Raw genomic sequence first — 72,089 nt, forward strand, 5'->3', positions numbered from 1 at the left:
AGCATTGTGATAATTTGTTTCTAATGCTTTCCTAAAATGTATTCAGAGATAGAAATACCTTTAGGTGGAATAAAAAGTCCCTATTTTCTTTCTTGACTGAAATATTACCGACTATAGTCTAGGCATCCAGGTAAATTTTCCTACCTGAAATTATAAATATCTAAAGATTTTTTTTTACATTATTTTGTTGTAAATGAGCCTCTAATGGAAGAAGATAGCAAAGCTATTTCAGTAGAGAATTAGCAACAGAAGACTTCAAAGGCTTTCTTTGGTAGGATGATTCGTGATTATTTTGCTAACTTTTTGTTTTGTAATATATGCTTTGCTTATACTTCAGCTTCCTTGTCTGAATATCAGCATGTTTGCCTAGCTGCATTTTATGATGTATTTTAATATTTTTCCATACGCCATGTGGCTAATAGTAAGTATTCACTCTGTGGCTCATATATTAAAACTGAGCCGCAAGGAAAAGCTTCTGTATAATACAATGTGAGAGATTTTGCCAAGTTGGAAAAAACAATTAGAGTAATAATAAAATATGTTGATAAAATTATAGAGATGTATTTCTAGAAGGAGGGAGGATAAGTTTAGATCAAGGAGAAAAAGTAATATTAGCAATGTGCCATCCAGACTGAAGGACAGTTTATGGCAATAGAAATACATTTTTCTCAAGGAAGGCTTTGACTTGCCTGAAGTAGGTTCTCAGAATGTGACTAGGTCCAAGATTTCATAAGGCAATGGGTAGCCACACAAAATAAAGGTCAATATTTAAGTGGATAATTAAGAAGCACATCTTTTTGTTAACCCATAAGTATATTGTTATATGTCTTCCTCAATCTAATAAATGAGGCTCTTGAAGCTGTATAACCAGAGGTGCCATGTGACAGTATAGTATCCCATTTAAAGATTGCACATGTTTTACATATGTATATATAGAGTTAGGGATGTCCTGGGGAATTAATCTTATTTAATTTCTACTTCTCTTGTCCACCTCCTACCCTACCAATCTGAACACACACATACACACACCCGACTTGCGCATAGGTTATCTCATTTAAGTGTTTTTGCAAACAGGAAGTGTAGACTAACTGCTTGTTTAATTATTAGATCACTCTAATACCTAACTGATGAGAGCAAGTGACCCTTGTAAATAAAGTTCAATCCCTCGTAAATAAAGTTCTCTACCTCCTAACGGGCAAATGGATGTACTACACAAGGTGAGGGGAATTTAGTTAGATCAGGTCCAGTTATACTCACAAGGTAAGTTGCAATGGTAAGAGATATAACCAGTTTCATTACCCTTTTGTTTTAAGTTTTATTTTGTCCAGAGATTTTTGACTGGCAAGAATTCTGAGCAAATGTAACAGAGAGGATTCCATGTGGGGCCTGAGAAAACTGAGAAATACAAGGGATATTCTGAAGCGGATGCTACCCCGTATCCCCTTGCCCTACCCAAGTTTACCTGCGGCTCGGTAGCAGCAAACTGACAGCTTCTACTTTAAATACTTGATTCTCATTTCTATGTTGGAGGGCTTTCTCACACTTTTCAGTAGCTGGCTTCTCTGCACTTAGGTAAGCCAGAATGTGTGTGAGTGTGTTTGTGTGTGTGTGTGTGTCTGTGTGTGTGTGGGGGGTGAGTTAACCACCCTGGGGGAATGATCAATAATGGGAGATGAGAGTCTTTGGTAAATAACTCAGTCTCCCATCTTTCAGTGAAAATATTAATACCTATTATACCTCTTTCTTATTTGGTCCCCATACATTGATAACTGAAAATAGCGAATTGCTCCTTAACACGTTCTTTTTTTTCTCTTTCTCCCTTTCCCACACATGTTCCCCATTGCTCATTTGTGCTTCCTAAATTCTTACTTCAGGATTTGATTTTGGGGGGACACAAACTAAGGTAGTGAAGTTCTCACTACTTTTAAACACATCAACTTTATATTCAAAATGCCCAGGTGCTTGTTGAGAATTGTGACCACCAGAGTAAAATTGTCTCGGGCTTTCCCTTAAGGGAATTTACAGGGAGATAGCTGTTATTCTGCTGAATTCACTATGGTAAAAATTCTCTCCCTTAGCCTTTTAAGAATAAAATCCTGATTTTGTGTACTAACAAGTACTGTACCTGTCAAATTTTTCTCCTCTGCTTCTCCTTTGGCCTGCATTTCCAGGGAAGACCAAAACCTGCCTTCCTTCTTAGGTACACTAATTTCAAGGAAAGTACAGGGCATTTTCCTTGAGAATCATTCAGTTTTCTTGAAGAGTTTGCCTTTACATAGCCCTTTAAGTTTTAATTTTATAGATTGACTTTTAAAGGGCAAATTTATTTCCTCTCTTTCTAAATTCCTGAGGGCATCACAATAGCAGTTTCTAAGTAACTAGGCCTCCACTGTATTTTCTTAAGCCTCCATGTTTTTACTCATGGTATTCCATACTAGGAGGTTCTTTATCACTCTTCCACCTCACTGACTTAAATTCATAGGATGGAGACAACTTTAGGAAATGTTCTTTGACTATCAGGCAGTTAAATCCTTTTTTTGCATCAAGGGTATACTTTTATTATAGGAACATCCCATTTAATTTAGTTTTCTGTATGAATGCCCTTGCAGTCAGAAACTATGTCTTATTCATCTTTGTATCCATAAGACATAATAAGCACTCATTGCGTGTTTGTGGAATGACTGATTATGTGCATTGTAAGAAGAAAAATCAGTAATGAATCGGCACAGGCCTATGATTCTCTGAGCATGACTTTGAGGTTGAACTGAGGTTAAACCATCCTGAGGAGTCTCCACGATCCAGAAGAAACATTTCCCAAATCATGGTGGCTTCTTGACCATGGCTTCTTGGTGAGTTCACAGAATAGAAAAATATCAAAGAGTCCACTAACTTGATATGTACTATATAATTCTTGCACAACTTTTCAATAGCACAATTGTCCAGGCCATAAGGATAGCTTCTAGCTGATTCTTTCATGTGAATAATTCTTTATTTTCTACATATAGAATAGCCATGGTAATGTGTTCAACACTTTCTGGACAATACCAGAAGTATTTCTATTATTGCAAATAACAACAAAAAAGCATCTAACAGATGCACAGGTAACAAAGATTTATGGTTGTAAATGGAATTTTAGAACTCCTTGGGCAGTTTTCTTAGTGGCACTCATACTAAGATATGGACTTATCTAAGGTACTGTTCATTTGATCTTGCCAAAAGACACTTAAGAAAATGAATGAAGCACTAAAGTATATGATGAAAGAAACATATGACATAAGGTAGCTATAGCAGATTTTGTTTTCATAGACTTTTTGCAATAATATATGGTTTTAGAAAATAATTAATGTTGAATTAAAAAATAAAAAACAAAATGAAATGTCAACATAATTAACACTCGAAGACTTTTCTTAAGAGAGTACCCAACACAGATATCCTTTATTATAAAGCTAAAAAATTACACATTACTTAAGTTAATAACTTTAATGAGCATCACTATGAATCAGACATTATATTATGTATTCAATGTGGACAAATGAGAAAATGCAGTTAAAATATCAACAGCAAAACTATCATTGGTCATAGATAATCACTATTAATAGTATGATCTCCCTCCACCCACAGACATATTTCTCAAAATCCCAAAGTGAAGACAGCCCATTTTATGCCTATTGTAACTGCTATAATTATGACCAGGTTTTTTTAAAATTTTGTTTAAACAACAATTTATCCTGACTACTGTGGATGCACAAACACAAACACATACACACACACACACACACACACACACACACACACAGGTGTGGCAGCCCCTATTGATTGGTTACCTGCCCTAATAATAATCCTTCACTTTCCGTTCTTGAGAAAATTTCATTTTTTCTATCAGATGTGGGAGAGCCATGTCCTACAAGGGAGGATGTCCCCTCCTTAGTTCTAGAAACTAAATCTTAATTAATAAAAGTCTATTATGGTTCACCTATTTCTCTTGCTGGTATTGGAACTAAGAATACAGTGAATGAAGAAAAGAGTTTTAGACAAATTTTGAGAAATATTCTGTTACTTTTAAAAAGGAGCATGAGGATGAGGTAAGTTCTCTGCACGGGAGTTTTTGTGTTCTCTACTCAGTGCCCTTTTGTTCCACACTATCTTTTGAGGAAATCGTATAGTGAATAGATTTCAAAGACAGAAATGATTTTGGAGCAAAGGACAGAATTACTTATTGTCGAGCATAATAAAGATAATGTCTCCCTCTAGCACCAAAGTCAAGTAAGTTTGCTTAAAGTCTATTATAAAAGAGTAAGAGTCCCCAATATCAGGACTCCTTTCCTGTAAAATAATCGAGCAAGCATGCAGGCATCATCAGACCCTTGTCATGTTGCCCTATGGGAATTGAGGCTGGAAAATAGCTCAAAAAAGGGATGATACTGCGGCTATTGTTTTTGTTATGAGTAACAAACTGTCAATCTCTCCCTTACTCAAAAGTCTCATGTCTTCTGTCACATCCATGGAAATATGGCCGGCTAGTTTGCTAGCCTGCATGTGGTGTTAAATCACAGACCTTATACAGTTCTTGACACTGGCTTTCCCACTTCTGGCCATTACACAAAGCCCTTGAAAATGTGAGAGCAGACCTCTGGAAGCCATCTTATAATCATGAGGCTATACGGATGAGGACAAAAGTCAAAACTATGCATAGTAGAGCAAAATATACTACGGGCGACAAAATATACTGGGGGTGACATTTTAAGGGATGTTATCTAAGTATTACTTTTTGAAGTTGAATGGACCTTGACAGTTGATGAATTCTGACTAGTTATCTGGTAGACTATAACGATTGAGTTATCAGTATATATTGAGTACCACAATTTTAATACAGGTTTTTCCTTTCTTATAATGTGTATACATTTTTTTGTCTCTCTCTCTCTCTCTCTCTCTCTCTCTCTCTCTCTCTCTCTCTCTCTGTATGTCTGTGATATATATATATATATATATATATATATATATATATATATATATATGTATATGTATACATATACATACATATATATGGAGAACCTGAGTTATTAAAGATATTAAGTCTATGATAACTTTGGAATTGTTCTACTTCTAGATTCATTTTAGTTGCGATCATACATTGCTTCTTTTTATAAAATCACTTGAGTCAGGTTTCCTATTAACTGTGGCAAAAGCAATTAATCTAAATCATCAATGAATGCAAACAGTTTTGAAGATCTTTTTAATGCCACTAAATACAATAACATCCAATACTTATTAATACTTACCATATTCAAGGTTAGTAATATTATAAATATTTTGGATACTTTTTAAAATTGAATCCTTATGCAACAACCCTGCATAGTTGTTATTAATATTTTTTAAAAAAAAAGATTCTGAAACTCTAGAGGTTAAGTAATAAGCCTAAGATAATTCAGCTAATAAGTGACAGAACTAGGATCCAAATACATGTCTACCTGATAACAAAGCTCATGTTCCAAACCTTTATAGAGCATTGCACAAGTAGTTATAATGCCCAACCTTTACTGTGGCTTCCTTTGGTCCTGACTCTGTACCAAGCATTTAGCAATAAATTATCCTTACATAAACAGGGAGAGAATTTGTTCCAGTTATACAAGTCTCTGTGCAAATGAATGACAGGGAACATGAACTTTTTAATTTGTCCCCAAACAGTAATTGTACATTAGAGATCTTCTTGGGTTTTCATATCAAAACTGAAAATTGGATACTTCTAGCTATTGCTGAAAGTGAATTAGCACTACTAGTTGTGGACTAATTTCTTAAACATGTAATATCCTTGTACTTGGAAAGATGTTTTCTTGAACTGATAAATAATCAAAAGAGAGATTAGTACACTTCCTATTAATCCCTTATTCACTAGCCCTTTATTGGTTGAAAATTTCTCCAAGCTCCACTAAACCTGAAACCACAGATATAAACAACCCTCAGGACTGTTGGATTTGAAGATTTATGTTCTCAGGAACCATGTTTAACTAGTTCAGATCACTATCCCCTAGGTTAGCATCTTCCCTCAAGTACTCGCATGACTAGATAAACTAATGAATAAAATCCAAGGTGTGTGTATTTATTTATTTATTTATTTATTTATTTATTTATTTTTTACTTTGATTCATGCTGCTCCCATTGGAACTGCAATAGTCTTGTCTGACATTCTAGGGGGAGGGAGAGTCTGCATAAAATGGAACATATCTTAACATATAACTTGCTTTTTGAACTGAAGTTGCTTGTATTTGGTTGCTCAATATGATCCCTAGATTATTTTTCTATTATAATTTATGAGTGTGATAGATTAGAACCGGTGTAGTTTCTTGAGGTGGTCAAAAGAGGTAGAAATAATCAATGAAAGTTTCTGAAGTGTTGGAGAGTCAGACTGGAAATTTAAAAAGATGACTAAAACATCCTAAAGTTTTTCTTTCTGTTTCTGTAGTGCCAGGAGTGACATCAGAATATAACCTACTTCTCAACTGTAATATAATTTTTAATATAAAAGTTAGTTGTTATCAGTCACTACCATGGCCCAGAAGTAAAACATAATCCAAATACATTCTCCATTGTAATATAGCTTTGACGTGTATTTCCCTAGTGCGGTTGTTTTCCAGGGATCCTAGTCCTAATTATTTAACACTTTCAAAGTCAATAAATTATTGGAGGAGAACAAAAGGCCTGTTGGTGTATGAAATTTCTCTGAGAAATGAAAGTCCTCTCATAAAGTGAGAAGTTGCAACAAGGTATCGTTTAATAATAGCAAGTAATGTTTTTAAATTACTGTTTAGAAACGTATTGCCTGATATTAAAATGACTTTATATAAATGCTGTGTCCTCAATTTAAAAGGACATTGGTACCCCCCTAGGACCGAACGGGCCTTTCCTCTACCTAATTAAATTAAATGCAGTGTACAGTTCCTCTCTGCAAAGATTAATAGAATGCATTCTTGTCAGTTTAAGTGTTGCCTGTGGCAGTATTTTTTCTAATTTAATTAAAAGCTGTTCTTTTATGAAGAACAAGCTTGCAGCATAATTCCTCTTACGTTTACATTTCTAAAGGCTGTCCGGGAGAAAGTGGAGAGTGAGAAGAAAAGAAAAAGAGAGGAGAGGGGACCAAATTTTAGGTACACAAGAAGGAATTAACATTACTTCCTGGTTTTTAGGAAAATTTTATTTCAAAAGTAAAAATGAGTAGCGATAAACCAGGGCTCTGGGAAGGCAACGGTTTCATTGTTGTGTGTTAGACCATATCTTTAGCCATACCTCTGTCTTATGCCCAGTAAGCACCCTTGATAAAAAATGCTATGTATTTGTCAAAGAGGTAATTACACCATAAAGTCTCACATATTTTACTGTTTGTTGTGGTGTTGGGTTCTTCAAAGTGTGTGATGAGCTATGGGAGCTGAGATAGATGTTGTCATCTGTCACCACTAACACGGCTAGCAGTGCCATGTCAGAAAGTCATGTGGCGCTTTGGTACAGGTACACAAAGTCCATTCCGTAACATCCTAAAGACATGTAAGGGCCCTGAGAGCCAACTTAGTGCCATCCCGCACGCCTCAGCATGGCTGGTTTCTCCGTCAGGATTAAGCAACATGCAGCCCATTGCACTGTTCATATTTTTGTCATGAACGTAGAATATCTATTTGTATTACTAAATATTTTTAATGTTAGGATTAGATGTTTCTATTTTCTGAGTTTAAGCAAAGGGGAGAGAGTAGAAAATAGTATAGAGGAGGAAAACTTTGGATAGAGGAAGTATCCAAAACAATTTTAAAAGTAGAGAAAATATACAAATAGCAAATAAACATATGAAAATGTACTCATTAGGGAATGTCACTGGGGAATGGTACACTAAAACAACAGTGAGATATCACCATAAACCTATTAGAATCACTAAAATCTAAAACACGCACAATCTCAAATGCTGGCAATAATGTGGAGCAACAAGAACTCTTATTCACTGCAGGTGGGAATGCAAAATGATGCAGCCATTTTCTAGACAGTCTGGCAGTTTTTTACAAAACTAAACATCCTCTTACCATATGACCCATCAATTGTGCTCCTTGGTATTTACCCAAAGGAATTCAAAGCTTATGTTTACACAAAAACCTGCATGAGGATGTTTATAGCAGCTTTTTCCATAATTGCTCAAAGTTGGAAGTAACCAGGATGTCCTTCAATAGGTGATAAACTCTGGTAAATCCAAACAATGGAATATTATTCAACATGTAAAATAAATGAGTTCTCGCGCCATGAAAAGACATAGAGGAAACTGAGATACATATTTCTAAGTGAAAGACGCCAATATGAAAGGGTTACATGCTTTATAATTCAAATATATGACATTCTGAAAAGCCAAAACTATGGATAGAAGTACCAGTGGTTGCCAGAGACTGGGGAGAAGGAAGGATGACTAGACAGTCCAAAGGATTTTTAAGTCAGTAAAACTATTCTGCATGATACTATAATGGTACACACATGTCATTATACATTTGTCAAAACCTAGGGAGTATACAAAAGCAAGAGTTAACTTTAATGTAAACTATGGATTTGAAGTGATAATGATGTGTCAATATAAGTTAATCAACTGTGACAAACATACCACTTGTGTAGAATATTGATAGTGAATGAGACTCTGCATATATGGGATACATGGGAAGTCTCTCTATCGCATTATCAATTTTGCTGTGAACCTAAAACTGCTCTAAAAAATACTCTACTAAAAAAATCAATGTAATACACTTCAACAGGATAAAGAAGAAAAAAAAGTATCACATCAATTGATGCAGAAAAAGCATTTGACAAAACTAACACCCAGTCCTGACTAAAATCTCTCAGGGATTGCGAGTAATTTTCTTAACTTAATGAAGTAAATCTGCAAAAAAACCCTAGAGCTAACATCCTGATTATTGATAAAGATCTGAACACTTTCTTTTTAAGACTGGGAATAAGGCGAAAATGTTCTTTCTCACCACTCTATTCAACATTGTAGAGGAAGTTTTAGGGTACTCAATAAAAAGGAAATACAGTGTTTACAGATTGGGAAGAAAACTCTATTTATAAATGACATGGTTATCTATGTAGAAAATACCAAAGAATAAATAATAATAATAGAAAAAAGTCCTGGAAATAATAGGTACGTATAGCAAGGTTACAGAATGCAAGATTAATATTCAAAAGTCAATTGCTTTTCTATGTAACAACAATAAAAATTTGGACTGATAACTTAAAAATGGTATACATTGATAAATCATTTACGATAGCACCAAAAAAATGAAATACTTAAGTATAAGTAATAAAGTGTATTTCAGATATATATGTGTGTATATATATATATATATATACATATATATATATATATGTATATATATATATGCAGAAAACTATGAATTTTGATTCAATAAACCAAGAAGATCTAAATAAATGGAGACATGTTTGTTTTTATAATTGGAATATTCATTGTTAAGATGTTAATTCTTTCCACTTGATCTATGGAATCAATGAAATCCTAATCAAAATCCCATAAGCTATTTTGTGGATATCAACAAGTAAATTGCAAAGTATATATGGAAAGGCAAAAGACTTAGAAAAGCCAATACAATACTGAAGGAAAGAATAAAGTCGAAGGAATCACATTACCTTATTTCAAGACTTACTTTAAAGCTATAGTAAATAAGACAGTGTAGTATTGTTGAAAAAATAGATCCATAAATCAATGAAACAAGATAGAGAACCCAAAAGTAGATTCACACAAATAGTTAATTGATATTTCACAAAGGAGCAAATGCAACTTAATGAAGAATAAGAGGCTTTTCAACAAATATTGTTTGAATAGTATGTTCATATGCAAAAAGATGAATCTAGACATAGACCTTATACTTTTCACAAAAATTAGTTAAAAAATGGATCATAGACCTCAATGTAAATTGCAAAACTATAAAACTTTGAGAAGAAAATCTGTGACCTAGAATTTATTGATGAGTTTTTAGATCTAAACCACAATCCATGAAATAAGAAGATATCTAAATTGTACATCAAGTTTAAAAACTTCTGCTCTGCAAAAGACATTGTTAAATGAGAAAAAAAAAGAAAAAAAAAGAAAAACAGGTCGCAGACTGGGAGAAAATATTTGCAAAATATATATCTAATAAGGGACTTGTGTCCAAATATACAAAGAACTCTTAAAACTCAGCAATCAGAAAACAAACAAACAATCCAACTAAAAAGTGGGTAAAAATCTGAATAATAATCTCACCAAAGAGAATAAATAAACATATGAAAAGGTGCTTAACATCATTTGTCATTATGGAATTGTAAATTAAAATCATCTATCAACATTGGTGCATTAACTGTAACAAATACACCATACTAACATAAGATGTTAATGAAAGTGAAAACTTGAGTATAGGGTACATGGGGATTCTCAGTACTAACCATAATTTTTTGGTAAATCTACAGCTGTTATAAAATAAAAAAGGTTATTTTTCAAAACAAAGTTTTAAAAAGTAGAAAGGCAATATTGTTTAAAGAGTTAGAGAAATTGATTGCCCAACATAATCTCAGCAGTGGTGACAGCTAATACATTTTCCATCATCTGGTAGTCAAAAGCCTGCTTATTGGGAAGATGAAAAGATGAGGCGAAAAGAGAAGGAAAAAAGGTTTAGCAACCTGGTTTTCCTAATCCCATTCTTTGCACCCTGTTTCTGGTTCAGTGGCCTAAAAGAGTAACAGATGTGCCTCTTGGATGTCTTCCAGTTTTAAGGAGAATGTGGCGCTCAACACAGATTCCAGAAAGCATTTCCTCCAGTCTGCCAAAAACATCCACCAGGGATAGTCCAAAAATGACGCACTCACCTCAACACACAACAAAAGGGGTTAATTATAAGATGAAGGAAAGCTATTGCAAAGCTCAAACCAACAGAATGAAAATTCTACCTTTTATAGGTTAGTGTAATCACAGATAAGTCCTGTCTTTTCTTTAATGGGATTATAATATTACCCATCTCTCTGTTGTATATATTCTGAACTTCACAGGTCCTGTAAATTAGTATGGATTGTCCCTAATAAGGGAGTCAGAGGTATAGGTGATGATATTTGCATGTAAAAAGTGCTGTTTTCCTTTTCTGAAATAAAAAAAAAATAGCACCCACAAAAAGAATGTTTATCTGTTTTTTAAAAAGCTGTTATGATGATTTCTGCCCAATGTTATAGTTGTATAATAACAGCATTTTATTCTGTTTTGGTTCTGTAGTTGGCCTGCCATAACAATTGAAGAAAGATTAGTGAGGTAATTTTGCAGCAGTAAAGGCCACCTTGTGGAAGGTCAGTTTACTCCTTGCTTCTTCTTTCTCAGTACAAGACCCTTCAGCAATCAGAATGAGGCTGTTGAAAGAGCTGAACACAATAGTCAGAGAAAAGTCACTTACTTCATGTTAATGGAGATGGTTTTGTACTTAGAATTTTTTGAGCAGTTTTTGTTAAAATGGCTACTGGAGGCATATGGCTTCCTAGGATGTATATTCTGTGAGTTTTTGGTTCTGTCTGAAGAAAAAAACCAAAACCAAATCCAAAACCAAAAACATTAGAGAGCCATAAAATATGTGTCTCTCTTAACAGTTCGTGGAGTCTTAAAATATACTACAATATTTTATCTTAAGAAATTTATTTTATGTTGTAAAACTAATTGATGTACCTTTCTTAACATCAGCTGGGTCATTTCAGAAAATGGTTTTAAATTTCACCAATTGAATCAACAGCTTTCTGGGGGGTCTTGCTGCTTCTGAAAACCTTAACTCATGCAAAACTCCAATTTTCAAGAAAAGTACCAAAAAGTATTGAGTATTCTCTATGTGACTAGCATGTTAAAAATGTTGTTTCACTTAGTTCTCACAAAGCTTTATGAAGTAGTCTTAGTTACAATTTACAAATAAAAAAACTGAGACCAAGAGTAATTGGAATCTTCTCAAGACCACAAAACCAGAAATTAATTGAAATATGTACATATTCATATACATTATATATGTGTGTGTGTGTATATCTATATATATACACACACATATATACAGTGTTTCCCCAAAAATAAGACCTAGCCAGACCATCAGCTCTAATGCGTCTTTTGGAACAAAAATTAATATAAGACCCTGTCTTATTTTACTATAATATAAGACTGGGTATAATGTAATATAATATAATACAATATAATATATAATACCAGGTCTTACAGTAATTTTTGCTCCAAAAGACACATTAGAGCTGATTGTCTGGATATGTCTTATTTTCAGGGAAACACGGTACGCACATACATACATATACACATATGTATATTACACATATATGGGTATATATACATATATATGTATATCTTTGTATGTGTGTAATATATATATATATATATATATATATATATATATATATATATATATATATATATTCATCACATACGTATATGAAAACAGGCCATTCTAGCTTTCAAATTGAACCCAAGGAAAAATTTTTCTAGTCTGAAGATCTAAATTCCTTAAGGGCATGAATCCTGCCTTATTTGTCATTATTCCACCTAGTCCAGTGCTTAGAAATTAGTGATCCTCAGTTATAGTCATTGACTAACTAAGTGAAAAATATTTGGAAATAAAGTTCCTCATAGTTTAACATTTTCCTTATCTTCAACCAGAGAAGGAAGTTTTGTTAAGATTTGCTAGTGACTAAACATTTTAAGACATAGCTCACAAGGTCTTTGCCTCAATTTAGATGTGGCCTTTTAAGGAAGAAATACAAATACATTCAGAATTTGGCTCAACCTGTACCTACTCTGTTTTGACTTTCATCACAGGAGTTTGCAATTGTCCAAACTAGGGAATTAGATCAGATACTGAGAATATAGATAACTTGATGCATATTTTCAAAGTCAAAGTAATATAACAGCGTGTGTGTGTATGTGTGTGTGTGTGTGTGTGTGTGTGTGTGTGTGTATGTATTGTGTTCTGTCTCAATTTCTTTTTCTTTTGTTGAAGATGTGTTTTATTTTATTTTGTTTGTTTACTTTGTATATGACAGAGTAGTTTAAGATTACACAAAATGAGTTATAAACTATCTATCATAGAAGCTATGGATGATTTCTGCTACTTCTCACCTCCTCTACCTTCCCAACAAGTAAGGTGATATCTTCCTTCATCCAGAAGTGAGACTGAAAATTTCTCAATTTGAAAGGACAAATGTGAATGAATGATCCAGGTTAACAGAAAGAACCACAAATATGTGATACTTGCAGATGTCATCTGCTGCAATGAGTAAGATACAGCTTTCTGTACTGAAGGAGTTTTGTTTTATTGTGATGTGATAAGTTAAAGCGATTTTAAAAACTTGAAACTCAATTCAGTTCTGCATTTTAGAGATCCTATGTTTTTCTCTCTCTAAAATATCCTTACTGTTACAGTTTGTAAGGAAATCAAGTATAATAGTTACTTATTCAATTGTGGCTTATTTTACGCTATACAGCTTAAGGGAAAAGGGGTAAAGATCTGTTCTGCTTCTGTCACCAACCAGCAAAGGGGCTTGGACAGGTCATTTTAAGCTCACTGATTCTCAGGTTTCTCACATTAAATTAAGGGTTTGTTTTGCAATATTTGAAACTGCTTCTGAGTGTGAACCAGAAGGTCTGCATTAAAGTATATAATGCACATAATGTACCTGATCTATAGAGGGTGCCAAAAAATGTATACAAATTTTAAGAAAGGAAAAAACTGTATTAATATATACCGATAGCAAAAGATGAATACAAGTCACGTTTGACTTCTGCATTTACAAGAGGTGCTCAAAGTGGTTATCATCAGTGTCCAGACACTTCTTATGATGGCGAACTACTGCTTGAGCAATATTGACCAAAGTGTTAGCATCTTTTAAAATGTGTATACATTTTTTGGCACCCCTGGTATATGCAATAAATGAAACATCTGCTTATGTTTCAACTCAGTTAACTTTCTTCACAATTAAGTGGTCTTAGCTATCCCTCTGTCTCTGTGTATTGCATAAGGTACTGTGGTATATTGGACCCACTATAACAGAATGCAGTTTGATTTTCAACATCACCACTGCCAAGATCAATGGCCTTCCACATATTACTTCTGTGAACCACATGTTACTACCTATATGAAGAACGATGATAAAAACACGGTTGTTTAATAAAACTGATTATGTTTTTCTTTTAATTTAAAGCTCTGAAAATATTATTTTTCAAGTTTTCCTAGTGCAGACATATTTTATTGCATAAACCTTTTGGCCACAGCAATCACCACATTTCTGTATGATGAAATAAACCAAATTTATGTCGGAGGTAATCATTGGTCCCTAAATGTTTCATACCATGTTGGAGATATGTAATTCTCTACACTCTTCCTTCTCTTTCTTTCCTTTCTCAAATGCATTAGCCTCTCTAAAATTTGTGTAATTCCATACTGCAAATTTTCATAATAAGTATCAATATAAAGGAGAGGATTTAGGAAAAACACTACTTTCTTGATTTCCAAACCCTAATCTGAGGTTGTAATATACACTATTCAGTCTTTACTACCAGACTAAAGTTTTCTCAGCACTACCAATATGCCTTTTATATTCCTCAAGATGTATTTATTTTTAAATTGTTATCACTGATTAAATTCACCACTGACTATAATTGAACCTTATGGTGTTTCTCTTCTCTCCTCCACCCAGGCAGCATTCTGTAGTTGGGCATTGGGGCAATGGAGATTCGAAACTGTATGAAATAATCCTGAAGAGACTGGTTGACATCCACTTCTCACACCACACAAAAGGCTCTTGTTTTTCAGTAGAGGTTGCAGTATCTTATGCCCAGGGACACTTGAGTATCCTGTTGTGGCTTGGCATTAAAACAAATTTATTGGTGTTTTTCTGTGGGACTACCGGCTGGCCTTTTGTTTATTATTGTTATATTTTATTTGTATAGATATCCCGCCATGCTCTGTGCTATAAATAGTGATGTTTTTATTGTTAGTACCATGCACTTAATAAAGCTGCAGTTTTCCTGGCAATTAATTGTGCTGACAATCAATGCGAGGCTGCAGGCAGTGTGTTTATGTGCTGAGCTTTGGATGAGTAAAGCCCTAAGAAGTCGGACTGTCAAAATTAAATACACTGCTCAGACATAAAGCCACATTCTGTTCTTGGTTACACCAAATGACAGTTGATTATATGCTAAGACTAGACCTGGGTTGGCTTGTAAAGTAGAGAACATTTTGGTTACCTTTAAGCAATAAGGTTAGATATTTACTTAGTACAAAATAGCATGATAAAATTACTCATGTCTGCTTTTTCTCAGCATGTAGTCTGAGTTCGATAAAATTTTCTTCTTTTGAAGTACCCTGGCAGCTTTTGGAAAGCTTTTTGTTTTCCAACAAACTGGAAGATAAAATACACATATGTGTTTGGGGTAGATGTTTCCAATTTACTCATAATGTTTCTGGATTAAATGCTGTCAAAGACTTTGTATTTTACTCTTCTTTTTTCCCTTCTTTCATGTACTAAACATATTTCTTGGACGTTTGACTTTATGTCCTAACTTACAGGATGTTTAATCTTTGCCCAATGACAATGGCAATGACAAAGCAAAGGTTTTCGATGATTGAAACAGGGGAAAAAAATATCATCCAACAGATAACCTTGAGCAAACTTTACTTTTGTTGTCCAGTATCAAATCTAATTACAAATGTAAATGTAAACTATTATTTTAACAATTCTCACATTATTCAGAAGCTCTTATTGTTACTTTCCTCAAAATATCATTTAGATAATAGTCAAACTCAAAGTTTTTCTTCTTCACACTTCATAATAAATTATATACAAAATTTAATTCACACTTAATTCCCACGATTTTGTATATCAAACATCAAGTTAAGTCACATGAACCATCTTGGATATATAAATCCATATTTTAATACTAAAAATAATGTTGAGATTCTTTTTTTCCTTTGTTATAGGTCTTATAATATTTTCATACCCATCCCAGATCTACAAAAGAATATTTATATGACCTAGTGAGTTTTTTAGGACAAACCTTGTTCAGAATAGGAACTAAATAAATATTTGGTTAACGACTGAGTTAACAAACAAACAAACAAGTAAGAATAATCTTATAATAAGAAAGCTTATTCATTTATAGTTCTATAACCTTTCTTTTATAGTGTTTGATGTGACAATTACAAATAATAAACAGAAAACTTCTGGTTTCCATTTAGGGATGGTGAGGGTTGTAAAGAGCATTACTCCCAAAATTAGATATTGACATTGGGTTTTGTTTAGGGATGTTGAGGGTTAAAAAGGGCATTGGTCCCAACCATACAACAAAAAAATAACCTGACAAACATCAGTTTCATGACTTTTCTTGAACCCATGAAGTGTTGAAGTCACAAGGCAATGAAATAGCTCAAAATATAAGGAGAGACAAGCACCTGCAGGGAGAAATGAAGCATAAATTCTTGTTTATCTGGGAAAAATGCTGACAGATACTGGTATACAGAGCTCAGCTAGGATGACTGGCAAGTTGATGGAGGGCAGTCAAACATGCTTTGGAAAGATTGCTGCTAAAAAAGAAAAAAAAAGTGTGCACATTCTCTTACAGACTTTTCCTGTATGAAATTCACTAGGTAATCATACACACACACACACACATATACACACACACACACGGGAAAAAAAAAAAAGAAAAAGTACATGTCTTGTAGTTTCCCTTATAGTGAAAACCTGAGACAGAGGTACAACTATGAGAAAGGCACAGAACTCCACTGGGATACTTGCACCTTTGTTGGCCTTAAGGAAAAAAAAATTATTATCTGTGAAGGAAAAAGTAAACAAATACTATTGTCCTAAGAGCAGTGGAGAAAATCTGTTGCAATTCATAAAAAGGGAACAGAGGAAAAACTTCACATCTCTAGAAGAGAGATAAGAGTATCTGCTACACCAATGAAGGAAAGGATCACTGAGAAAGCTAAACACTCAAGACCAACACACCATGAATCTGCCTGAGGTATTATCAGAATCACACAGAATGCTCTCCCATTTCCCACTGCCAGGCTAATATCAAATAACAAGTAACTTAGATGAAACAGACCCTCCCTGAGGCGCAGAGCAAAGGATAGGTTAAAGCTGAATGTGGAGCAGGTATTTTAAAAATAGACAAATGAAAACAAAACAAAACAACAACAACAAAACAAAACAGAAGTCACCCACCCAAACACAAGGTATTGCTAAGAGAAATTTGAAGTCTCTGATTTGCAGAGTGTAAACACAGTCAGAATGAACGGGGAAGGCAGCCTACCTTATACTGAGATCACATCAAACATCTGTTACAAATGCCTATCTGAAATAAATGTGAGACCTTATTCAGAAAGAAAAAAAAAATTCTTGCCTCAGTCTTTGTTTTCCTATATAGATGTCTAGCTATAAATAATAACAACAATAATAATAAAAATAACAATAATCATCAACATATGAAACACACAATATGGCAATAAGGAAACAACACACTTTAAGAGACAAAACGATCATTAGAAGTAGATTCAGATATGAAAGCTATTGGAATTATCTGAAAAGGCATAGGAAATACCTGTGATTCATTATAATTAATATGGTGAAGTTCCTAATGAAGGGGATGAGCAATAGCATGATAAGATAGATGGAAAGTATAAGAAAAAAATTAGGTGGAAATGCCATAAATGAAAAATACAGCAGTGGTGAAGAGTGCCTTTGAAGATTTCATCAATAGAATCAACAGAGCTGGAAAAAGAATCATGGAGTAGGAAGACAAATCTATAGAAATGACACAGACTGAAACACAATGAGAGAACAGAGTAGGGGGGAATCAACAACAGAGCATCCAAGAATCCTGAAACAATATCAAATAATCAAAAATACATATAAATAGAATTATAGGATGTTATAAGAGAATGGGACAGAGGGAACATTTGAGGAACTATTGGTTAAAAATTTTCTAAGATTAAGAATAAAGCCCAAACCACAGATTAAAGTATACTACAAAGGATAACTACTATAATAAAATAAAATAACAAGAAGATAAAAGAGGCAACACCACATCTGGAAAAAAAGAACATAGTGAAAAATTTTGATGGCAGCCAGAGGAAAAAAGACACCTTACATACAGAACACAGATGAGAATTACAACAAACTTCTCTTTATAAATACTGTAAGTTGGAAGACAATGGAGTGAAGTCTTTAAAGTGCTAAAGAAAAAAAACTAAATCCAGAATTTTATACTCATCAAAAATTTCTTGCCATTAGAACTGCTTTCTCAGACAGGCAAAATTTGTCTAAAGATCTACTCTATAACAAATGTTAAAGAAAAATTTCAGAAAGTAAAGTATGCTACCAGGACGAAACTTAACTATATGAAAAGAAATGAAGAGTACTGTAAATGAAATTAATGTACTAAACAATTTTTTCCTATTTCTAATTGCTCAATAAACTGAATGACTGAAAAATAATAGAAATGAAATATGTGATTATAGCATATGTAAAAATCAGATACACTGTAAAAATAGCACAATGATGGGAGAGAAGAATTGGGAATGTACTGCTGTATGATTCTTATACATAAAGCAGTGCAATATTATTTACAGGTATACTCTGATTAATTAAAGATGTATAGTGAACTGGAATATCTACTTAAAATTTTTAAAAAGAAGTGTAAATATGAAGTCAGTAGAGGATATAAAATGCTCTTTTAACCCAAGAAAGGTAGCAGGGAAAAGTAAAAAAATAATAATAATGAAAAATAAAAAAATAAAAAGAAAGCAGATGGAACAAAAAGAAAAGACTTAACAAAGCTGTAAATTTTAATCTTACCATATAAATAATCACAATAAATATGACTGGTCTAAACATGCCAGTTAAAATATAATGATTGTTAGATTTGATTAAAACAAGTGAAAAACAACTATATGCTGCTGTTAAGTAAAGAATTTGGCCTTCCCAAAATAAAAGTCTGGACTTTCCCTCAGCTTCTGAGAGGCAATCTCTGTTATACCTGATAAGAGTGTCTTTGCTCATGGTGAAGGGTGGCCACAACAGAAAGATCAGCCAGTGGTTTAAGGGTAGGAGCTTTGGGTAATGCACTATTCGTTAACCTAGAGACTGAGTTCCATCACATTATCAATCAATAAAACAATCATGTCTATGTAATGAAGCCCCTGGATACTGAAGCTTGGGTGAGCTTCCTTGGTTGGTGATACTCCATGAGTATTGTTACCCACTGATTCCAGGAAGATAACAAATGCTAACTTCATGGGGGAGGCAATAAATACTTTGCATCTGGAAACCTCCCAGTCTCTGCTCTATGCGGCTCTTTCTTTGGTTAATTTTGATCGACATTTTTCCCTGTAATAAAATGTAACCATGAAAATAGTAATTATCAGTGAGTTCTGTGAATTCTTCTGATAAATTATTAAACTTGAAGGAGGTTTTGGGAATACCCTGAACTTGCAGTTGGTGTCAGAAGTGAGGGCTGTCTTATGGAGGACTGTGCTCTCAAATTTTACAGTTTGGCCAATGGTGGGAGCTGTCTACAAAAAGTGTGCTTTAAACATAGAAACATAGATAAGTACAAGTGGACATATGAAAAATGATATACCATGACAACATTAAACAAAAGAAATTTGGAGTAACTATTTTAAAGTCATATAAAGTAAACTTTAAATAAGAAGCAACATCAAGAATAAAGAGGATATTACATAGTGACAAAGGGGTCACTTACTTAAAAATGCATAATAACACTTAATGTGTGGGCACCTAATATAAAACATTATAAATTCATGAAGCAAGTCTGAGATAATTAAAATTAGAAATAAATAAATCTATACTTTGACTTGAAGATTTCAAGACACTTCTCCAAGTATTTGATAGAATAAATAGGAAGAAAGTCAGTAAGGATGTAGATGACCTGAACAACACTACAACCAAATTGACTTAATTGAAACTTATAGAACACTCCACCAAAAATCAACAGAGTACATGCTATTTTCAAATGCACATGGAAGATTCACCAAAATCGACCATATTCTGGGCCATAAAACAATCTTTAACAAATTTAAAATATCTGCCTTGTTTGTTAATATATTTATAGAAATTTATGTACTCCATTTTTTTAACAGTCACTGAATAAACTTTTGTTAGTAATTAAATCCACATAGAAAATAAAGACTTAAATTATAATAGACTTACTATATGAAAAATTCTGATTCTTGAACCAAAAACAAGAGATTAAACATAATCTCTCGTCTAAGCAAGAAATAAGAAACAAAATGAATACAGAGAAAAATAAAAATCTGGGTGATGACATAACCAATAATATACAGGAAACTATAATCCTTATCATCTACTACTATATTTTGTCTTAATTGCAGCAGAAGAAGTTATCTTGATCCCTACCTCATTGGAGATATCCATTCCACTTGGACCATGCTTTCTTCTGAGCATGCTGATGGATTTAATAGTTGGATGATAATAGAGGGCCTATTATGGTCTGCCATGTCAAATTTTTGTCTAAGAAAAATTTTAGCAGGATATGTCAGCTGTTCCTAGATTTACTGTAAACAAACATAATTTATGGGCTGCACTTGCACATGGTTCATATAGTTTCTTTAGTTATGTTACAAGTGAAGTTTGGAAACTGACATATAACAATAATAAATACTACCTGGTCCTCCGTAGGGTAGCTTGTACACACACATATTTAGGGATCATCTATCACTCTGAAGCCAAAATGTGTTTCAGTGTGGAAAAGGAGAATTTTAGGATGCTGTGTTGGTTGGTATAGATACAGATGCTGTACTGGTAGCTGTTGATTCTTTCTATTAGTAAAATTTAGTGAGGGTTATAATGTTAATGAATGCCCATTTCATAATTCAGTCTTTTGTAATAGTAGGAAATAATTTTAAAATTATAAAATTTAGCTGATATAGAAGATTATCATAGTAAATGTTGAAAAAAGCTCTCAAATAACTACTTTTAAAATGTAGTACTTTTATTTAACTTTATGAATTAATTTATTGAAAATGTTCAAGTCAAGTCAAGACATTTTTCATCTGTTAAAACTATCCTGGAGCATAGAAAAAAGATGGAAACTTATTATTCCTTCTACAAAGTTGTCAGTATTCTGGAATGAAAATATGACAAAGAGTGCATCTAAGAAGACACGTATCAAAAATAGATGCAGATATGCTAAATAAAATTCTAGCAAAGATGTTCACCAATAACCACTTAGGAAATATATTGGAAAAATATACCATTCTTAATAAGTACAAAAACACAAAAGATACAGGGGAAAATTGGACAAGATAGAGATAGGACATGTGTAAGAAAAATTCAAAAATTTTCTGAATGACATAAAATAGTTGAATAAATGGAGAGATATATACCATATCCTAGATATTAAAACTGAGAAGTAGAAAATTACTTTCTCTAAAAAACATATTCAAGCAATACAATTCTAATAAAAATACCAGTAGGATTTCAGGGGTTACTGAACATGAACTAAAATGTCATCTATAAGCATGAACAAGAAAGAATAGCATGCATCTTAAAAATAATGAAGGGGCAGGGAGAAGAGTGGTTACTTTGCTAGATATTAAATGAAATTATAGATTTCTAGAATAAAGAGATCATAAGAAAACCGGTGTAAGAAAAGAGGGTCATGGAAACAGAACAGAAAGAGATTAAATACATATATTGTGTTTATGATCTGATAGTCCTATTATTTCACATAAATGAGAACAAAGAATATTATGTTAGATAATTCTGAGATAATTGGTTAAGTTTTTGGAAATAATTTTTTTGAAAGAAGCATCCGAATTTTCTTATAACCAAACTATTTCCAGATAATCTGATGTTATCAGTTCTAAAATATAAGTTTAATGTTCATCTGGTCTTAAAAGGGGTTAGGACTATTTAATTATAACCCACAAGGCTTAATTCTTAAAAAAAAAGAAATCATAGAGTTGACTAAAGAAAAAATAACACTACAGAAAACAGTAATTGCACTGATCAGAAAATGCCACTAATAATATTCAAAGGCAAATAAAATCCTGAGGAAAAATATTTGTTATATATATGGCAAAGGGTTGGATTTTTTTCTATTATACCAAGAATTTGTACAGATCAAAATAGCAATAATACCATTTAATTCCTATCTAATCTCTTTGTAAACATACTAATGCCATGACTCCTGGAAAACATTAGATTTTCATTGGTGGGATGTTTTTATCAGGATGTACGTAGTCTAGGAATACTTAAGGGCATCAAATCTGGAATGGAATCTATGCATTTATGGGACATAACTCTCTGGAAAATATCACATAAGTTATATAACTGAGTATACATTGGGAGTGTTTCAGAGCCAAAGTAGCTTCCTATTGTGTAAGTAATGTTCCGGTTGTGTAACTTAGAAACGTCATATGTTAAATCTGGGACAGGACAGAGTGTAATACAGCAAAGAAGGACCTGAGGAATGGCATTGGTAGTTCCAGAATTCTTTATGCTTTGCCAGTGTCTTCAATTACTGTATCCTTCATATTATTAATGAAACTTGGGACTGGATAGAATCAATGACCTGTGTCTGAGTTGACAGTCACACACCTCACGGAGAATAATGATGAAGAACATGAATAGAAATTTATCAACAACCAAAAAGATTCAAGATTTATATGCCAATAATAAATAGCATTTTTGAGCACTTACTGTCAGTCAATGAATTAAAAATTTTTCATTATCTCATATCATCCTTACCACCACTCAATGATATGAATGTCAGTTATTATTCCAATATTACAGAAACAAACATCACTGAGTCTTAAAGAGTTTAAGTGACTGGCTCTGAATCACACACTAATAAATGTTGTAACTAGAACTCAAACTTACATTTGAATAACTCCAAAGTCTATTCCCACCCTTCCCCCATATTCAAAGCAGCAAAACTGAGGAAAAGTCAATTTACTAAGAAAATGAATAAATAAAAATTAAAACACAAAACCATATTATCTATAAAATTGGAAAAAAGTTAAATATTACTAAAGATTGGGACAATATTAAAATAATTTAAATTGGCACAACTTTTCTAACAATATATGTCTCTGGTATATACTGAGGAACTTAAAAATGTATAAAGAAATTTGATCCAGAATTCTAGAAATTCATCCTGAGAGAAACATTGAAGAAGTTTGTATGCAAATATATTTTAGAATTATTTATTATTCAGAAAAATGAAGAGACCTAAACTTTCAATACTTTAGAATTGTTTAAATGAATAATAACACTTCTGATACTTTTAATTATTACTTTTTAACACATGTTGATAAAATGTTGTTTAGCAAAAATATCTGTTAACAAACAGCCTATATGATATATGAAAAACAGCCAAATATCTGTGTGTAAATACTAAATTTTTATAGTTATGTATGTATGTACTTTGGGTTTATCTATGGATAGAAAACTACAAGATGTTTACATAGTAAATATCAGTAATAATGAACCATGGTCAGTGTGATTATGAGTTACTTATATTCTACTTTGGCCTTTTATGGATTTCCATTTTCTATGGTAAAATAAATTATTTTTTAAATTAATACAGATCTTTTACATATATATTTTAAAAACCCAAATTTTTTGAAGAGGAATTTTGGGCATAGTGTTAAAACTTGGAATCAATTTTGGCTCTAATCAATTTTGTAAATTAAGTAAAGGAGTAATGCACAAACTGAAAAGCTGCATGCTACTCTCAGATTTTTATAGCACAAAAATCTAGAGAAGGAAAATCAATTTTGTTTTTGTATTATAATTAAATATTTCATGGAAGAGATTAAGAGTTACATTAAGATTTAAACAAAGGAGGACATTTATGGAAGAAGTAAGTAGACCCGTGTTCATCCCCACTTAGGGTCACAAAGAAGACTAGTCATATTTAAGCAACAGGAATTTGAAAAGAGTATTCGTTGTTTTTTTTTTTAATAGACCATGTAAGGACTTTGGAACACAGTGCAATTGGGACTGCTTCTGATTGAAAAATAGTGAGAAAGATGTGGCACAATGTATTTCCTCATGGAATGCTGAATCAATTAAAGCAGAAGACTTTTTTATTAAGAAATTATGTCAGTTTATGTCTTCTGAGAAGCAAATGCCAACATTGGATTAGATATGCAAGATATTTATTGGGGAAATGCTTGTGAAACATAAAGGAGGAGGGAGCTGGAGCAGGCAAGAAAACCTCCAGACCTTGATGCAGGGCTGACATCTTTGAACAGAGGGAAGCTAAGAAAGCATTGGGTAGAAAAAGTTGTGTAGTGAAACATGGTTGTGAGAAAGTTGTGTCCAAGCGGATCAGAAATGCCCAGATAAAAGTTGCCTGTTAGAGTAATCTGTGTAGGGCAGGGTTGACTAGGTTCTAGTACATTCTGCAGGGCTGATTCAGTGGCTGGGACCACCCAGGGGAAAGATGGGCTGGCATGAATGCTGTGGTGCATTCAAAGCTGTGTCAGCAGAAGGCTCTTGACCAGCTATGCACCTACAGCAAGTGTTCATGAAGGGAGACCTGAGCAGGGCACCTCCATATCTATACCCATCCCCTTGAGATGCAGAGATCCAGTTCTCCACTTAGATGTGAGCAGTTATTCCATGGTTTTCATGGGCCATTATTCTTGGGAGGAAATGTCAAAAAAGGATATTATTAGCTAGTGAGATTGTCAGCCTCCCAATTGTCAGTTTCCTTCACGCTTGCTTATTACTTGGGCAGGTTTCAATAGCTTATTTGGAGATATGACCCACACCTACACTCCTGAGAAGTCTGAGCCTTTGGTAATCATATATTTCTCAGTATCAGGAGCCTCATGCGTGTATTCTCAGTTACTTTTGAGCAAAGGGTACCTAAAGACACCTGTGTGAATTGCCTGGGTTTCACATGAGTTTTTCCCTTACCCCAGTATGTAAAACCAATCCTTTCTTCTCTTGCTCCCAGTCTGTTTAGTCTGTCAACATGTTAACTCTTTCTTACCTACTGGACCCTGAGCATAAGAAGTCCGAAGTGCCCTGGTAGAAGTTGTAGCTTGCAAGTTAATGAAACTCTTGCTATGTCCCCTGGAAAGACTGTATTCCTCTAGAGGACCAAGATTTCTAACCCTGCAAATCTTGGTATTATGGGGATGGGAAGCTCAAAGTCCTCCAGCGGATCATTGGCAGCGCTGAGTAAGGTCATTCCTTCTTTCACCCCAATCCTGAAACGATTTGTTTCAGTTTGGGCACTTTAGAAAGTAAATACCAAGACTGAACTAGATTTGCAGGAGATTTATGATGTAAATGCCTATGGAGGATGAAAAGAACAGAGGAGGAGTAGGCAGAGAGAGACTTCACATCTCAATTGTAAGTGAGTAAAGGAAGGATTGGATAGGAAGAACCCCAGAAGGCAGTGTCATCCTGAGAGTTTCAGCCAGGCTGATAGCTAAAGGAGTGGGTTAGAAGAATCCCTTATGGTATGGCTCAGGGGAGCGAGGATTCTACCATTCTGCCCCTCTCCTGCCGTGCTCAGTCATAGACTGGGAGCAGCAGACTGGTCTGGTATGAACACTGTGTTGAGTTCAAAGTTGCAGCACTTAGAGGCTCTCAATCACCTGTGCCTCTCAGGCAGTTTCTCTTAAGGTATATCTGAAAAGTATACCTCAGTGACTGCTACAGAAAGCTCTAGGTTAATCCAGGAGAGGAAAAAATGGTCATAAATATGTACAATTTGACAGACAGAGGGAAGGGGACAACTTGAGATATATTCACATCGTATGAAAGTTTCCAAACTTGGAAATTTTTTTTATTATTTTATTATTTGTTTCAGGTGTACAAGGCAATGTAATGGACATTTACACCCCTCACAGAGTGATAACTCCCCGCCCCCAAGCTAATTTTATATATATATATGTATGTGTGTGTATATATATATATAATTTTTATATATATATATATATTTAATTATAGTTGACATAACAATATTATTCTACTTAAGCTTCAGGTTTAATCTCTACTCCATTGTAAAGGTTGTACTTGGATGTCTACTTGGCAAGCAAAATGTGTTAATGTCTTCTTTATGCCAGAGACATAAAAATGTGTGAGATAACCTGAGGGGCTAAAGTTATCTTTGTTAATAGCTATACTCTCTTTGTGTAAAGTATTTTATTATCAAAATTAATATTCAAATGCAAATATTTATAATAAAATTTTATTCTTCTGTAGATATTTTATCCTCTTTAAAAATATTTTAGTAATATTTGCTCTGGGGATATTCTTTAGCATTTTTATTTTTTATTGACAGTCAACATCTACCAAAAACAGCCTTAACAATATTTGTCAATGTTTTCACAGATATTTTATTTTTGTTTTATTTTATTCTATTATTGTATTTGTCAGGATAGAAGCTACCTAAATGTTATAAAAATTGTGTGGGAGCTTGGCATATAATATATATTGACTGATTGACTGATAATTACTCTTGGATGTGGTTATATGTGATGAGGTCAAGAATGCATTAATATTCGTGTGCTGACACTAATCTACAGAACTGCTCATAAATGAATTCTTATAGATCCAGCATCCTTAGATATTTCAGTCAGTCCCAACCCTGATGAACTGTCATAATAATTGATTCTATTAACAGAAATAAATGGTCCAAATTTGGCTCACTCTCAAAACGACCCTGTTGAACTGACACAGATGAGGAATACGGTTATTTCACATTGCCCCAGCCGGGTCAAGGCTCAGGGAAAGCCTTGGTTTGTGCCTTTAATTTGATCCTGCAGACAAGAGGATGAATCGGCTTTGTCAGTTTCTCTCTGTTTGGCATAGATACCAATAACCTTGCTTCACTTTCTTGTTTCTCTTAGAGGGAAGGGATTTTGGCAGAAAACTGCTTACTTTTATAGTTATAGGAGTTGCACAGTTTAAGAAGGGAACAGTAATTACAAGCCATTAAACTCAGAAGGCCATCGGTGTAGATGAACATTCTGAAGAGGACACAGTCTTCAAGTTCAGTAAAGGATGATTACCAGAGCATTTTAGTAGAGAGCTGGTGAAGGAGAGGAAGGAATAACTCTGGAAATGTGCTAAGGCAGCAAACCTATGAAAATGCAGTTAGACACGGCAGTGACTACATTGATTACGCCGGAATGATTTAGCGGAGGTGTTTCACACTTGCCATTAAACAAAGTGGCATAATGGGGTTTAAAATGTACTCAGATTCTACTTGCTATATCCAGCTTTAACCATAGAGGTGTCACTTACATTATTATTTCACATTGACTTGTGGGGAAATCCCTAGTTTTTTGTGACGGGACTGCTTTTCCTCTTGGCTCTGGATTCAACAGTTGCAAAATTTTGTTTTTTCTTTGCCGATCGTGTCTTAAAATTTACCTCTTTCAAGATGCTTTCCTGATTAATTGCATTCAATTACTTCCTTTCAACATCTTCCCTTCATAAACACTGCTTTAAATTATTCTGATATATTGGTTTGTAAGATTTAAAAAAACTAAAAATAAAAGTATATATATATATATATGTATATATATATATATATATATATATATATATATATATATATATATCTTAAAACTTCAAACCAGTGTGGATAGTATTATAATGTATATTTAGATTACAATAAAAATATAATTACCTTCATAACTAGATCATTAGCCCAGGTCAAGCTAGAATTCTTTTATTTCTTTTGTATACCTCCCTAAGTATTATGCCGTTCTGAATAGTTTATGAAGTCAGGTGACAAGCCCCGTGGATTCAGTACGAGGTATTTATTTATAACACTAATGAAAAGAAAAGGAAAAACATCTAAACATCTTAAATGGGTGAGTCATTTTTCCACAGCTTTGAAAAAAGGGTTGCAACATTTTTATTTATTTATTTGCATTCTTATTATGAGACTCCGCTATGTATGCTCTAGGTGAAACGCCATCCCATTGTCAAGTCAGAGTTGCTTACTTTATTAAGATTATGTGACCAAGTCTGGTAATATATATTAGGACAGAATTAAATAAGATATACAATACCAAGAAGTGAGATAAAATTGGTGCTGCTCTCAGTGGTGTCCTGCCCAAGCCCCCATCTTCTTTTAAATAGCCTTCTTTTAATAGACTCCAGACTAAAGTTCTACCTAATGTCATCTATATTCCTACCCTGCTTTCTTAACACCATTCCTCATTAGAATGCACATATATGGATGGGAATTAAGTGACTAAATCATCCATATGATTACTAACTATGTGAAGTTCCTATTGCTTCTATAACAAATTACCACAAACCTGGTGGTTTTACACACACACACACACACACACACACACACACACACACACAGATTTATTATCTTACAGTTCTGGGGAACAGAGGTCCAAAATTAGGATAGAGCTGCAATCCCTTGCATTCTTTGGCTCCCCGTCTTCAAAGCCAGCAGGGTAGCATCTTGTTTCTTTTGTCTGTATTCCTACCTCCATCTGCCTCCTTTTTATAAGGACACTTGTGATTACATTTAGGACTCACCTGGGTAGCCCAGGATAATCTCTCCATCTCAAGATCATGAACTTAATCACATCTGTAAAGTCGATTTTCTCATGTAAGTTAACATTTGCAGATCCCAGTCTTTAGGATAATATAGATATTTCAGTATTTCAAGGCATTGTGGTGGGGTTTTGGGGAAATACATTTTCTTTCAAGAAGGTGGGGACTATCTTTTAGGATCTTTTGAATGACATTATTTCAGTAACTGCCCATGAATGCTTGACCTAGACAATAGAATCTCAGTGGACTTTAAGCTTTAACCTTTCAAATGCGTATGCAAAAAGCATGAGTTTTCTATTCTCCAGAGAACCATAAAATTTGGATGCAGGCTGTTCAAAGTTCCTGGGCCAGTCTTTGTTCCCTCCTTCCTACGTATAAGCTTTGCTCTTGAGATGTAAATTTTCTTAGCTTTCCAGTCCTTCAGAATATGCAGCCAACAACTCCTTTAGAGGAGAAAGAATAAAGTTGAACGGAAGAGTTGTGGGTATATGTATTCTGTAAAATATTCTTTTTAATTTCTTACCACAAAAAAGGCTTGAAGTTATGCTCCTTGCAACATTTTGTATTTTTTGTCATGTGGTTTCAAACAAACCATTGTCTGTGATTCTGATCATATTACCAGATAAACTTATAAGATTTACATAATTTAGCAACATCCGTCATGCATAGGTAGTCTGATTAAACCACATGTAAACTGTGATCATTTAATGGATGAAATGGAGATTAACTCTTCTCCTTTTTGTCTTGCATTTTTTTCTAGACAGCAAGATTTTTAAAATGATTTTAAAGAATGTATGTTAGAAACATTATTTTCCAGAGTTGATAAAATAACAACAAAAAAGTAACTCAGCTATGTTAAAAATTAATTGGGGATGTTGAAGTATGTAACAAAGATAAAGCACCCAATATATACTAACACCTATAAAGAATATTCTCCACTTATGAAAATGGTGATCAAAGAAAATGTCACCCCTGTGACAGAGAGGAAAATGGCACCGACTATTGGCTTAAAAATTTAAAAGATTAGAAGCCAAATGAAAAGAGAAAAGATAAAGGTTGATTCAGATACCCAGGGCATTGTTCATCTTATAAATTATAATTGCAAAAATATCCTCTCTATTTAAAACAGAGAAAGCATGAGCACATATCCCTAGAGATACATAAAGCAAGAATCAAAGCTGATGTACTTGGAGGGTGTAAGTACAAATCTACACAAGGCAATGGTCTGAGTGCATTGAATTGTAGAGAAGTCCCCTTTTTTGATGCATTAGTTCTAGAATAACATGGAGATTACTGGACAACTAAGGTATTGTGATATGTCAATTTTAATTACTTTAATAAACAAAAGGTCTGAGTCTATTGACCTGTACGTTCAAATTAAAGAATTAAGCATAGACCTTGACTGTTTAATAAACTTCAGGTGCTCAAAATAAGGTATGTTGGGGCGGCCGGTTAGCTCAGTTGATTAGACCTTGGTGTTGTTAACAACAAGATTGCTGGTTCGATCCCCACATGGGCCATTGTGAGCTGCGCCCTCCACAACTAGATTGAAACAACTACTTGACTTGGAGCTGCTGTGTCCTGGAAAAACACACTTAAATAAATAAAAGTAAAAAATAATAATAAAAGTAAGGTATGTTTATCAAACATACAGAACCCATACAAAAACAACTAAGCCACTTGAGCTAACCCTTTGTAACTTATTTTTAAATATGTTAGGAGTAATTCATGGGCTATTGTTAACAGTGACAAGTGAGTTGATTAAGATTGTTGAACTTTCCTTTTCAACTGTAATCATTAGAATTCAAGTCCTCTCCCTTCATTAAAGTAATCAGTGCCTCTCAGTTAACGTTAAAGTGTTTGTATCCCTAAAACTATTTCGGTGACAGGATTTTTCCTATAATGAGGGTCAGTTTTAGTTAAAGGTTTCTGTAATGAGTTTTATAAATAAAAGACGCAGTCTCTTTAATTGATGGCTATTTCTCCTACTATCATAGTACACTGCTTTTTAATTCATAAATTTGCAAATATTCTTTCATGTACTTAGACATTATCTAGCATAGTAACAAATCCATACAAATATCTACCCCTTCCGCAGTCCCTTGCTTTTCACCCACATTGGAAAGTTAGAAACGATTTTGCATTGCTCTTATTAATCTTAGCAGAAGCTATTGGTTCAGAAATGATAAATGTCTGTTTGCTTTGTGCATTTATTAGTGTTTTGTCATTAGACTTTTATTGCTGCAGTTTATTATATAAAATATAGATACCAAAGTATATCTTTTATATCAAGACTTTTTTTTTAAAATCTATGATTTTATTTCTGTTTTCAGTGACTAATGAACATATTATTTGTATATAAACTATCATTATTACCATATGGGATGTAGTCATCCTGATTGTTTATACTGTAAGAAACAGATTTTAATTTTTGTTCTCCATTGCTTGTGCTCTGAACTTCAGCAGTATGACTCTGATAGATAAACCTATACCTGCTACACAATTCTAACACAGCCCTGTGGTCAATCTTACATGGCCAGATTGGAAAGATTAAGTATGAATGCAGGGCTGGTAACACGTGAACATAGGTATTGTTCTTCATCTGGAAAAAGGTCTTTGTATTTTTTAAATAACTCCAATAAGTTTTAATCAATATGTATAATGTATGTTCAATATACAAATTTAAATAGCCGAGTGTAGGGCAGAAAAACTTTCCCCTTCTTCCCTTCTATGTTCTTTGGCTGGTCTAATAATTATATTGACATAAGACAGATTGCCAGGAGAACATAATATTTAATTTTGTACACATTGGAACCCCAAAGAGCTGAGCCTCCTTGAAAATTGGTTTATATATCAAGTTAAAATTAGGAGAAGGGGTCTGGGACCTCAAAGGGAAGAAAGACAACTCACAGGAAGATGGGAAGAGCAAATGTTCAGTAAAAAACTAAATAAATAAATAAAAAATTAAAAAGCGTTTGCAATGCCATGCAGATAAGTCTTTCTGATGTAAGAAATTATGTCTGCTATTGGCTGTCTTCCTGGTACAGTTCCCATATCTAAATTATTTTAGGCAGTTAAGAGAGAGGTAAAAAATTAACCAACAAAACAACAACAACAACAAAACCCGCTTCCTGAGTCAGTTATGCCTTGATTGCCTTAAACTCAAAATAATCCATATGCTCCAGTGACATATTTTGGAGTCACGTATTCGGCTCCCTTTCACTAGTAAAGAAGGAAGAAATAAAATGTAACCCCAAATTTACTATCCAGACATAAGCATTTGGGTATATGATTGTGGAAATCAACAGATAGAAGAGTAAATAAATATTCAAGAGAGAGAGAGAGAGAGAGAGAGAGAGAGAGAGAGAGAGAGAGAGAGAACTGATAATATTGCAAGAATTGAAACATGCCATATGTTTTAGTTTAATAAAATTGACAAAACTGAAATAAAAAATAGACAAAACCATAATTATACTCACATATTTTAATATGCTTATCTCAATAATTGACAGTACAAATAAACAGAAAATCAGTAAAAATATCAAGATAAACTGTCATCCCAAATTAATTAATTCACATTTATAGAACACTCCATCTAAAAATAAAAAAAATATATATTCTTTTCTAATACACTCAGAACATTTACCAAGATAGACTTTAATTTGAGCCATAAAATAAGCCTCAATAAATTTAAAAGAATTTAACTATTACAAGGTATGTTTTCTGACCACAGTGGAATGATTAAATCAATAGCCAAAAGATATCTGGAAAAATCCCAAAATTTTTGGCAACTTAATGACTCTTTCGTATTATGAATCAAATAAAACAACAGAGAAGAAATGTGAAAGCGTTTTAAATGATTCTGAAAATGGAATCATACCTAAATTTGTGTGATGGAGCTAACTAAACTGGTATTTACAGGGAAATTGATAGCACTTATATCTTATATTAGAAATGAAAAAAGTCTAAAATCAATTTCTCAGTTTTGATATACTAGGAAAATAAGACCAAATTAAAATAGTAAGCAAAGAACGTTTTTTAAAAATTAATAAAGGGAAATAAATAAGAGCAAGAGGAAGTAAAATACAAAACAGAAAAATAATCACAAAATCCATTAATTCAAATGTTGGTGCTTTGAGACTATCAAGAAAATTTATCAACCTCTTGCTAGACTGATCATGAATAATATAAATTATCCATATCAGGAATGATAGAGGTGACACAATATAGATTCTACAGGTATTAAAAGGAAAATAAAGGATTATTATAAATAACTTTATAACAGAAAATTCCTTAAAGATACATGTTACACAGTTTTGCTTAAGATGAAATATATAGCTGGATAGCCTAATATCTACTAAAGAAATTGAATTCATACTTAAAAACCTTCCCCTCCCCTCTCCCACACACAAAATCAGCAGGTTCTAATTGGCTTTGCTGTTGAATTCTGCCAAAACAAAAGGAATAGCATCGATTATATACAACCTCTTTCAGAAAATAGAAAAGAGAGTGGATACCTCCCAACGTATTTTATGAGGCTAGTATTACTATGCTACTGTTGGGGAGGAAAGCATTTTAATCTACCCTTCCAGGTCCTCCTGGCTGGTCTAAGAATTAAATTGCATGAGAAAGATTAACAAGAGAAAAAAAAATCACCAAATTTAATTACATACATATGTGTAGGAACACCACATACATGAGAGGTTCAGAGACAAAGGTAAAATGAGATATATATGGCATTCTGAGCTCGGGATGAGGTAAGACACCTTAGGGCTTCAGAGGGGAGGAGTTAATTCTCAAGACAATGAAAAGAACATATTTTTAGCAGTTAGATATTTGCCCTGACATATAGATAGGTCATAAACAGTTATTTCTGTTAATAACTCTATTAAGGTCAAGGCCCCCCATTTAAATTCTTTAAGGGGGTGGTAAAAGTTTCTCTTGAGCCTGCAGGGTTTTGATTCCCTTCAGCTCGAAATAATTCATATTCCAAAGTGGAACGTCTTGTGGAAGTATGTTCTGAACCCTTTCAATACCAACACCAGACAAAGGCATTGTAAGAAAACTACAAACCAATATGCCTTATGAACATAGATGGAAAAATTCTAAACAAAATTTTAGCAATTCAAATTCATCTCTTCAAAATCCATAGAGTAGACGTCAGACCATCTAACCAAAGCAAAACAATGACTCTATTAAAATACCTAAGTATGTATAATATTTGAAAGTGGCCTTCAAGTGACTTTATAATTCATGTTGCATGATGCTCTGTCCTTTGCCCAACCTCTTATCTCTGTTCAAGGTAGTAAATATTATTTATATGAAGTATATAGTCTTCCTACCTTTAGTCCACTGGTAGTTATGAGGGGAAGGAATTTCTCAAATCCATCTTCTTTCCCTGAAACCAGAAATTGGTATGCAGGAATATTTTGCTAGAGGAGATGAAACCATAGCTTTTTACTTTGTAAATGTCTTTTATTTTACTCACTGGTTAGAGAGATAGAAGATTTTTTTATGGAAATGACTGCACTCTACATTTGTGTCTTCAATGGAAGGAAGTCTTCACTGAAAGTTAGTGCCTTTTAATTTGTATAAGTGCCACTTTCTGAAAGTGTTGAAAATCCTACTCTTAAGCCTGATGAAAGAGACCAACTTTTCCCTATAGTAACCTTAGGCATTAAAAATTTCCAGCAATGTGGTCTGGTTTCTACATCTTACTAAAGCTCAAATTTGCCACAGGAGATATTTTTACTGTGAAAATTTGTGGAGGAATGAATAATATAAAACTCTAACTCACAATCTCAATTCCAACATTTGAGATAATAACACATTCCTTTTGGACATACATCCTGCTACATCAATTTCAAAGGATGTAGTAATTAAATATATGATAGGATTAAATGGAACATGGATGCTAGTATTTCAACCCTGATTATGTGGTAAAGTTTGATTTAACTACAATGAGAATCCTGAGTTTAGTAGCACCATATTTTTCATAGAAACTGAAACTTCTATGTGATACTCAGCAAGAATGTAAGATGAGCAATAAGCATGATTTATTTCCTATAGTAGGTGTAGTTAACTGGAGGCAACACAGGAATAAACAATTTAAAGTTGAGAAAGAAAGTAAAATATGACTGCTATTCTATTGTCTTCTAGCTGACCAATATATTAAAAGTTCTAGTCTGAACATAGGGACCACATCACACAACAAAAGTTTGTGGCTTTGAAAATTCTCATATGAAAAATTGATTTAAACTTTCTGTTTACTTTTGATATTTAAACTTCAAGGACAATGTGAACAAAATATAAGACCACTTTGAGAGTCCTATTCTACTTTAATACTCTATATAGTGTGGCCAAGGATTTCTAATGCATTTTGGTGTGGAAAATAAGACTGGACAATTTTAGCACGCCTAGGCTGGCTGACTCTAAGAGAAGCAGCCCTGAAATTTATTCTACACACTGAAAGGATTTTAAAGGACTTTGGCTTCTTTCAGTATCACAAAGCTTTTCTTCTTGTCTCGAGCAGTTTGGCTTGACTCTGTAAGCTTTGACTCTGTAAGCTTTTTGTCAAACAAACTGGGACAAAACTTTGTGCCTCTGGGGAAAAAATCTTTTGCTTAGACTGTTACATGAAGTACTCCTAATTTTCCAGTCACTGAAATCTCCTCCTTTATTCTCAGTGCTCATGCCTTACATCTTTATACTATGATGAGATTTCTAGGTGGCCCACTCATTGCTCCCAGCTCGCTATTTCAGGAATTCTTTACATCAGGCAAATTGAGAACCCATTGGTCTCAGAAAATATTAAACATTCCCCCATTTCTGCATGCCAGCTTCCTTCCTTTTTCCAATCTGGGAAAAGCATTAAAGAAATAGAAAAGAATGGCTATGTAGATTAGTAATGCAAATATTATTTCTCAAATAGTTTCAACTTGCTAAATGTTTAATGTCAGTAATAAAAGCAGAATAAATTTATTAAATGCTTTACATGTCTCAGAAATGTTCATTTCTAAATTTAAAACTAGTGATCTAAATATAGTTTACTAATCTCTATTCATTAACCAAAATACCCATAGAATAATAAAAGTTTGCTTTCCTCCTGATAATGCCTGTGTTCCAGAATAATGGTACCATGTTACCTTTTAATAAATTAAATTTTATCATTTTATTAATGAAAAGTTTTTCAATAGCTAATCTGAATTTCACTTTACTGTTAATATCAAGATTCATTCCATTTCCCCTGTTAGATAATAAGCTCCATGAGAGTAACTTTCCACAGTTTAACTTCATTGATCCACAAAAATTTAATTAACTGAGCCCAGTTAAAGGAAATTTGTTTTCGTATTCCTCTTTGAATTGCCTCATAATAGCATATAGAAAAAAAAAGTTAAGCTAAAAAAGAAAAAGAAGCATGCTTTAAAGAATTATGATGCTTTGAAAATTCTTATGAACAGCATAAGAAGTAGGAATTTATTGTCAGCAGACCAAAAATATAAGGTTAAAGGTAAAAGTTGGGTTGTTCCCAAGCCTAGCTCTGTTTAGCAGAGCCACTTACTGTGGTGGTTGGCAAGTTTGCAGAGCCCTACTCAGAGATGTGGCCAGTCGCTTTCCCTGTCATCTGCACATTGTATTTCATAATTAAACAGTGCTTTAGGTCCTGCATGTAGAGAAAATGACTACATATCTCATGGGCGCTATGTCTCTTGTCCCTTGTATTACCCCCTTGGGGCATGCAATAATCTTCTAGAACATGTATGTATCTGAATGTTCACATCAACTGTGTTTTATAAGTATAAATACTACAGGTCAATTTTTCTCACACATTTTAAGCTCAAAGTGGCAAATTGAGTCCAGAATAGTCTCACAAATCATAGCTGAAATGCATTTATTTCCAACATTGAAGATAAAACAAGCCCAATATTCACTCCCCAAGATTGAATGATACTGTTACTAATTTTTCTTGAAACTTACCTGTGTGGTATCAAAAAATAATTTTCTCTATGTTAGTTTATAATGAAGAGATTTTAAACTGACAAAGGTTAACATTTTTTGACTAGTCTTTAAAAACATGTGGTTATGGATATTTCACTGTCTCCAAAATTATGAATAAATAATTTTCAGAGAAGACCCAACCTTATACATTGATGGTATTAGTATTATTTAATAATCAATATAGGTGACCACCTGGGATTAAATTATAACATATCTTCATGTTAATAAAGATGACAGCATTTTGCATGTAAAATAATGACAATTGGACTGAAAGCCCCACTTTTAAATCACTGAATACAATTTTCTATTAAGTGTCGAATTCATATGTTACATCAGAATTTCTTTCTCCCCTACATATTCCTGAGGTTGGTTTAATACGTAAATCTCCTCTCTCAGTATTTAGGCTTGCAGTATTTGTTTTGATTAGTACTTGTGTTCTAATCCATTTGTTATACTTTTGTTCCATTATCATTAATTAGGTACATCAGCTATTTCCAGTTTCTGAAATACAGTACCTGGGATATCCTCTCTGTTTTTCTAACCACATATCAAGAGAATTTACCTGATTTTCCTTACAAAACAATATCATGTGCTGGGGCTTGATGTATTGTTTAGTTCTGCTCTGTTGTCTAATAATATGATAAACTTCTTTCAGTCTTGAGATAAGATGGAAGAAAAATGAAAGATTTAGAATCATGGCAACACTTGGGAATATAAAAAGCCACATTGGAATTGGAGTTTTGAGACACAGACTGAAAGAGCGTGAATCTATTTACCGTGAATTGCTCAAAGGAAATATAAAAGCATCTTGTGAAATATGTATCCCACTTTATATTGAACACATTTTCTAAATTTGAAGAACTTGACAGGTTTTATCCATATTCTTTTCTTGTCAGTGGCAACAGTGTTGTCAATTGTTACTGTAGCAAAGACAGCCTGTCTTGCTTCACCTGCCTTTTTAGTCATTCAATTGACACAATGCTGGGAAACAATTAGAAATACTGAGGGAGGAGACTTTTTGCCCATCAATCAACATATTTATTGAACATCTAAATACACTGCACTCTGCCAAGTAGATATAACTTTCTTTACCCCTGTGGAGTTAGTAATCTAGTCATTTCACCATGAAATTTAACCATATTTGCATTTTCCACTTAAAATACTCAAAATTAATAGACTGCGTTCATGTATAAAAATAATCCTAAATTTTCATCAATCTTATTTTCTTTCCTTCTTATACATTATCTAAAATTTACTTTTATTCTTCTGTCCATACTTCCTTTGCTGTCACTCAAAACGCACCACTTGATAGTCTACTTTTTTGAACTCCATGTTACTCACTTATAGATTTCTTTCCCTATCATTTGCCTCTTGAACATTCCTTCACTTTTCTCAGACAAGAATTGCTCAAGAAAATAATCAAAGGAGTCTGATTTGGTCACAGCTGAATGAGTATGGAAAGTTATTTTTGTTGTTCATGTGTTTTATTCCAGATTTCTTTCCAGACTCATGATTATATTCCTGAAAATGTCTATACAAAGATGAATAAGTCATATTGGCTTTTGTCAAGGACCTCAAAATTGATTAGGTGAGATGGATTTGTAATCTCATCATTATAATAGAGTGAAGTAAATGTCAATAAAGGGATCCATGATTAAGAAAGGGGAAGCTTTACAGCACACAATTGATAATTTATTAGAATTTTGTGGGATGGATTTTGGGAAGAGTGGGCATAGGCTTTTGCATAGAGTAGAAAGCACATAAGAAAGAGCATGAGGCATCTTTTCTCTTTTCATCTCTTCCTCTGCATTTTATCTCACATTCTCTAAGACAGGTTTACAAGTTATGGCACACTACTGTTTTTTTTTCTTTTTTTAATAAATTGTATTGTCAGTTGTTGACGCTGAGGACAGATTCAAAATCCTAACCTCGTATGACGCAAAACCTTAATCTTCTGGGGATGGGCAGTAAACCCTCCCATCCCGGGGCCCAGGCAAAGAGACACTGCTTTTGGTTGAGTAGAAACAAAACCCAACTGCCTCTGGAGAGGAGTAGAAAACCTTTTGATTCTACAGGAAAGTAGAAGCCAATTGTGTAACCCTGGGGGAGGCACAGGAAAGACTTTCCTAGGGGGGATGGAAGCTGAATGATTTCCCTAGGATAATTTAAAATTTAATGGTACTATGAAAATCCAAAATGGGTGGTGAAATCATCTTGAGGATTACATCATATAGGAAAATATTCTTTAAAATTTTAGTGGATTAAATTTGACTAATACATCTCCTAGGATAGTTTTACGTAATAGAAAATATAGTAAAGAGTTTTGCTATATTATAGTTGGGAGTCTTCTCTATCTAAATGGGAGCAAAGAGTAGAATAATAAGAGCTTCAGGAAGAAGCCAAAAGTGAAAAATCTAAGACAGCACTAATATTGATGGCAATATTAATAAATAAACATCTTGGATATGATATGTCAAGAAAAATTGCATTACTGTAAGTCTGTGAGTTATTTGTACAATTAGGACAATACCACAGAATTCATAGTATTGCATTTCCTTTATTATTAATAGTTAATGGAGAATGGAGGTGGGGAAAAGGCATGTGGGATCCCAAAATGCAGGGAGTGTGCTTAGAAGTGCTCCAAGTTTATAAGCACATTCCATGTCCAAATAAATAAAACACTTAGTTGAAAATTCTCATTAACAGAATTCAATGCCAGGTTAAAACCTGTTACTGTTTAAGAGGGTGTTTTCAGGAGTTTCAATCCAGAGCTTATCTATTTCTTTCTGTTTACTCTACCAGCTTTGCAGTGACATTTATGTAATCCTTACTTGTATGCAGATTTATGTTAATGACATCACTGATGCTTGGAATCTAAATTGGCATGGAGTGAAAGCAAAGCACTGTAATTAAAGCTTTGTGAATATTGGCCTTTCTGAAAGAAACTTTGAAATATCAATGGAATTCCACTGTGGACCCAATGTGTCTGGTTTACAAGGATTGAGTGTTTTGTGATTTCATTAAGCACTCTTTTGCCAGCATCAAGCTTTCGATAGATGGAAGAGTATAGGGGTTTCTCTACAAATATACTTCAAAAATAATAATGGGTGGAGAGTCCATTTCTGAGACTGTGTTGTCTTTAAAAGATTTCTACTATTTTTTTTCTTAGGTAGATGGTTAGATTATAATATAATTTTTTTAATCAATAATAAATGAAATTTGACTTCTAGTAGCCTTATAATTAAGGGTACAGTAAACCCTAAATAAGAATGAGTTTCAGGAATCTTTATTTTATAGAAATTGTAATTAATATTCTTTGTAGTTTATATAATAAAATTAATAACCCCCTTTAGGGACAAATCCAATTGTAAAATCGGTGGTATTTTTAAGAAGATATTAATTTATAGGCTCCTAGACTATAGAAAATAGTTGATTCTAGACTGATTGGATTCCTAAGTAAATGACATGTTTGGTTCCTAACCTATTTGGTTTTCTTTGTGAATACCTTTCTTAATTTTCATATATTTTTTTCTGCCCACTCATCACAGCTAGTATCTTATATACTTCATTTCACCTTTATATTTTATTGAAGCAGCTGCATTGTTTTATTTAATGGTAGTAAGTTTTGATCACCTACAGTGTAACTGCACGCTCTAACATGGTAAGCCCATGACTATCTCTATTCCTATGTGTGACACACTTCTTTTTTTTTTTTTTTTTTTAATTCTTAGAACACATAAGTCATCTGCTCAGCAAATAAACCGACAGTAAATCATTTATATTTCCTCCTTTTCTAACTTGAATCCCAAATGGGTGAATGCTTCTACCTGCCTCTGTGTGAGAAAAGTCAATTGTTGGCAGATCCTCTTTTGTTATACTTACCATCAGTCACTTAATTTCTGCAAGCACTAGAGTGACTTGTACATATTTATGACAATAGCACTCCCTAAAATAAGGAAAAAACAAAGCAAAACAAAACTCTTCTTTCTTAATACTGGGTTTCTTGGAGATACCCATACAAACCTTTTTATCATCATGGTTGACAGGAGAAAATTATGAGATGTCATAAATTAAATTATAGCAGGCCAGGAGGTGGAAGGGAGAGACAGAGAGGTTAATCAGTTTACAGCTGTGAGCCAAAACCAACAAAAGATTGCTTGCATTCCTGAACATATGTTGAAACCTTGAGTTAACTTTCAGGTGGCTATTTCCGAGGTAATCTAGAGAGAATAGCTGAATAGCCTACGACCGGCCAGGCACCACAGCATTTTGCTGATGCATGAACTTTCTGCACTGTGGCCCACAACCAATCCAAAAAGAGCAATCACTTCTCCATTAAGGAGATGCATTTATCCCAGAACTAGCCCCTCTTCACCTTCTCACACCCCCTTTGTCTATAGCCAATGTAATTTCTTTCAAAACAGCTTACATCTTTTTTTCTCAAAATCATTCTATAAAAGAGCCCTGCCAAGCCCAGGATGGTGAGCATGTTTTCTTTTCCCACCCAGCATTTCTGCTGGTGGTTCAAACTGCATGCCCCAGGACCTGGTCTTTTTTCTGGCTAGCACATGACTCAATAAACCCTTTCTTTCAGAAAAGTTTATGGTCATGAACGTTTTTGTTTAAAATGTTAAACATTCCTGGGATGCTTTTAGAAATACATTATAATATATGTATATCTATATATATATATATATATGTATGTATATATATATACATATGTATGTATATATATACACAATATAATTTTAAATACATATATACACATATATGTGTATTATATATTTATGTGTATATATAAACATATATGTGTATATATATTTAAAAATTATATATGTATATATATGTATATATATATGCACATAATTTTTAAAAGTCTATCTGAGTTGTCATTAGGCATATTATAATATACTCATGGTTGAAGATCCCCTTTCCCTATTTGTTTTCATGGTAAATGTCTATATAGTACAAATATGTTTATCAATACCATAGAAAATCTGTCACACTGAATTTATTTTGGGGAGGATTTATATCACCGTCAACATGCATACTTGCATATACTATCTTTTAGGTTGATATGATTTTAATGTCAAGTAAAATCTTCATTGTAAGTAGATTAATTTAAAGTATGGATGCTATTTAAATACCTTGCAGTTGTAAAGCTGTTCTGAAAACTGAAGTCCTTTTTGGTGAAATCATTAAATACGTTATTTAAAAAAAAAATTTTTTTTTGAAAAGTGAGACTGATGCCAGTCTCTAATATTCCTTTTTTATAGTCGCAAACTGATACCTCAAGTACATACACGTATTGATGTTTTGTTTAAAGGTACTTTATTTTATCTTGATATCTGGTTTAATCTGAACAGAGGGGATGATTTTTTTTTTCTAATATGAAGTTGTTCTGTGAGATTTTTACTACTAAGTCCATGTACTATCTTAACCTGCAATTTGATATAATACATCCAAACTCATGAGGTGAACTCTTTGTTCCCTTCTGAAAAGTGTTTGGGTTATTTAACTACATGGAACTAATTCTATGAATTTTTTTTAAAAAAACATACCATTTTAATGTTTGCTTTTCAAAATGTTTTAATTTGGTGTTATCGGTCTCACACTAGCTCCCTCCCCCCACTGATGGTTAATGTGTATCTAATTTCTTTAAACAGTATTTAAAACTGAGGTTTTGTTTTTAAGTCACTCTGTCAGAATTGAAACTACATCTGCCGCCCATTGCATTCTAGCACTGCCTAGCTTTGCTGTTCATATCATCAACAGTGCTGTATGTAAAAGCTGAGTCTCATTATGACTTAAAGACTGGTCCTCTGGCATGCTGCCAAATACATCTAATTTTGGATATTGGGAATGATAGACAAGAAAATTACAACTAGAAGAACTGTACATTGAATTCTAATTCAAAACATGAGGTTTTGGGTGTTATGCATTTATTTTGCATTGTGTTGTTGTTTGGGGAATTTAAAAACCTTTGGTTCTGTTATAAAAAATAACATGAGGCAGGTGCAAAATTGTATATTTGAATTCATTTTCAGGGATAATGGCCTATTTCAGGGATAATATGTTGATGTTTTCATTAATATAAATGTGAACTAGACTTCACTGAAAATACTGCCTCTTTTTAATATCTGTTCTAAGTAAACCTGATTTAATTGACAACTAATGGTGGAATAACCAAAAACATTAAGAAAAATAATTATCATTTATCTTTTCCAGTTTCTCCTTACGTTGAATCTGAATTCATCCACTTTTAGAACTTGAACTCTTACCCTTAGGTGAAAAATTTTAAAAACTTGGATATCTTTTGTTACCTCAAATTTAACACACCCAAGATCAAAATCAACTGCTTCTTCTCTTCAAATTGATTTTCTGTGACTATGGCAATATTTCAAATTTTTGTAGGAAATTTTGGAATTATTTTAACATCCATTCACAGGAACCATGTTTATAATTCTTTACTCTCATTTCCTATATCCAGTACTCTTATAGGTCTTGTCAATTCTTAGGAAATGCACTAGGATTCACTCTCTTCTCTTATTCTCAGCCTTCTATTTCTGCATAAATCTTACTCTAACCCACACTTCCTTTCTCTGAGTTACTGTACTTTTTTGCTTGCTCCAATCTCTATCACTTTTTGGGTTCTGCTAGTTGTCTTAAAACCCCTCTTTCATCACTCCAGGATATATAATACCTCTCTATTGCCTGCTTCCTAAATTCTTTTCAAGAATTAATTTTTTTAGAACAGTTTAAATTCACAAAATTGAGAGTAAGGTACAGAGATTTCCCATATACTCCTTGACCCCTCACAGTCATATCGTTCTCCATTATCAACATCCCCATCAGAGTTGTACATTTGTTATAGTCGATGAACCTACACTGACATATTATAATTGTCTAATGTTCATAACTTAGGGTTGACTCTTGGTGTTGTACATTCTATTTTTTTGTACAAATGTATGATGGCATGCATCCATAATTATAATGTCATACAGCGTTTTTTCACTTCTCTGTGTACACACACACACACACACTCACACACACACACACACACATGCAAGGTCTGACAATTAAGTTCACGAACTCATCCTAGAAAAAGTGAGACATACCTCATTGCTGAATATCACTACAGTCACCTTTGAAGTACTCCTGTTGGGAAGCTATGCACCAACAACAGTGTCTAGTCCACCCTTCAAAGCAATTTTGGAACTCTTTCTGGAATGGCCACCAGAGTGGTCATGATATTATCCTTGATGTCCTGAATGTCATCAAAATGTCTTCCTTTCAATATTTCCTTTATTTTCAGGTAAGGAAAGAAGTCATTGGGGGCCAGATCAGGTGAGTAGGAAGGCTGTTCCAATACAGTTATTTGTTGACTGGTTAAAAATTCCCACAGTGCCCTGTGAGCTGGTGCATTGTCGTGATGCAAAAGCCATGAATTTTCAAAAAGTCCAGGTCATCTAATTTTTTCACACAGCCTTTTCAGCAGATCCAACAGTAAGCTTGGTTAACTATTTGTCCTGTTGTTACAAATTCATAATGAATAATCCCTTTGACATCAAAAAAGGTTAGCAACATACATCATTTTGACTCTTGATTTGGACTGATAGAACTTTTTTGGTCATGGAGAATTGGCTGACTTCCTTTGTGCGCTTTGACGCTTTGTTTCAGGGTCTTATTGGTACACCCATGTTTCATCACCAGTTGCCTCTCCAAAAGGTCTTGGCAAACTTCGACTCTCCTTTGCTTTTGTTCATTGGTATGCTCCATTGAGACCATTTTTGCACGCACCTTTCTCATGCCAAGATTTTCATTTAAGGTTTTCCTGTTTCTTTATCGATGTTTACTTGGTCTGCAGTGCTTCTCACAGTCAGCCAAAGATTTTGATGCATAATTTGATGCATTTTTGCATTGTTTTCTTCAGTTCTTCTTGTTACTGGCCACCCTGACCTCTCTTCATCAGTGATATTCTCTCCCCTCAGGGGCATTCTCTCCCCTCAGAAAAATATTTAATCCATTTAACTGCCATTTTCTTCATGGCATTATCCCCATAAACTTGGACTAACATGCTTCTGATTTTACTTCAACTCTTGCCAAGTTTAACAAGAAATTTAATGTTTGTTTGTGCTAATTTGAACTCAGACGTTATCACAATAGCACACAAAACATGCAACAACAATAATGAACACCACTCATCAAGACACTGCAACATGTCGACACTGACACAGCTGTGAGACACTGATATACCAAGGTTATGAGACCTTATTGAGCTGTTTGTACAGTGCTGCCAATGTAAGTGCACAGTGGCAAATTCGCAAACCTAATTTTCAGGACTTTTGTGTGTGTGTTTATATGTATGTGTATATATATATATATATATATATATATATATATATATGTATCTGGCACATCTCCCAAGTGAAAGTAAATAGTATATAAGATATTTTCTACTTATTAAATCATAACTAATAGTAAGCCTAACTGAGAAAAGAAATTTTAAAGAGTTTGGCCTGACAACTCAGATTCATTAAACTCTTCTACAAAATTGTAAGTAAATAATCAGTGTTTTATATACAACGTTATGTACATACAACTTTATGTACAGACATTGGTAGGACAGCACCTATCTTTTATCTGGTTGACCTACTTAGGCAAAGAAAGTGCAGGAATATCCTGCTATCATTGATAATATTTGTTTTTCAATATTTTGTTCAATATTTTTATATAACTTGTATATGTTTATAATTCTTGCTATAACAGAATAAGCCCTACTGTAAAACACAAAAAATTGTCATTGAGATATAAATCTTGAAGTGTCTCTTAGAAGTACCACCTTTTGATTTGGTACCAAGATATGAAGGACAGCCACTCTTGTGCATTGTTTGACAATGTGCGATCACACCAATTACCAAGATTATAACAGGTTTCTTTTGATATTCCTTCTGCTCTCCATTTATTCAGCATCTCTTTGAGAGCCACATACCAAAGTCTAAGCAATGTTTCCACAAATTATCCGTTTCCTTAAACAACAATATGTTTCATCTACAGGCTCAGATATGTTGGGCAAGAATAATTACTCTATTTTATGACATTTTATAGAGTATATTTTCTGTTATTATTAAATACCAGATTACTTGAGACAAACCAACCATCTTTTTTTCTTCTTTGCCGAGAAAGGAAAAAAAAGTAACATTTGTGTGTGTGTGTGTGTGTGTGTGTGTGAGATGAAGCACAATTGACCATGGAATCTCTGCACTGGGGGTTATTAAGTGTTTACCCAGATTTTAACAAAATGGTATTTGCCTTCTTATATGACTGTATGTAATTTCTTCTGAGTCTTGAAAAGAGGAATGATGAGTTATAAGATTATGAAGATATCAGCTCAAAGCATTAATAGGTAATATGGTAGAGTATTGCTTATTATGTTATCACTTTTATATGGACTTCCATTTTGTTTTGTGTGGACCATTTTGTATACTATATAAATATATAAGAACTTACAAGAAATACTTTGTCTTTGAGTATTTAATATCTTGGTGTATGACCCATGTCATTATTGGAATCAATTTAGAATAGTGCTTAACTAACATTACCAGGGCCTTCCCAAGTGAGGTATATATTTAGGTATTTAGATGATAAACATCTAGATATCAAGTTTCCTTTAGTAAGACATGTGTGTGTGTGTGTGTGTGTATATATATACATATTCTTGTGTGTGTTGTTGATGTAGTATCCTTCCCCCCCCCCCCCCCGTATATAGTAGTTTTGTGACCTAAACATTTTCTTTCTCAAAACAGGTAAAACAGGTAAGACTGAACCAAGCTAGGAGCTTTTATTGTGTGGACAGTTCAAACATAAAGATCCAACAGCAGCATTTAAAATCTGGAGCCATTTTTCATTTCATAGTATTTCAATACTTTAATGGTTACAGATAGTCCCGAATGAAGATGAAACCTTTTGGATACTATGTTTGGATTAACTCTTTAATCCACAGCTTAAAATCATAGCAATTTGTTTAGAACCCTTTTATGGAATAATATATAGAATGCTGAACTGAGAGTTCTGATAGGAATTACCAAGGTGTCCTTGAAAGAATATCTTTATTTATAGAGATTGGTATTCCAGGTCTTCGTATGCATGTCATAACAATTAGATATCTAGTAATCTTTTTTTTTTTTTTTAATTTTATTGGGGAAAAGTGTGTTTCTCCAGGGCCCATCAGCTTCAAGTCATTGTCCTTCAATCTAGTTGTGGAAGGTTCAGCTCACTTGCTCATATGAGAATCGAACGTAGCAGCCCTGTTGTTCAGAGCTCATGCTCTAGTCAACTGAGCTATCCGGCTGCCCCAAGATATCTAGTATTCTTAATGTTAATGTTGGGAATAATTTACAAGAACATATAAATTTTACTATTTTTAATTTTCTTTAATCTTTTACATTTAACCATTCAGAATAAATATATATCAATTTCTCTCATCTGAGTCCTTGCAGAGCAATGACAGATAGAGAGTTAAGTATTAAGTATAAGGCTCATTTTTCAGCTCTGTTCCTATGTGAACCCATGTGAGATTGTGCTTGACTCACTGAGGCAGGTCTTGTTTTTTGTCCCATGTAACACCAACAGCATCCTGAGAGGTAAAACTTTCTTAGTCACAGAGGCCCAATGGTGCAAAACGATCATGGATTCTTTATGGCCTCATGTTTGGGTGTTTCTATTTATCTGGATTTCAGGAAGTAGGGCATCTTGTTAAAGATTCCTTTCTCTGTCTGACTGAGGAAATCTATTCAGGTGGCCTTGGCCTGTTGACCTTTTGCTTCCATTGCCAGATTTAATAGGCTCTTTTGACAGGGCCTGATGATCCTGCAATCTATAAGCCATTAGCTAAAGCTATACCAAACTTATAAGGATCAATGCCAGCGTAGGTGGGATTTCCATTGTATTGCCTACGAGTCAATAATGAATATTATCCCTCAATATAACAAGAGCGCAGAGGCTTCTAACTTCTTTGACCTCTGGCCAGATTATTTTGAAATATTTACTCTCCCTGGCAACCCCCAAACAATAGAAAACTATTGGTAACTAAACAAATTTTGAAACATAATGTTGATTTGTCTAGAATGATTCAGCTGAGTTTTCTTTTTGTTTGCTTTGTTATTTCATTTTTTTTTTCAGTTTCGTAAAGAGGATTTGCTAAATTATCATCATATTTGAGAATATCTAACATATCTAACAGTGCATATCTATTATCTATCTATCTATCATCTATCTATCTATCTATCTATCTATCTATCTATCTATCTATCTATCTATCTATCATCTATCTATCTATCTATCTATCTATCTATCTATCTATCTATCATCTATCTTTTGGCTTATACTAACTCTGTCTTCCTTTTAGATGAAATGTTGTCTTTTTCCACTATAGAAGAAAGCCTAGAATATTCCTGGATATAGGAGCACTAATAAAAGTAGCACTGTATAAGGCTGTACTAACATAGTCCAAATAATATTGCATTCCTGACAGTACTTTTTTCCATGCTACTCTAAAATCCAAAGAGAGAGAAAGCTTCTCAATGACTACATAGGTTTTGGGTGACAGCCAGCTCTTCAGCTCAGTCAAATCATTGTAGTTTCACTCTTAGCTTTGAAGTGTGTCCATTGCCCCAAATACAAGGGATCCCTATTTAAATTTAAATGTATTTCTAAAGAATAGCAATGATTTTTTTTTTTTTAATTCTTTTGGATTTTCGATATACTATCTCACTTCTGATACAGTAAAACTTAGTAGTAATACTACATTGTGTTAATTTTAGAACTGGATCAAAGACAGTGACACTTCTAAAGTTGCCTTTTCATCCTCGTATTTCCCAACCCTGTTGCAGGTTGGTTGGATGGTGCATTTAGTTCTGATTTAGGCTATTGGTTTAAGTGACAGTTTGGTGACTTTTTGCTCTTTATTTTCTCCTGTTCCTGAAAAGGAGGAAACTTTGTGTTGGGATGGTATAGACACAAAACAAAAGCAATCTGATTTCCTGAGTCATTACCTTGGATAAAGCTACCTTGAAAGTTACCTAGGTTCATACAGATCTTTGCATATGTAAGAAATAAACCTTTATACCCCCGATATTGTGAGGTTGTTACGAAGCTAAAGCCTAGCCTGTTCTGACTCTCAGTGAGCACTTAGTCACTTATAAAGACTGTGTGCAAATATTATTTCATTTACTAGTGGAGATACACTGCACAGATGAGGAAATTGAGACTCAGGGAAGGCCTTTCTTGCCTCCAGGTCACACTCCAAGGACATGGCAGTGACAGATGTCACCTATAGATCTTCCATCACATAGTTCATGGCTCACTATATTATAACTATTGCCTTCCTCTCAAAATGAAATTCCCTTTGTCTACATACAACATCTGAATCTAAAAAGTGACCTTGAAACACCACCTAGTCTAATTCTTTCTTAGGCAGGGTGGCAGCTGAGTCACTCTAATCACTAAAGAGTCTCTTCTGTATATAAATATATCTTTTGGTATTCAGAATTGGAAGTGTGTGCTAACAAAATCCTCTTCTTCAGTAGATACCACTGCAGGGAATTACACTTTGTCTTAAGGACAAAAAAGCATCTAAAATTGTTATAAGAATCATAATATATTTTAAAAGTGAATTGTTTGTGCGGAGGGAGTGACATTGAGAAATGTATGAAAGCAAAATCTTTCAGAGAGCCTCTCTTATGTTGTTTTTGCTGCTGTTTCATTTTATTCTCAAATTTCATTGCTCACAGTAAAAACTCCTGCCTGATAGTGAGCAATGCTGTAATCAAGGTCCTCAGTTTACTGTATAACATTTGTTGAATGAAATGGGAGTATAAAGGATAGTTAATACAGGGTTGAAAGTCCCTGCCTTTTAAACTGGCTGTATTGTTCTTATGTCTGCAGTGTTAAACATGCTTGATTTCTGAACTGAAATTTTACTCTTGCTGTTTTAACCATTTCGATAAGTATTCACACTATTCTAACATGCTGCCTAGATTAAAAAAGTATGTTGGGGAGACACTTGAAAACCACTCAGAAACAGAATCTAAAGTATTAAGTAGACTCCTTAGAGTATAGTTACTTTTAAGATTAAATACTTTCTTGTTTCCTCAAATTAACATCAGAACACTTTGTGTTATTTGAAAAGCATAGAAGGAGAAAACTGTTATAGAAGAGATTAATTATTTTACATGGCTAAGGAGAATCAAAGACCAATCTAATCAAGTAGGTCATCAATATATTTTCTTATTAATAAAATATAATTGAAAATATACATGTTTGGGTAGAATAAAAATCCTAATTATAGAAAAGAGCTAGAACCAAGGACTTATTCCTATTAAAATGATGCAGAACATGATAGGAATTTCGAGATTATAAATTAAAAAAAAAAAAAATCTCTCGAATATAGATCCATAGTCATACAGAATGAACAAAGATAATAAGCTTCTAAGTTCTCCCTTTAAGAATAATGTGATAGAAGAGATAGCTCTCTGATACATTTGTGATTTTATGTTATAAAAGATTAAAGATTTTTTGATACTTTGAAAGTGATCATACATAAATCTCTCATGAGTATCTTCTGCGTCGAGCTCCCAAAAATAATTTTCAGAAATCCTCTAGATTACAAACATACAGGTGAACACATCCATATAAATTTCCACACCACCTTGACTGTATTTATTTTTGGCACTTAAAGCTTTCTGCTTATATCTGTATACCTAAGTCCTTATCTCAAAGAGACAAAAGAGCAACTTGCGGTTGGAATGGTCTTTTCTGCATGAAAATTACCCACTGCCTCTGCAGCAGCATTGAGGAGTTGCTTGGCTAAGCAGTAAAAGTATTTCTGGAGTCAGTAACCATATGGACCCAGAGTAGTCCTGGCAAGGTGTTTGTGTCATGCTCGGATTGGTTGTTCAAAGGAGATTTGACCTGCCATCCTTCAGATTTTCAGTATCTGGGATTACGCCAACCTTAGCCTTTCATCATTTATTTATTGACTAATCCCTCTTCTTTGAATCTTCTTTTCCAAGAGAAAGTTGCTATTCCATGGAATTTCATTACAGAATTTTTTTAAGCTCTTTGTTATTGACCAACTCAGTGTAAGACAGACTAAATGAGTATGGTTACAATTTCAGCATCGTGATTTGAAGTATCAGTGAAAAACATGCACTATGGATATTTTGTCATTGAGTTTTTACTCTGTTCACTTTTAAGACTGTTTTTTGTTTGTTTGTTTGTTTGTTTGTTTTTTATTCTCGACATCTCTGAATAAATGTCATCTACTGCCATAGTATTAAAGGCTTCCATCTAGCCAAAGGAAACATACTGCATTGTCTGAATTTATGCTTGATATTGAACAAATGAAAACCTTTTCTTTAGAATAATTATTGAAGGAAATGGAAAACTATGGCACTGGTAAAAAAAAGTGTAAATGGAAAAAGAACATTATTATCATTGAAAATTTTTATTAACATACAATTTTGAAAAAAACAAATACTTTCAGATTTGAAGCAATCCACAAGGTAAAACAGCGAAACAAAACTACAGAGGGTGCCAACAAAATGTATACACATTTTAAGAAAGAAAAAAACACACACTGTGTTAAAATTGTTTTGCTCAATATATAACAATAACAAAAGGTGAATACAAGTCATGTGTATACGTTTTTTGTGGGTTTTTTTTGGCACTCCCAGTAGACTAAAAACCACGTTTGCTTTCAGATGTAATGTTATAAATTTCATCAGGGAAGAAGAGCAGACCAAGTAAAAATATGTAGGACAGGTGTGTTAGTGAGATAGTTTAATATCATGGTCTAAATGTTTTGAAGTGGTCCCTTGGAGTCTTAGAATTTTAAAGCTTTTATCATTGTGAAGTATTTAATTCATATATATATGAATTAGCAAAACTATCATGTCAATGAAGGTAATATGGAAGACAAAGTTCAGAAGTGTGAAAGTCTTGGGAGGAAGTGCGAGTGATGAAATTAGGAAGGGACACACAGGTACCCACATATAATAATTCTACTCTGTAAACTTAACAACTAAGTCCCACTACCTAGTTGACAGAGTAGAATTATTATATGTGGGTACCTGTGTGTCCCTTCCTAATTTCATCACTCGCACTTCCTCCCAAGACTTTCACACTTCTGAACTTTGTCTTCCATATTACCTTCATTGACATGATAGTTTTGCTACACTTATACAGATACTTAACAATTTGTTATTTCCTTATCATCCTTTTAACTTTCTAATTGAATGTTATTATGTTTTGTGTATTCTTTAATTCGATTTCCTCATTCATTACGATGTTTGTGACATTCATCTTTGGTGGTTCTTATAGCATAGTTGTATTATTTTCACTGCATAAGATATTTTATTTACATATTTATATATAAATATTTTTTGTTGTTTCATTTTCATATTAATAATGTTTAGATGGATATAAGATTCCTTTCTGTATTGAAAAAAATTGTTCCATAAATACGTACATGGTTTGCTCTTTGGGATTTACCTTAGTGTGTTAATATGAATCCTAGAGTATGGGCAACCTTGGCTTTACCTGATGATGCCAGATTGCCTAATTGATGGTACCAATTTGCATTTTTACTGGCCATGTGTGACAAGTGTTATTGCTCCATTTCTCTGCAATGTTTGGGGTCATCGAACATTTTAATTCTGCCAGTCTGGAGTATGTAAAATGGTGCCTTGTGGTTTTAGTTTGTATTTCTGTGATTGGTTATGACTTTGAACATATTTTTATGTTTATTAGACATTTGGACTTCTTTCATAAAATATTTGCTTATAATTTTGCCCATTTTTTATAGAGTTATTAGACCTTTTTGTTGTTGCTGATTCAAAAGATGCTAAGCCTTTTTGGTTATACATGTTACAAATATTTTCTGTCAGTTTGTGACTTATCTTTTCTACCTTTGTGGTGTCTGTTAGCGAAAAGAAGTGTTTTTTTTTTTTCTTTTTCTTTATGGTTTGTGCTTTTTGTATCATGCTTAAGAAATCATTTATTCTTATATTCTTCTAAATGCTCTAATGTTTTAAAAATTTTGTTTTTCACATTTAAGTCTCAAATAGACCTGGGATAAATTTTCATGCATAGTATAGGAATGGATTTATTTTTTATTCCTAAGTAGAAAACCAATTGCATAAGTACCATTTATTATCTATCCTTACTTCTATTATCTGCAACACCAACTTGACCATAGTCAAGTTTCATATATATTGGTGATATTGTATATATATATTGAGCTTTCTTCATGTGTACAGATGTCCAGCTCTACACAAATAGGACAACACCTTAATTATTATAGCTTTAGAAATATTATTACTTTGTTAGCTGCTTTAAGCAGTCCCTCTACAATGTTTCTCTTCTTTAAATAGTTTTGTCTATACTTTGCTCTTTGATGTTTCTTAAAATATTTAGAAGCAGTTTGTCAAAGTCCACAAAAACTCCCATTGGAATTTTGATTGGAGTTGCAATGAATCTATAGATAACTCTGGAGAGGAATGACTTCTGAGTTTTACAAACCGGGAACAAATATGTCTCTTCATGTATTTATGTCTTCACTAAAACTTTCAATAAACCTTTATAATAATTTATATCAATAAAAATCTTTCACAGTTTTTGTAGATATGTTTCTAAGTAGTTCATATTTTGGATGTTGTGATAAATGGAGTCTCAAATGATTGTTTATTTATTTAAATTTTTACTGTACTATCCATGGCCTCTAGTTCAATATTAAATAGAAATAGTGATAGTACGTGATAGAATTTGCTACTGGCTGAATGTTTGTATACCGCTTCCAGGTCTCTATAGTGATAGTATTAGGATGTGATAGTATTAGGAAGTGAAGCATTTGGGTGGTGATTAGAACATGAGGGCTGAGTCCTCATGAATGAGATTAAAGTCTCTGTAAAAAACTGCCAAGAGAGATCCTTTGCCCTTCCCACCATGTGAGGATACAAGATAGTCATCTGAACAAATCAAGCTAAAACAAAAGCACTCCTGGGAAATATGTTTTCCATTGGATTTCCATTCTATTTAAAATTTCAGCATTTATAGATTATTTAGGGTTTAGTTAAGTCTAAATTGTATTAGAGAATATAGGAGACGTAACTGTTAAATCACCTTATTAGTGATTTGCACCTTAACAAAGATTAAATTATATGAGATGATAAAAGAATGAGTGTTAATAATGAGGGTTAATTTTGACTAGGAAAAAAATGAACCCTCCTTCCCCCCAAATTCTCCATTCTGAGTTATCCAGGGGAAAAAGATATCAGGTAACAATTTCCCTCATCCTATGGATGATTCAGGGTGGAGACTTTTTTGTTCTACAGATCTGGCATATGTAACAAATAGATCTTTGCAAGAACTACATTTTACAAGTTGCCGAGCCATGCGCACTGCACAATCTGTCTTTTAAAGGGGCTTTCTTTGAGCAATGGAAACAGATGTCTGCCTGAACTTTCCTTTGAAGAATGTATAAACAAAACCTCTAGAATTATCAGGGAAAATTACAATGTACAGTAATGTACACATCTGAATATAGGGGCTGGTGGCAGCCTGTTAAGGATATATGTATATACACACACATACATACATACACACACACACACACACACACACACAGAGGATGCCAAAAAATGTATAAACATTTTAAGAATGGAAAAAAATGTATAAAAATTATGCTGATGGTAACCATTTTGAGCATCTTGTAATTGCAGAAGTCAAATGTGACTTGTATTCATCTTTGGTTATCGGTATATAATGAGTATTACAATTTTAATACAGTCATATAAATATATATTTATGTGTCTTTATATTATAAGATGATATATAGTCATATCTCCTCTGGGGTTCTTCTAGCCATGATACCCTTTCTCTACCTATTAGCATACTGTCTTATACTTTATGATAAATGAAATTTACTTGTAATTTATTGAATTGATTTCAATGTATATATGTGTGTGTGTACATTTGTATGTGTGTAACACATGAATACATTTACATTACATTTGCACTACATTTAACACCATGAGTTTTATAGAAATCAGAGCACCCATTAGCATCAATAGTAGTAAGTTATCACTGTTGAGGGTAGGGATTTTACAGCTAATAGCTTCTTTTATGAGGTGAAATACATGACTAAAGATATGATAGCAAACAGATTGAAGTTAAGATGAGTGGTGGTGAGGGCACTGGAAGCTACCTTAATTTAGTTCTACATTAGGATTTACTAACAATAAAATTAGAGTCAAGTTTACAAATTATTTTCTGTGATACCTAATCCAACTTTCCCTTGAAGAGCAAAGACATATTTTAATGAAAAAAAAAATGCCTTCCTGAGAACTATCTAGTGGAAATAACAGATTCCTATCTTATTGATAATCATGATTTCACATCACTTGTTCTAACATGAAAAGGGCATGGTTTTACAGTGCAATGAGCCTAAACAATAAACTTCTAAGATGACTTCTGAGACAACAGCAGTCAGAAAAAATTTCTCAGAGCTCCATGTCACCTCAGGCATATTTGTGAACATGGAAATAATTTCAAACTTCTTGCCAGATCACCACAAAGAAAAATAAGAAAGGAAGCCAGGGCACCTCAGAAATCAACCACAGGCTGCCAGAGTGTACAATTTTACTTTGTCCTAATGACTTTTGAAGATGAGAAGAGGATAGAGGGAGTAAGAGTGAATTATTTTCTAATACTAATTTTTTTTTTGCAATAAAGGTAATAAATTGCCTTGCAGACCTTTTCAAATAAATAAAAAATATGTTTCAGGAAGAGCTCTGCCACGGAATAGCTGTGTATTATGAACAGTTCATTTCACAATGCATTTGTCCTCATTATGGGTCATATTAATAATCCAGGTTCTCCGTGAAACTCAGGTGCATAAAACGTCAGTACAGAGAAAGCAAGCTCCCTTGCTGACCTGAGGACATAATTGGAAATCTAGGTTTGCTCAACTCTGTGCCACCTAATTTTTAATCCTTTTGGCTCCATGCAATAATTTAGAATGTGATGTTAAATAATGAGAAAACAATAGGTGATATTATTGGAGTCGTTGGCACCGTGCCAGGCATGTGTTTAACCTGTATGTGCACATCAATAATTTGATCTTCTCATCCACCCTGCAAGGTAGATATCTAATTTATTTCAGAGGCCAAAAGGGCTTAGTTCTTCCCAGATTGTAACCTGGTGTTATGGAGATGGGCAGGACTGAGAGATAAATCTCAGTCTTCCAGAATATAAAGTTCAGGGTCTAGAATGAGGAATTCCTGAAAGAATATTTGTTGAAGTGGAAACACGGATTCTTCTCTCAAAAGATCTATGCTGCTAGATTCTTTGAGAGAAACTTGGGAAATTTTACAACCAATGACATTTTCCAGTCGGTGCCCTATACAGTCTGCTGATGAGTAATTTCTAATCATTAGCATTGTTCCAGTTTGACAGAGGTCCATAGTTCTAGAAAATTCCATAAAGCCAAGTTTTATTGTGTTACGCTTAGCATCAGACATATCCAGTGACCAAGAAATAAATGAAAAGTGTGCTAAAATCATAATATGGATGTTTCTAAACTTACATGGGATATAATTCCTTGATTACCCTTCAATAAAATCTCCTGTCTCCTGAAAGGAGATAATGCCTTTGGCACATGAAATTCATACTTAAACAATTCTGGTGGATCACATTTGCCACTGCAGGGAATTTTCATAATTATTGTGATATTTGCTGTGACCAGTGAGGCTATAAGCTTGCTGATAATGCTGATAAACTGAGCCTCTTCATTAGACCTACCTAGCTCCCTTTCTTCCTTCCACGCTTTGCTATTTATTGAGTGTCAACCATGTAGCCGTAAGTGTTGTATATGTGAGAGGTATAAATATCATTGAACAAAACAGATAAACCTAATACCCTCAAGTCACCTCCAATTATATGAAACAAAAAAGACACTAGCAAAATACATTCACGTTTATTAGGTGCTAAGTGATATAAAGAATAAAGCAGACAGTGGTGGAGAGGTGGTATTTTATATCCATGGGCAGGGAATTTCCTTTTGGTAAGGAGATGTAGGAGGAGAGATGTGAATGAATGAAGGGAGAAACCTTGAAGATATCTGGGAAATGAACACTAAGAAGAGGGAACAGTAGTGTATACATTATATGAATTGCTTTGTGTATTTTTCTTTTTTTTAAGTGTGGTTGAGAATGAGGGGGAAGTTGTAGGAAATGAGATTTGGAGAGGCAGTTTAGGGCCATGTACTCTATAGAAAGATTTGTGGGTTTCCCTGTTTGAAATGAGAGGGAATCTGAGTGTGATTTTGAAAATAGGCTTAAAAGGTGATCCATTTAAAAGATGGCTCTGCTGTGTGAGTACTAGAATTTATAGAGCCAAGGCACAAACCAGAGGGACCAGACTGATGGGTGAATTCAAATTTTCCAATGCTTGGGAGTTATTTCTGAACCAATAGGTGGGAGAGCCTGTGTTCATTCTCTAAGTGCCTTCTGCCACCGCTGAGAGAAACAAGCTCCAAAATGCTATCTCCTTGACATTCCCTTCCTTGAAGATCCTCTTTTAAGTAATAAGAGAGCAGATACAAAGGTCTGAGCATATCCATAATTAGTGTTTAAACATCTCTGTATGTGCTTTAGCACAAGCACCCGACAATCCCTGCAGCCTGAACTCCACCTTTCTTCTTTAAAGTTTTCTATTTCGTGTGTTGGCATAGAGGTTTATAGTATAAAGCCACATGCCCACAGAAGATTACAGGACAAGCCAGAATGACACCCATAAACTTCCAGAAGTAAGTGCAGGTAAAAGACTAGAATGCACTATTTAATAATCTGAAGCAACTACCTATTTTTTTAACCATGAAATCTGTTAATTCCTCAGCTTTTCTATAAATTATTTAATTTGCTGTCTCTTTGGGCTACCAAAGTTCTGCCAAGTAAAATGCTAAATTTACCTCATTGTCAACAAAATGTTCTCATTTACAGCAATTTTGAAAACAATTTCCTTCTGGATGCAACCGTAGAAAGAATAAAGCTATTTTGAAATTTCAAATTATACCATAATTTTAATTTGTAGAATGTATTTTCAAGTGCCAATTTACAGAACGAAGACCTTTATAGTGTTAGAAAAAAACAACATATTTCAAAGGGGATGCTGTCTAATCTTTTCTCTATATAATAGGTGTTTTTCTGAAGGAGATATACAATTTGTAATTTTTCTTGTGTATTAACAGTAATAGTAAGGATTTAAGTAATCTAAGTATATTCTAACATAAAACAGGTATTTGCAAGCAAGAACAAAATGTTTTCAGCCACTGAGATGTGTGTATATATATATACACACACACATATATATAACATATTTACAGCTTAATATATATAATATATATATTTACAGCTTAAATACATATACATTGCTTCATTGCTGAATAATTTTGATATTCATTTTCATTATGTTGAGGTGTTTAGAAAGCATAATGTGTAATTACAGATGATAATTTTGATAACTAATATATTATTTTGATACTGTTTTGGTAATTTCATGTTTGACTTTGAATCTGGTTGTGGTCCTTTATAGTAAAGATTTTTGTAGCATAAAGAATACATTAAAATTATGGATCAATATCATGGGTAGTTTTTCTCAGTAGATTTTGAAAATGAGATTAATTAGATAACATTACTAGAAAGTGAAAGGAATGAGAACATTTTCTTTCATCTGAAACATACAGAATCAGAAAATGAGGGATAGTTACATTTAAAAAGGTATTTCATGTTCAAATTGTAAAATCTATAATTTTCTACACATTAGGGAAGATATGTGCTATGTGAAGGTGATTCTACCAGAGTTTTCTGCGGTTCAAAAATAGAATAAAATGAGTTGCATTTTATCTATTTTCAAAGATTCAGAAATACAAACAAAATAACACATGATATAAAAAGTTAATATGGACTTGATGTGAACTGGAGAACCTTTCCCAACTCCCACAAGTCTGGATTAGTTACCTTTCTTAGGTTCTCTAAGAGCATCAAGAATCTAACAATTATCATAGCAAACATTGCACTGTATTTTAATTTCATTTTTTACTTGTCTATGTTCTGCATTATACTGTAAGCCACTCAATGACAGAAACTCTGTCTTGTTCACATTTATATTCCAGCACATAATAAAATGTCTTGTATATAATAGATTAAATAAATATTTACTGAAATAATTATGTTGTGTGTGAAAATGTACAAATTGGAGACGTAAAAAGTATTATTCTACAAATGGGCACTTTCAAGTGTGGGCACAAAATGTTGACACAACTTTTATTCCAGCCATGAATAAGGTAGCCATCTTTGTGCAGATGTGTCTCTGGAGAGTCTTCCATCTCTATCTTTCTTCCTTACAGCTTTTGCAGTGCACACCTAAGGGACTGTATCTAGCACTCACCATGTGCAGTCTGGAAGTGAAAGGTGTTAATTTCCTATAAGGTAAACATTGACCAATGAGGTACTAGAATTAGTGGATAAACATTTATTTCTTTTGTTCTTTAGGTGAACTAGTCTGAAGCACATTTTATACTATTCCTTAAAGTGTCCTGGTGGTGAGATGGTGCCTTAGTTGTCCCCAGTGGAAACTAATCAAAGAATGGTTTTCCCTTCTTCTCTGTTTTCCTCTTACCAGTCTCCCACTACTGGCGCCTGAAGGCATTCTCCAAATAAACTATCTTCACAGACACCTAGTTTCAGGTTCTTTTTCAGAGAGCATCTGATGCTAAGAAACCACCTAAAGGAACTAGTGAAAGTTATATAAGTCACTAATATCAGTTTTGTTGTTATGATAAATAAAAGATGAGGAAAATAGACCCAACACCAACAAAATGACACCCATCATTTCCTTGGGTAGGGACAATGTCCTATGCTTACTAGACTAGAATTTGATGCTACATCTAAATTCCTGTCTCAGATCAATTAGGCACCATTTTTTCTCTTTCTGTAAATCTATTACAGTAAATATGGTAAGAAGGAGAGCAGAACCAAAGGGGGTATTTTGGCTTCTCTTACCCTAACGAAAGAATTGTAAACAGAAGTGTAGATCTGACAAACCTGGACATGGTATATACTATGGGAGGGTTATCTTGCATGTGTTACCCTGTCCAAATAAATTATGCAATATGCATATGAACCTCTAGTTTAAGAGCAACCTAAGTCATCCTTGTAAATTAGCAGATAAATGTTTCTTGATTAGGGGTTGAATTCCATCTGTATACTTAGTAATTTTGCCTGTATGTTTATAATAAGGAATATTAAACCATAGTTTCCCCTTCTGTTCCTTTTATTAGACTTTGGAAATATGCGTATAGTGGCTTTATAGAATAAAATTTTAATATTTTCTTACATCTTTATCCAATATTTTAGAGCACATAATATAAATGTTGGTGTAAACATAATTGCGGTTTTTGCATTTAGTTTTAACCTTTTAAACCGCAATTACATTTGCACCAACCTAATATGGGCCTAAGCTTGCATAAACATTTCAAAGAACTACTTAATAAAACTGGAGCTCTTTGAAGGTTATATTATTAAACTTTTAATTTTTTCTAAAATCACTAGTATATACGAGCCCTGGCTCCATGCCTTACTATTACCATGTGATCTGGAGCAATTCCTTTGTGCTTTAGTGTTTTCATTTACAAAGTTAGGGTAAATAGTAGATTTTACCTTATAAGATTGTTGTAGAGACTCAGTGACTTAATATATTTAAATATTAAAGTACAAATGCTTGTTACATTGCCTAGGACATAGTAAACACAAAATAAATTCTAGTTACTGTTATTACTGCAAAACTGTAAAAAAAAATGGAATAAAGGAATGGGAAAGTAAATTATGGCTATCACATCACAAAACATTACATAGTCAAGGCCAATCTATATTTCCAAGTAATTTGTAATATGTTCCCTGAAAACACTATGCAATCTTTGTCTTTCTTTTTATAAGAAGTAGATTTAATTAATAGCCTTTAACCGTTATATTCTTCTTAAGCGTTGAGTGTTAAGTTTCTTTACACATTTCAATAAAGATGCATAATGGAAATGACAAGAATTTGCAACATCTGCTTGATGGTCCTTTGATTAGAAGTCTTCTTTGCTTATTTTTTTTCATATGTCTTTATAAGTAAATTGGGTTAAAGCGAGTCCCTTTGTGTCCCAATAACTTAAAGGAAAGTTATGATGATGTCACATGACACACAGTTTCTTCAGTAGGGAAAGTAATAACGCATGACCCTTGGCTCAGTTGTCCTTGAAGGATCTTGTCTGTGGGCTAAAGACAAATTCCTACAGTTTCAGTGTTGAAGAGTGTTTGAGTTAGCTAAGAATTCCATGTCTGACAGAATATTTCATATGTATTCAAAAGAGAGTGAAAATTTGACTGGTTTCTGTCTTTTGTCTCCTGCAATGTTCCCTTCCATTTTATTTAAAAAGGAAAGGAAAATTAAACCACAGGTAGTGTTACTGGACTAAAGCTATGGAGATATTTAAATACTTTTGGAGAAATTGATGTCTATTATAGGAATGTTGGGTCACTTTGCACTCCCACCAGGTGAGTATTTGTTTCCTGGCTTCTTAATTATATGTTTCTGATTTTTTTGAATCATCTAGTACCTAGAAATGGCATTTATCTCTTTTAATTAACAATTTTTTTTCATTATCTCTGAAGATAAACTTTGTAATATATTTATGGACATTTCACTCCTCTTATAAATTGTCTTTTAATGCCCTGTATGCCTGATTTCTATTTTAGTACTTATTTTTTATAAATCTTAAGTTTTTAAACAATTAAAATATTAGTCCTACAATTAACACAAAATTTTATAGGTTTATTATTTGATTTGTCTTTATATTTTGCTTATAATGTTTTAAGGATCAGGTTAAAATTTTAAATGACCAATGTTATGAGTTTTTTTCTATAAAGTTTCTTCTTTGGCTCTCTTTAAAAGACTTCATCACATCCAATATTGTATGCATATTGATCACTTTCCTTTAATATCTTTGTTTCTTATTTGTTTACAATTCTCATTTACCTGGAATTTAGCTTGCATTAAGCTATAAATAGAGAACTACTTGCTTTTAGCTATCGGTCAGCTTTCGCAGGTCATTCACTTATTCATTCATTCATTCACCTATTCTGCAAATAAGAATTAAGTGACTCATATCCTCCAGGTACTATTCTACATGCTGGCATAGAGCAGTCAGAAAAAAAAAGAAAAAAAAAAAGAAAGAAAGAAAGAAGAAAATTCCTGCCTCATGGAGTGTACATTCTAGTGAGCAGAGACAAACAATTTATGTATTCGTATGTTTCCAACAGTGGTAAGTGCCAATGAAAAATAAAACAGAATAGGGGAGATAGATATGTGGTTCTAGCTTATAAGAGATTAGTAGAGAAATACCAGGGTGCCAAAAATGTATACACATCACTTGTATTGATCTTTTATGTTTGGTATGTATTGAGTATTACAATTGTAATACAGTTTTTCCTTTCTTAAAATATGTATGCATTTTTTGGCACCCTCTGCATATGCTGTTGTGGGGACTTTCGAGCAAAGAATAAACAAGGAAACTAGCCATGGGGTTTCTGGCAGAAGAACATTTTCGGTAGAGCAACAGCAAGTGCGAAGGCCTGAAGCAGAAGCATGCTAAGCTGGAATAATGAGTGAAGGGCAGTGTGGTAGGGAAGAGACCAGGTCATGTAGGACAGTGAGGACATTATGAAGACTTTCATATTTACTCAATGATTTGGGAAGGACTTAGGAGGTTCTGAGCAGAGTAGCGATATGTTCTGGTTAGGGTGTTAAGGGATCACTTTAACTATTGCAAATGTACTGTATATACTTGGTTCTGTCACTCATGCTTTATTCTGTCCTAATGCTCTGATGTCTATCGCTATACCTCAGTTTAATAGTCAATGATTTATAATATTTTATTTTACTTAGTAAGACAAATCTCTTAGTCTTTGAAAAAAAATTGTATTGCCTGGTTTTGTGGATTTTACCGGGTAATATTTGAAAATACTTTTATATTATCTCAATAATATTATTAAGATTTTGTGTGGAATTGAATTAAATCTAGAAATATATTTTAGGAGTCTATTTATAATGCTATTTATTCCCATGTAGACTATGCTAGTTCTCTGTTCTTACTCAAGTATTATCTTTCTTGGAAGAGTTCTATTGTTTACATAGTTTCTCTATACCTATTATTAAATTTAATGCTAGTATATTTATATTTATATTATTTCTGTGGAATACTATTTTTTATTGTATTTTTTACTTGTTCTTTTTAGTTTTAGGAAAACTGTTAGAATGAAAAAATATATGTTATAGATATGAACATATCTGATCACTATTGAAAACTTGTATATTCTATAGTTTTGCATTTGATTCTCCTCTATTTTTAGACAACCTTATGTTAGTCCAGAAATATTTAGTTTAAATTTTCTTTCCTCTTTTTCTTATTCTTGTATTGAATCAGCTAGGATGTCAGGAGAATATTAATTACTTGTGACAATATTGGACATGTTTTTCTTATATCTGGTTATTTGTGTAAGTCCCTCTGATATTAAGATAGCAAAGAGGTTGAATCTCAGGTGTTAACTTCAGTCAAATAGTAGATACTGGTTTTCCGGTATTCTGTACTGAGAAAACCGGGGTCCAATGCAAATTGCACTATGTTCAAATAAAATTTTATGCCACAAACTTAAAAGCAGATGGGTTGTTACCACTCTACATTTTAGTATAATGTTAGCTGTTAATGTGAGGTGATTTTCATCATGGGTGCCAATGTGTAAAGACGTTGTAAACAAAATACATTCTATCAGATTGTCCTATACCCACACTTTTATTCATGATCAAGTTCTCATTTATTTGTTCATTTGTACAAGGAGTTGGGTAAATATATAACACTAAAGAAGTAGAAGACATCTGTGAGGATTTTCCAGCTTTGCCAGGGAGAATTGATTCTTCAAAAAACTAGTAACCAAAGTACATTGTTTTGAAGCTCTCCCATGAGGATGACGGTTTAATTTTCCATCTACATCAAACCCAACCATTCTGTCTCCTATGAAGCAGAATTGTAAGGTATTGTAAGGTAATCATTTACATCAAATAGAAATTTAACCAGGCATATTTTGGTTGTTAGCATCCCAGATCTAAGGCTCAGACCCTCAAAGACAGGGTGGCAGATTTTAACACAATATATAACATCACAAAATACCACTCTCTACAAAGAAGTAGAGAAATCTGAGACACGTTTCTTGGCAGTTTGGGCTCCAAAATGCTTACAGGGTTTTTTTAGACTAGGGAAAAGGTGAACTTCATCTGTGGTAACTCTTCAGCATAAATAACATTGTTGCTGGATGGCCACTTGGTCACAAGCCCTGCTCTTTATTTACCAGAGCAAAGGGGTACATTTTAAGGGATTAGTTCATTTAAGTTTTCTTATTTCTTAGGCGATGGTTAAGCTAGGGTTTATGGGAGTAAACTAATTTTACATTTGAAATGATATTTCCTACAACCAGTTGAATATAGAATATGTTATTTCCATTTGAATCAGGGTACATCACAACAGTAATTACGAATTGTTTTAGCTCTGGCTACTCATTATAGAATGATTTTAAAATACTGATATCTGGATCCCAGCCCTAGAAAGCCTAATTTAATTGGTATGAAGCTAGGCTTTGGACTTCATATCTCCTTAAAGAATCCTAGGCAATGCTAATTGAGCAAAGGTTGAGAACTACTATGCCATTGCTCCATTTAAATAGATGTCCCTCTTCCAGTCAAACTCATTACATGTGTCTACATGTCAATTAAATAATCATTTAGGAGTTGATAAATGTACTAAAATGACCTCTCATGAAATTAGTCACTTGGAGAAACATTACAAAACTTCTTTCCAGGGTAATTGGACTTACAACAACAAAAACAAAGGATTTTCCCAGTATCAACCCAGGACACAAATGTGCGAGGAAGTAGTATGTAAGGATTTTATTTTTATCAGACTGTTATTCTTTAAATTTCATACTTTTTAATGAATACACTTGTGAGAATTTTGTACAGGATGGAAGATGGATTATTTTTAACTGAAAATTATCAAATTAAAAATTATATGAAAATATATCACATATTTTATTGAGTTTCTACTTCGCCACATACTCTTGTAGGCAACAAGGTTATAATTAGAAGACAAACACACTCATAAAATTCTCTTTCCTAATGATATCTACATTTGAGTGGAAGAGATAAACAATAAACAAATGAACAAAATGAAGTAACTCGCTTTAAAATCATGACCTCAGTCAAGAGGCTCTTAATGATGAGCTATAGTCATATTAATTTGCCTTTTCCATTTACTCTTTAATTCTCCTAAACCACTATTTCATTTTTCTCCTCTCTCCTCAGCATTCAATAGCCTTAGCCTTTCCTTATTTTCCTCTGATGTTATGCTTTCCATGCCACTGTGAATATGAAAGCCATTAGAAGGGTTTTTTATTTTTACATTTGCACAACATATCTGCATCTGCAGTCACACTTATGTAGTCTTCTTTCCTGTTTTAATGGTTCCTGATGTTCATTGTGTACCAAATTTCATCTCCTTTCCCCTTCTTAGTGTTATCACTCCAGCAACAACAATTTCCCCCTCTCTACCGACTCTTTCTTATCAATGTGCAAACAACCTGTAATATAACCAAGCTCATAAAAAAATAAACAATATGTTTTTTTAGAGCTACCAACTATCAACCACATTGAAAGTTATGTGTTCAAGGTAAGTCATCTGTTCCAGGTAAACAGGGATGGTTGGTCACCCTACTTGAGCCCACACTTTTGTCAGGCACCATCCCAGTTTTCTGCTCCTTGTTACAGCAAAATTCAACGAGCTTTAATATTTACACTCTCTAATCCTCTTCCTTTGATTCTCTGTTGCACACAGGCTTTCAACCCAACTACTTTACTAAAAATGATCTTATCAAAGTCATTAACAATGTCTGTGATGCTAAATTCTATGGTCAGTTTTCTGTCATCATCTAACTTAATCTGTCAGTTGCATGTGATGTAGTTTGATCCCTCTACCTTTTGGCACACTTTCTTCACTCAGCTTCCAGACAGCTGATATCCATGGTCTTCTTCTGGTCATTTCTTCATTCTTCTTTTATGTTTCCTTACTTTCCAGCCTTCCAAAATAAGAGTTTTCTAAGACTCAATCCTTAGGTCTCTTCTTCTGTTCATGACTCATAATTAAACTAGCATGAACATTTGAGAAGAATAATGAGATGAGGAAGAGCTATGGAAGAAACTGAATGCTCTACTTCAATTGATGAAGTAAGATACGTTCATAATTCATTACATTGCAGTCACTGTGTAAGGTTTCAAGGATATAAGTTTATGATGTTTCAAGGATACAAAATAAACATGGACAGTATAATTTTAGTTCTGTTAAAAGTAATGGCAATTTAAATATTTCAAAAAACGATTTCTTTGGAAAATATGTGTAGCCTAGACTGGATCTTTGAAAAACATAAGGATAAGAATGATTTTAAGATACATCAAAAAAAGCACACAATATAAGTCATATAAAGATACATATATTTGTATAGATAAGGTGTGAAATCAGGAGAGTGATGAGACAAATTACATTCTTTTTTTTTTTTTTTTTGCAATACAGTAACTAATCAGAGTACAGAATGGCACCAAAATAACTTATTTGTCACTGGTGTTTACATTTTATATCCTTTTCTGAAGATAATTTGAGAGAAACTAGCATTCTGACACAGCAGCTACTGTCTGAAAAACTTGAAAAGGCAGGACTTCTTATCCAGCAGGGATACCTGCAGTTGTAGTGTTATTAAAAATAAGCAAATTATGTAGATTTGTTTATACAACATTCATTTCTTCTCCCTTCTTCCTAGCGTTTCTCTAGTTACAGGTTGGTGAACTAAGTAAAGCAAAATCTAAACTACGTATTTCAGTCTCTATTGCAGCTGGGTGTGGCCATGGCTCCATTACTTAATTTTGGTCAATGATATGGAAGTACTTGGTGCTATTTCTTCAGCTTATTCCTTCTTGCCTAGAACAAATGCAGTACTCTGAGATGCAGAATGTGGGGCTAGGGGAACCGGAGTAGGAAGATAGAAAAGCTTGTTTTCTCAATGGCAATTGCCTGAACACCTAGACTTCTTGCTCCTGGAGATAAAGAAATAGTCATTTACTTATGTCCCTTACTCAGAAATCTGTCAATTACAGCCAAACAGAAATCCTGTTAGATGCAAAATTAATATTTCTTTTATATCTAATAGGGTTGCAGTAAAATAAATCATTTTTACACATCTTCAGCATGGAACAGAGTTTTAAAAAGTGCTCATTACAGAGTTGTTTGTATTAAAAATAGGATCTCTAAATAAAACACACAAACCCACACAGAAGTACTTAAAAATGAGATATAATACAGCAAAAATGTAGGAAACAGGACGGCTAAATTTTGAAGCAGAAAAGTGTGTGGTGATGCTCAGTAGAAATTTCTAAGAAATTGCAAAGTTTGATAGGCTCTGAAGTGATATTAAACTTTTAGGTGAACAAATTAAGTAACATTTGAGAAAATTTAATAGAAATGTCTATATAGAAGAAATCACATAATGGGTAGTGAATAGTGCATAAGTCATATAAAAAGAACATAAGTGTTGTGTAATGTCATTTTATAAATTATATACAACTTAGTTTGAGTGCTGATTAATGATTATTCTGTATATGTTAGAAAACAGTATAAGTTGTTCATTGGTGAAGATCAATTTAATTGCGGTTATTTATAGTCTTGTGTGTCCTCAGTCATGTTGATCTGTTTTGCATCTGTATTTGTACGTTAATGCTTGATGTCTTGAGTTAGATGTCTTCTCAAGAGACAGTCTAGTGGTTAAGAGTCAAAATGATGCTTTTGGAGACAGATTGAATTTGCTTCCCAGCTCCATCACTTATTTGCTGTGCAACCTTGGTCACCGACTTAACCTTATTAAATCTCAAATTTCTTAGACGCAAAATGAGAATAATAACTTCTTTAATGGGATACTGTCTGAATATTAAGTAAAATATTACATATAAAGTGTTTAACCCAGTGCTGAAATGCAGTGAGTACTTAGTAAACAAGGGCTGTTCTTATATTAATGATCTAAAGAAAAAAATTGAGAATTGACTTAAAATTTTCCATGCTTTCTTTGATTCCAGTACTTTTTCCTTTCGTGTACAAATTTTACTTTGATTTATTGAAAATTTCAGCATTAGGGAAATACATTTTAAAAACTCAAAAATTGTTTGAGTTTGACATATATTAATGACAAAAATATGTTTTTGCTACATCTCAGATTTTTAAAAAATCCTATCATGCTAAAATGTTCATAAACAGGGATACTGAGTCTTGTGGGCATTTGCCACATTCTAGAAACAGAGATCCTTTTTGGAGTGTCGAAGTGTGGGGCAATTTAGTCCAGGACAGGCAAGTATGGTATTTTTTTGAAGTTGTTGGCAATGGCTACTGGCTGAAAAAAGGCACCAGCAGGAAATAGTCTCATCTGGTATTGGAGCCCATACAGGATTGGATCTATGAGACAGTATTAGCTGACAATGTTCTGGTTCTCTCTGTTCAGGTATTTATCAGTGAGTAGGATTATAGAAAAGTCAGTGAGTCAGGAAATCTAACATGTTTCCTCTCAGAAACCCTATGTCACAATTCATTTTGATTATTTTAAAATGAAAGAAAAGTATTTTAATTGTGGTTTCATTTCAATACACACATGCACACACACACATACTCACACAAGGTATGGCAATTATGTTCGCGAACTTGCCATTGTGCGCTCACGTTGGCAGCACTGTGCAAACAGCTCGGTAAGGTTTCGTAACCTTGGTATATCAGTGTCTCACAGCTGTGTTCATGTCGACATGTGGCAGTGTCTTGCTGAGTGGTGTTCATTATTGTTGCGTGTTTTTGTGTGCCATGGCGAGAATGTCTGAGCTTAAATTAGAGCAATGAACAAACACTAAATTTCTTGTTAAACTTGGCAAGAGTGGAAGTGAAATCAAGGACATGTTAATCCAAGTTTATGGGGATAATGCCATGAAGAAAATGGCAGTGTATAAATGGATTAAACGTTTTTCTGAGGGGAAAGAATGCGTCACTGATGAAGAGAGATCGGGGCGGCCAGTAATGAACAAAACTGATGAAAACATGGCAAAAATTTGTCGAATTGTGCATCAAAATCGTCGGCTGACTGTAAAAAGCATAGCAGACTAAGTAAACATCGATACAGAAACAGTTAGGAAAATATTAACTGAAAATCTTGGCATGAGAAAGATGTGTGCAAAAATGGTCCCAAAGGAGCTCATGCATCACAACAATGCACCAGCTCACAGGGCACTGTCTGTAAGCAAGTTTTAGCCAGTAAACAAATAACTGTATTGGAACATCCTCCTTACTCACCTGATCGGGCCTCCAATGATTTCTTTCTTTACCTGAAGGTAAAGGAAATATTGCAAGGAAGATATTTTGATGACATTCAGGATGTCAAGTGTAATACGACAACAGTTCTGATGGTCATTCCAGAAAAAAGTTCCAAAATTGCTTTGAAAGGTGGACTACATGCTGGCATTGATTCACAGCTTACCAAGGGGAGTACTTAGAAGGTTACCATAGTGACATTCAGTAATGTAGTGCTTTTTCTAGGATGAGTTTGCAGACGTATGTAATTATCAAACCTCATATATTTGTCTACATAAGTGTGTGTATGTAGTGAGAGAAAGAGAGAGAGAGAGAAAGAGGAGAGAGAGACAGAGATAGAGATGGGCAAGGATTGCGGGAAGTAGGGGAGAGCAGAAAACAGAAAAATAGACTGGACAAAAGGCAATTTTCTTTTATTAAGATCATAAGCATGTAAGAAATCATATGTGAAAGCAAATTTCATATTATAAATTTTGTGCAAATCTATGCTATTATTATTTTACCCACAGTTACCCGCATTTTGAACATAGTTAAAATTATAGTATAGTGAATACTGAATCCCAGTTGAATGGTTTCTAAGTAACTGGGGGATGATCCTGGGAGGATTTGATTAACTCAGTGCTTTTAAAATTGATACTTTTGATCCTAGTGCCTATTGCATACCCACTATAACAGTTCTGATTTTTAATCCTAAATGGCTAAATGCTATGATAAGAATTTCTAAAACCTTCCCCACAAAGGATTATTTCAGTATATTGTTATCTTTTATGACATTAGTCTGCCAGCTTCCTATGTCTTTCCATTATATATTCAGTCTTGGAACTTGGGTTTATTTTTTATAAGGTAATTTTTCAGTCTACTTGATACATTTAGAAAATCAGGTGACTTTATTATTTATTCTGTCATATAAAGATTTTGTGGCAGTGAAATACAATTGCCCTACCTAAGATACAGGCTTTGGTTTGATTAGCTTTCTTTAGCCTCACACATTAAGGTATAGTAGAGGGTTGGGGGTGGAGTGTGGGGGTGAGGAGTTACTTTCTTGAAATGAACGTCTAAAAATTGCTAGTATTTTTAAATATTATGCCCAGAATTGAACATATATTATGCCCAGAACTGGATATTAAATATGCCCAGAACTGGACATATAAGTGATATGGTAATATTTGGTTGTCTTATGACAAGACATATGAGGTGTGATTAAAAAAAATACAGTGAATATTTAAATTAAAAATAATAATAATACAGTGAAAGACACATTACCGTTAATCCCTCTCACTTTAAACACACTTGTCCCATTGTTCTTGCCATTCTCTGAAGCAGTTCTGGGCGTCCCGTTTGGTGAGTTTCTCTAGTTGAGTTGTCATGGCTACCTCAATATCCTGAACTGATTCAAAACGTTTACATTTCATGGTCATTTTGACTTTGGGGAAGAGTCAGAAGTCACATGGTGCCAGATCCGGTGAATAAGGTGGATAAGGACACACCATAATGTCCAGAACTACTTCAGAAAGTGAAAGAATGATGGGATAAGTGTGTTTGAAGCAAAGGGGAGTATTTTGAGGGGGATAATGGCAATGTGTCTTTTACTGTTATAAATTTATTTTTATTTAAACATTCACCATATCTTTTGATCACACCTCATATATGTATCCAAAATAATTCTCTAAGACAAGTATTGTTATAAAACTTTTCAGATGTTTCTGCCTAAATTTAGGAGGATGTATATTATATCTATATTTTGTTAGCTTTTCAAAAAGTAGCTGAATACCTACTATGTATCAAATCTGATTCTAGTTGTTTTCACACATACACTTTATCTCTTGTTTCATCAGTTACTCGCTTACTTCCTTGAATTCTTTTTCTACTGTATTTTCTCTGTCTTCTTCTTTTCCTATTTTTAAAAAAATAGACTTTATTTTTTGAACAGTTTTACATTCACAGCAAAATTGAGCAGAAAGTACAGAAAATTCCTAAATATCCCTATCCTCACACCTTACCACTATTAACTTATACAGCAGAATACCACATTTTTGCAAATCATGAACCTACATTGACACATCACCTAAAGTCTATAGTTTACATAAGGGTTCACTCTCGTTATTATACATTCTATGAGTTCTGTCAAATGTATAATTATATGTATTTATCATTATACTATCTTACAGAGTAATTTAACTGCCCTAAAATTCCTCTGCTCCATCAATTCACCCCTCTTTATCCCCAACCCCTGTTAAACACTGATCTTTTTACTGTTTCCATAGTTTCACCTTTTCCAGAATGTCATATAGTTGAATTCATGTCACCTTTTCAGATTGTCTTTTTTCACTTAGTAATATGCATTTAGGGTTCCTCCATGTCTTTTCATAGCTTGATAGCTCAGTGCTGAGTAATATTCCATTATCTGGATGTATCACCGTATCTTTATCCATACACCTACTGAAAGACAGCTTAGTTGCTTCCAGGTTTTGGCAGTTGAATAAAACTGCTATCACCATCCATGTGCAGGATTTTTTTGTGGATGTAAGTTTTCAATTCTGGGTAAATACCAAGGAGCACAATTGCTGCATTGTAGGTAGGAGGATGTTTAGTTTTGTAGGAAATTGCCAGAATGTCTTCCAAAGTTGCTATGTTGTATTCCTACCAGCAATGAATGAGAGTTCCTGTTGCTCCACATCCTCAACAGCATTTGGTGGTGTCAGGGTTCTGGATTTTGGCCACTCTAATAGATGTGTAGTGGTATCTCATTGTTTTAATTGGCAATTCCCTGATGACATATTAGGGTACCTTTTCATGTACTTTTTGACTTCTGTATATATCTTGATGAGGTGCCTTTTCAGATCTTTCATGTATTTTATAAATCAGG

The sequence above is a fragment of the Rhinolophus sinicus genome, chromosome 17 (assembly GCF_057876585.1).
Source record: "Rhinolophus sinicus isolate RSI-liver-muscle chromosome 17, RSI-T2T, whole genome shotgun sequence".
In the NCBI taxonomy this organism is placed as follows: domain Eukaryota; kingdom Metazoa; phylum Chordata; class Mammalia; order Chiroptera; family Rhinolophidae; genus Rhinolophus; species Rhinolophus sinicus.